Source organism: Microtus pennsylvanicus, chromosome 20 (assembly GCF_037038515.1).
Source record: "Microtus pennsylvanicus isolate mMicPen1 chromosome 20, mMicPen1.hap1, whole genome shotgun sequence".
Taxonomy (NCBI): Eukaryota; Metazoa; Chordata; class Mammalia; order Rodentia; family Cricetidae; genus Microtus; species Microtus pennsylvanicus.
In genome coordinates, this window is record NC_134598.1 from 23668829 (window position 1) to 23740917 (window position 72089).

The window sequence follows — 72089 nt, forward strand, 5'->3', positions numbered from 1 at the left end:
CCATTTCTTCCCAACTAGGTTTCTGCAATGTCATCTGTTTGTTACACTCCTCCCAAACCAAGCCTAACGCCCCCTCAAATTAAACTGGAGAAACTTTTCTCACATTTTCTTCTTCCAAATTAAGCTTCTTAGACCTTTGGCTCATGCATTCTTTTCCCCATTACTTTTTTCACACTCATTTCCCCCCCACTAAGTATAACTTTCCAAGTTCCTCCAGATTCACAATAAACCTTTGATATGAGGTGTTTTGTTTAATCATTAGAAATATCAAGGGATTCAGCTTCTTCTCTTGTCTTAGATTTTTTGTTTGTTTTCATTTGCCAAGTGGATGATGCTGTCTTTTTTATCTCAGACTTGTAAACTTAATTTGAAATGAAGTTGCTAAGTCCTGAGCCAAATAATATTAGAATACTTTCTTAACTTTCTCTCCTTTCCATATGCACTTACCCTCATTTCTGTCATGTTACATTTTGTAAGTATGGGTACATATTTTGTTGCTTAAATAAGCTCTGAGACAACGCACTCTTGTCTTGAATAATATCTCCTTTGCATCCATCACGGTAACTGGTATTTGTTGTAGGAACCATAATGTATTTATGAACATATCTTTTGGAGTCAATAATCTTCCTGTGCATCCTCATAGTACATCAATGCACGCATCTTGCCTTGGAGGCCATAGTCCTTGTGCAGGAAGAGCCAATGTACTCTAAATAAACTAATTGCCATGCTTTGCTTTATTCTTCTTTAGAAATTTGTGTGTGAGAGAGAGTTTATGTATCTGTATACGTGTATGTGTTTATGGGTGAGCCAGTATAGTACATAGAGTACATTGAATCCAGAGGAGGATGCAGGGTGTCCTGTTCTATACCTCTTTGCCTTGTTCTCCTAAGATGCAGTTTGTTGGTGATTCTGAAGCTAAGCTGGCAGCCAGCAAGGTCCTGAAGTTGTTTTGTCTGTCTACCACATTGATGATTTTAAATAAGAGCCCAGATCACTCGCGCTTCCCATGGGTTTGGGGATTTTAACTCAGGTACTCATACCTGTGCCACAGGTGCTGTTATCCCTTAAGCCAACTCCCTTACCCCGTTCTTATGTATTAACATGAAAGAGAAATGGACCTCTACAGTCTTCAGTTCCCCCGAAGCTATTTTGTGGAAAGTATTCATTAAGCATGGTTCCAGATTATGCATCATGTCGCTGGTGGCATAACACTGAAAAGCACAAATAATATTGTTGGTGGAAGGCAGAGGCTGCTCATTTGTTTCCTGGCCACCCAGACCTGAATAAGGACATATAAACTATATTAATTACAAGACCGTTTGTCCAATAGCTTCTACGTATTTCTAGCTAACTCTTACATTTTGAATTAACCCATTTCTATTAATCTGTGTTATTATCATGACGCTGTGGCCTACTGGTAAGGTTCTGGCTGGTGGCTGGTGTCCTTCTCCTTCTTCATCTACATGGCTTCTTCTTGACTCCACCTACTTTCCCTCACTATCTCTGTTCAGATTTCCCTCTTGGCTTTTCTCTACTAAGCCACTGGCCAAAACAGCTTCTTTAATAACCAATGGTAATAAAACGTATTCATAGTATACAGAGGGGAATCCCATTAGTTGATGAAATCAAAAACCTCATAATGTGTCTCAAGCATCTTACAACAAAGTTTGAGTGTCATTTTGATTATAGATTTCTCTGAGATTTGAATGCTTTTTTTTATCAATACAAAATGACAGGGGAGATGTTCAGGTGAAGAAACAGGTTCAGCGAAGATATAAGAGAAATTGCTCCTATAGTCTACAGTCTGTTGGAAGCTGGAGCTGGACAGGTTAGTGTTATCTATTTTATCCTGTGAAGTAGAGTTGGTTATGTGCATACCCAGGAGGATGTAATCATGTGGGACTAAAAGCAGTGCGTGACACAGGCAGTGGTGGTCCAGAACCAACATGTCATTAACATCCAAAATTTCTGAGTCACAGCTTTCTCCTCTTGCATCATTTAATATGCCTGCTACTTAAGAACTCGCACTGCCTTGCCTTGCTCAGCTGGCAGTGAGTTACTTGATATTCAGGCTTATCCAAGTTCACTTTCCTCACCCATCCATAGAGTTGTGCACATTAACATCCAGACTCTTAATTATTTATGATAATGGACTGCTAGAAAAGCTTAAAAAAAAGAACAAATTTGTTCAGAGATTTGTTACCTGGCATAAACGTTCATGCTATCCTTTGGAGGTGGTGTGAGGAATAGAATGAGGAAAACTGACAGGACGACGCTATACAGTGGCTCATACTCCAGAGACAGCTCCGCTGAGGGGCTCAGCAATGCCCTGTATCACTACCCCCTAAAGCATGATGGAACTGGCAAATCTGAGAGCCTCTGGCTATAAATCGATGTTGAGCCAGTGAATGAGAGGTAATATACTTGATGTGTTTCTAGAAGTGAAATATGTTATGGTATTCTCTTCATGATGCCTAGAATCAATAAAGCAATAAAGAGTTATAATGTTTGCAAAGAGTTCATAAAGAAGTCACACACTTAAAAGAGACGTTTCTATCAAGTGATTATATACTTTGAAAAGACGACAGTGAATCATGTTAGCTCAATGTTATACAGGAAACAATGCTTCTGCAAGCTTGCTCATACGTGTCATGTTCAGAAACCATTCCTTTTATAACTATTCAGATATAACTAATGGTGTTCCTGTAGTGAGTCATACAGATAGCGAGAAGATACATGCATCTTAATGGGGCAGCTGGTTGTCAAGTGAGAAAACTAATTTGAGTCTGCTCAATATTTATTAAATACTTTGCAGTTACTTGCCTCTTTCTAACTGAACATGTAAAGGCAAAGTTAAGCAAGATACTATACTTGTGCATTTATTATTTCTGTTGATAATGGTATCGATTATAGAAGATTTGATCAAATCAAGTTCTGTCCAGTCTCTATGACTTCATATGTTTCCTAGTCTATCAGTACTCCAGGAAAGACTGAGGCCACCACAAATCTGTGGTGAATAAATCTATGAGAATAAGCAGAAGTATTTATAAGGCAGTTTGATACAATGTCCATTTAATAAGACAGCAGTAGTAGATTTCTCCTAGAACCTATAATCACCTTAATACCTGATCAGATTGATGATACTGTGCTTGATTTCTCTTCAGTGGAACAGGCTTCAAATCCAGTCAGAAAGTGATTGGTTAAATCCAGAATCATCATGTCACTATTGCCCTAGATGGATATCTTCCCAAGCAGGCACTGATGTAACTCATGGGATCCACAGGTAGAAAGAACCAGTGATGAGGTTTCTCCCAACAACTTACATAGAGCACTTTAAGACAGAGTAAAGCCTAGATATATTAACACAAAATACTGTAAGGAATCTACTTTCCTAGAAATGACATGTAGAAAAAGAAAACTGAGTTCTTTATTTGTAGACATAAGTCTAAATTTTAATAATAATTCAAGCATCTATTTCTGAAACTCAAACTATGTGGGAATCTTTATTCTTATATCACTTGAGAAAGTTTGGGTGCATGGATTCTTTTTAATATTTACTTTTAAATTTCATTTTACATTTCATGCACAGTTCTTTCCCTACCCCCGACCCCTTCTCCCGGCCCACTGTCGGCCCTCTGCCTGTCCCCAGCCCACCCTCCATCCACTCTTCTCAATGGGTAAGGTTGAACATGGCATCCCTCCATAGGGAATGGGCTCTGATAAGCCAGCTCAGTACATGGATTCTTAAATTTGCCCAAGTGGTAAGAAAAAAATGATGAAAGATGGGGCTATTTTGAAAAATTTATGTTGTCAAAGTTTAATAGTTCATATCAACAAGAAATAAAAAGTTTTATGGATTGAGAATGTCTAGAGGAATCTGAGGAGCCAACTTTAAATGACTCACATCTGGCAAAAGTTATAGGAAAGTTGACTTTTAATTCAACCAAAACAATGACAAAAGGAAAGCAAAATGTAATGTTCACATCTGGCAACTACATAGTGATTGGCTGGGTAACTGTAACTTTTTTTTCCTTCCTAGACATGTATATTCATGTGTGAACCATCAGGAAAAATCACCTGGTATTATGTTGAAAAACTCCTTACTCAGCATGGCGAAAGCCTGTCTTCTTCAAGCCTCATTTTATTTGTATCTGCAAGGAATGATGACTTCTAAGCTGGGCCTCTAATTATGAACTTAGGAGAGCAGGATGAAGCATAACACAGTGACCACCCATGAGCCTCGCTAATGGTTGTGCTAAGTGCAGTCAGGTGGAGACCGACTTACATCGTCAGTTTTGCAAGATCTTAGTGCAGATTCTGCTAATTAATATCAAATAATCAGGAAAACTACAGTTTTCAGAACTTTATAGCGATCGAGGCAATGTTCACAAAAACAATTTATATAGAAAAATGGAGATTTTGAATGGTAGATTATTTTGCATATATTTCATGTTTCAAATGAATAATTTTTAGAAAGCAATATATGGACAGATTTTTAACTCAAGAGTCTAAATTTTAAATATATTCAATACTAAAGCTTTATACTCTCATTAACATTTTAATAAAAAAAAGAAACCAGTTAATTTATGTTAATGTTTTTGCTTATTCGTTTGTTTAGGGCAGAAATAGCATTCTGAATAGTGGAGCTAAATTCAAACTAAATCTTCATAGATTTTGTGTTTCTTGGAAACAATTATAAGCCTGCATATAATAAAAGAATATCAACAGTACTTTATATGACCATAGAACATCCTATACATTAGGCCACATGTGGTTTCTGCTGCAGAACGGTAGATTGGCCATTTGTCACACCATTGTCCTTAGCTTCTCCCTTAACTTTTCTTTGCTTTGTTGTAAACAGCGCCTTCTTCATTCAGAGAATATGATTAGTGCAACGCATCTGCATTCAGGGGATAAAGATGAGATTTCAGGGGATAAAAACATAATATGCAAAACTCAGAAAAGGAAACATTCAATTCAAAAGTGAGAAGACCTGAGAAGCTTGATAATTCCTTTCTTCATGAAGCTAAGACTCCATATTGCAAGATTAGTTTTTCATTTTGATGGCTTTTTCTTCTCCCTTTCTCTCTCTGCTAGAGTTCTGATTCCCTATTCCACTGTGGATTGCGAAGTGCTGGTTTCTATGAAGAAAAATTGCTGTATAGAGTTTCTATGGTTTAATAAGCAATAAAATGCCAATAAACAAAGTGCACAATACTGATCTACTGTCTTAGGGTTAGTCTTCCTGTGATAAAACACCACGACAAAAGAAACTTGGGGGGAAAAGGGTAGATTTGGCTTACACTTCCACAACACTGTTCATCACTGAAAGAAACCAGGTCAGGATCTTAAACAGGGCAGGATCCTGCAGACAGGAGCTGATGCAGCGGTCATGGAGGGAGCCATTAACTAGCTTCCTCCCCTGACTGGATTAGCCTGCTTTCTTTTTGAATCCAGGACTACCAGCTCATGGACAGAACCACCTACCATGTGTTGGGCCCTCCCTCATGAATCACTGAGAAAATGCCTTACAGCTGGATCTTATGGAGGCATTTTCTCAGTTAAGCTTCCATCCCTGCAGATAAATCTAGCTTGTATCAAGTTGGCTTAAGACTAGCCAACACGAACTATGTTCATAGCAGCATTATTAATAATAAGAAGAACCTAGATGGCCCACAACTGAAGAATAGAAAAAGAAAATATGGTCCATCCACACAATGGAGTAGTACTCAGCTATTAAAAATAATGAAATCATTAAATTTGCAGGCAAATGGATGAAACTTAAAAAAAAATCATCTTGACCGTGGTAAACCAGACCCAGAAAGACATGCATGGCATGTACTCATTCATAAGTGGATATTAGCGGTAAAGGATAACCAGACTACAATCCATAACCCCAGAGAGGCTAAGTAACAAGGAGGGATACATGGATTTCCTTTGGAAGGAGAAATAGAAGAGATCTTCTGGGTAAACTGGAAGCATGTAGGGAGGGGGTGGTGGTATGGTAACATGAGGGATTGGGAGGGATGTGTAGGGAGTGGGATAAATGAGTAGAATAACAAAAGAGTTATCTTGATGGGGGACATTTTGAGGTTAGGGAAAAACCTGGTGCCGGGGAACCTTCCAGGACTCCACAAGGATGATCTCAGCTAAAACTTCCAGCAATTGTGGATAGGGTGCCTGAATTGGCCTTGTCCTGTCATCAAATTGGTGGCTCTCTGACCAGGTGTGCACTCTCTCGGCACGATTCCCGCCGGACACAGAGGAAGTTTGGACTCCCCCCCCATTCTTGTGGCATGAGTTTCCATTATAACCATTAAAAATATAATACATTAAGTTCAACTTCAAAAATCTATGTAATCCCTCCCAGTCATAACACTTAACACTATTTGAAAGTTCAAAGTCTCCACCAAGACTCTAAGCAACCTCAATTTTAACCCCTCTAAAAGGATAAAATAAACTGCATACTTCCAGCACACAACGACACAGAATACATATCACTATTCCTAAAGGTAGTAATAGTTTCATAGAGAGAAAATACTAGAACAAAGCAAGGCTGAAAATCATCAGGGCAAACATAAAATCCTGTAGCTCCATGTGCAGTGTCAAAAGGTATAAAACGCTACACACTCCAACCTTAGCTGTCTGCAATATATGTCTCTCACCCACAATGGCTCACCTCCCTATGTGCAGCTCACTGGGCAGGCATCCCGCAGTTCTCTCCACTCAAGCATCTTGGGTCCTCGTGATAATTCTGAGTTCACTTTCAAAGCTTCATGGAATAGCCTCTAACCCTTCTGCACCCCACTCCCAGGAATACTTCCACACATTTGGCTTCTGAAGCTCTCTAAAGCCATAAATGTAGATTCCACAACTCTATTCCTTGGGTATCCTACATGAAACCAAGGGCAACAGTATGTAAACAACAGTCCTGAGTTTGTGTGTTAGCATGAAGTGTTCTCTGGCTCCCGGGAATCACATTTCCAGTGGTTTTTCTTTTCCAGGAAGCTTTTCCTTTCAAAAACAGAAAAACTTAGCTGGGTGAACACTTACCAAGAGGGTATCTTTCCCTGTATTTTAGTACACACAAGCTACCCCTTAATCTCTTTGGTCTGTTATTTTATTTTCTCTTCAGACTACGAATTTTATGTTTTCATCTCACTGACTGTTTCCCATTATAGGTCTGCAAAAAAAGTAATTACTGTTCATTATGGGGAAGAGTCAATATTGGGCTGTATTGAAATCTACTCTGCCCAAAATATTAGTCCATTACTATTAAATTTAGTTATAGGCAAGTACTTAGGACAAGGTCAGAAAAAGCCACATTCTTTGCTAAAATATCACAAGAAGCATCTCTATAACCCACCATCAGTATTGTTCCACTCTGAACCCTCTTAGTTCTAAGCTCTACTACCTTCCAAGCTTCTTCTAGATGACACATCAAGCTGCTCTTGCTGCATTGAATCACCTTTCTCATCCAATTTCCAAAATCTTCCATATTCTTCCAAAACTCAGGATGATGTGTCATGTCACAGACGTAAAAGACTTGAACAAATTCTGTCTTAGTTGCTATTATTTGGACAAAAACTACACGACGAGGCAAATTATAGAAGAAATATGGGCCTAGAGGGAATAGAAATATAGTTCTAGAGGGAATAGAATCTGTGACCACCATAATGACAAAACATGGCAAAAGGGAGATATGACAACTGAAGAACTGGATATATAGCAAATGGATATATGGCAAGTTAGGAATTCCTATCTTGAAATCCCAATAGAAAGTAGAAAGAGATTGAACTGGGAATAGAATGTGGCTTTTAAACCTCATAACTTTGCCACAATGACATTCTTCCTTTAGGAAGGTCATGCTTATTGAGTGGCCCCAACTGTACCAACAATTGGGGTCTAAACATAAAAACTCCAAAGACCAACAGAATAACAAATATTAGAGAACGTACATGATATGACTCTGTGTACCATCTTGAACAAGACCTATTTTAATCATTAGGTAAAATAAATGTCTTTTAGTTGGAGACAAGGAAAACATCACTTTTGGAAAGGTTAAAAATTTCCAATGGCATATTTGATGGAAAAGGTAAAGCATATAAAATACATGACCAGCACTTATATGATGGCAGGAATTCCTCCAATGTCCTCGTATTTTCTGTTATTTCTACCTTGGACTAAGTACTGTTTAAAATGTGACATTAAAGCATTTGACCTTGGGTAGTTGCAGTCTCTGGAGGAGACCTACCAAGTTTCTGTTTCCATTTCACCTTTGTCTTAGGAATTTAGAGATATTTTTCCTTGTTAATGAGTTTTTCCTAGTAATGAGTTCTCAGTTACCCTGGTGATTCTGGCTTCCCACATTCTTTCATTGCTGCTTGGTGAAGGCTTTAGTTACCAGGTCTGCCGAAAGTATTAAGCCACACTTTTAATACTTTGGCTTTACAATCATTTGGGCAGAAATTCAACCTTGGAAGGTTACCACTGTGATCCAGACCGCTCCATTTAAATTCTCCAAGGAGAAATCAAGAAATCTGGGGGTATTTTTTTGTTTTGTTTTTTAAACAGAAACGCTTTGTCAATCTGTTGTGGAAACAGGTTTGGGAATTATCTCAGAAAGATTCATGACCTGGAAACTTAATCAAAGGGCATTGTCCTCCATAGTCTGCCCTGTTTTTGAGTTATAAATTACAGTTATAATGAATGATAGCTTCATCTAAAGTCACATTGAATTTCCTTATGAAATTTAGTATTTATGTATTTTATAGCCCTTTGAAAGATAAATTATTATAGGTAGATTCTAGAGAGGAGTTGTATAGCTGCTAGTCAACTGTGAGTTTCTTTGACTAATGAAAATTTAATTTTTTGTCAAAGATCTGTACTCACAGCACAGTAAAAATTATCAGCAATCAGCAAATCATGTACTACATCCTAAAAGAGAATGACTCATGGCAATCTCACATATGAAAAGGGTGACATTAACAATTGTTTCAAAATACCTTTCAGTTCTGGAAATATAAAATTCCCCTTACTTTCTTATATGAAATATACCAAATGCTACTCAGAACGAAAAAAATTAAACTTTAAAATTATTCTTACAATGAACAACTTTCACTTGAATGTATATACATAAATATCATTGCTTACATGCTGTAATCAGAAATTAAAGATGTTCATTTTGTACATCATGGTAAATTATATTTTATCCATGGGTAGAAAAAACAACTATTATTTCACTGTAAAGAGTTTTTAGAATGTGTTCTATGTTATAGAAATTTTGCTAGACCTCTAGTTTTGTGTCACTTTTAATAATATATTGGCCAATATCAAGTACTAATACTTATTGACATTCTAAAGATTAAAACGCGGGAATTATGCCTCCAGCTATATTTTCAGATCTGCTCTATGTTCTGGAAAAATGGATTATGACTAGTTTTCTTTGCCATATCTTGTTTAGATATCACGGTGATGTGGGATGTCCTTCTGTATTTGTGTTGCTTTATAGGTTGATGAGTAAAGCTGTTTCAGCCAATGAATACAGCAACATGGGAAATCTAAACAGAGGGAAATTTGAATGGTGAGAGAGGGTGGAGTCAGGAAGACGCCATCTAGCTGCCGAATGAGAAAGATGCGAGAGGTTGCTGGTACCTTTACAGTAGGCCACAGACTTGTGGCGATACATAGATTAATAGAAATAGGTTAATTTAATATGTAAAAGTTAGTTAATAAGAAGCCAGAGATAATAGACCAAACAGTGTTATAATTAATATACTTTCTGTATGATAATTCAGGTCTTGGCACCTGGGAAACAAACAAGCAGTCTGCATTTACATAATGATGCCCAATTTTTGGTAACATACTTCCACCTGAAGCCTAAGAAATCCTGAATAAATAAGAGACAGAAGTGGAAATGTTAGGAAAGACAGACTTTTTAAATATTAATCCCATGTCTACCAGTTAGAAGTCTACTTCACATTGTTGTCTCTACAAAAATAAAATATTGGAGCCAGAGATTTCAAAAATATGAAAGTAATTAATATTTTTATACCTTACCCAATCCAGGGGACTCCATAACATATATAACCAAAATCAGCAGTTTGATATTTTCTTTTTAGTTTTACATTAATTTATGGATCAGAATTTGACTTTTAGAAGTCAAGTTTATTTCTAAAGTACTCAATTTCTAATTACTAGCAGCTGACATTTACCTCTAGCTGTTTGTTTGCTAATTTTGGCAGTCTTAAAAAATACAGGAAAAGGTCAGGAATATGTTTCACATAGTAAACAATCTTAATTATCTTTATTATAATGAATTTTAGTTTAGAAGTTCATACATGGAAAAAGCAGAATATTAATTCTCAAGTCATCAAGATAAGATGAAAATATCAGCAGTAGCCATACATTTCCATTTTCAAATAGATTTTATACTTAGCATGGATTATTTTAGCTTTGCAACTTATTTGAAGCGTACTGAAATTAACTTATAGTCCTTCCTTGTTTGAAAGAAGGCAATGGAAACTTTTAGTGAATGGAGCAAATAAATGGGGCTGGGAAAGAGCATTTTTGTTTGTCTCAATTTGTGGGGAAAGGGATATATTAAACATCAGTGGCTTGGGGTTTTAAGATGTTCTAAGACTATTATAGCAAAAACTCCCCTAGAGGAGAGTCAATAGTACCATTACAAAGTAGAGTAGGCCAAACATTGATCATGGTTGCTTATACAAGTATTCATATTAACAGCCATTAATGCTTTAAGTTGATCAATTAGGAAATGATGTGTCAACCATTTAATATAGCTTATCATGTGAAGAATGCATATGTTGATATATATATACTCAAGGACCTTATTCTATACGAATGAATAAAAATACCAGGTTTCTTTGCATTCTTTGTTTTATTTTTTATTTTGTTGGTTTTGTTCAGGAATTTCTTTTCAAAGAGTTGAGATTGTACAGCATTTCTTATTTTTTTTCAGATTACTTTCCTGATATGAAATAACATGAGTAAAAAAGAGAGTGGAAGACTAGGCAAGTTTACGATAGCATCAATGGATAAAACATAGTTGAATGTAAATTTAACACAGGACATCAGTAAAGAATTTCTACACAAAGTAGGCAAAGACAACTTGAAGTTGAATTATCTAGTGGGAAGATACTATCTAATATGTAACAGAGAAGGAGAAGCATTAAATAAAATGTTTAATGCCTCATGTGATAGTACTGAATAAAACTTTTCAATACTACTAAAGAACCCATAGAGGTCTCAGATAATAAGTTCTATTGTCAAAAAATTCAACACCCCTGTGTTTATTTATAAATTTTGCATAAGTAAATTTAAAATGCCAATGTAAAGCTCTTGTGGCTTGAAACACGGTTGAGCCCATTGTGAAAATAAAAAAGGATCAAAGAAATGTTTTGTATAATATAGTGGGTATATATGTCATTTTAATATACCAAATATTAAAAGCATCCTAAAGGTGTGAAGAGATAATATAGTGTCATAATATAAACACACAGTTCAGTCATAGCAAGAAAATGATATAGAAAAGCCAGCAATACAGCTAACATATAAACCATAATTTGGTTCACACACAACCAATAATAGACACCACTCTAAGACTGGGATAAAGTTCGTGCCAAATGTTATGGAATAATTTTTAATCATCTAAATAAAAATCAGTTGTCTCGGTATTTTCAAGAACTAAAAATCCTGCAATGCTAGATTGCTCCAAAGTTTAAAACTGAAATATAAATGTGTATATAAAAATTTTAGAAATAATAATTTATAAAATTATTTATTATATAATATGGCATTAGAATCTTTAGAGGTTTGTTGAGAATGTGTCCCAAGGGGGCCAGATGTTGGTGGTGCCAGCTGAATAGGTTTAAGAGGCATGGCTGGAGGAAGTGCATCACTGCGAGTAGACTTTGGGGTTTACAAAAGCCCAGTGCCATTTCAATTTCAGTTTGCTATCTCTTCTTCCTGTTTGTGTTATGCAAATGGAGCTCGCAACTCTTTCTGTTGCCATGTCTCCCTCATGTTGCCACCATTCCCTGCCATAATTGACTCATATCCCTCTGGATCTATAATGCTCCAATAAACTCTTACTTCTATAAGGAGTGTTAATACAATAATAGAAAAGTATCTCACTCGCACCCCTTTAAAGAATGACCAGAAAGCACATCATTAAATATTAACCCATAAGATCAATTACATGGCTTAGTCTGTTTATTATTTTGCCATTTTAAACATACAAATAGAAAACTAATATCGCCTATGCTGAACACATTTTCAATTCAGTTCATAACATATTAATTTCCACATATGTGAATTATAGATATTCTCAAAGTTAAAAACACATTTGCCACCATTTGAGCCAATATTTCTACATCTTGCCTCACAGAAATTTTTGGAAGGCTATTATAATAACAGAGTAAATAATTGGAGGCCATCCAAATGCTCATCAGGAAGCCATGTGATTGATCACGGAATTGATGTGCTATCAGAATACTCTAATATAGTGAGGCAGAAGGAAAGATCTCCATATGAACAATATGGGATCCTTTCCAGGATAGTAACATCTCTGAGTGAGAAGAGTGTATGTATGAAGGCAAAGTAACAGATCACTTAACTGTTCTGGATGTGTTATGCTTCATATGTCAGGATATGTAACTAAATACACACTTATTTATTCATATTTTATTTCTAGAGAAATTCATAAATTATAGTTTACATCTTCAATGTCAAAATGAATTCATGTGGGCAGCAGGCCCACAGTAATAGAAATAAGATTTCATAGTGTTCATTTTTTCAAAAAAAAATTGAACTTTATACAATGTATCCACTTTACCAAAAAGTAAATATCCAATTATATTACACAAGTGTATGAAGTGTAGCATGTACTTATCCTCATATAATAGCTTCTTCTATGTCTGACTCAGAAAAACAACATGTAAATTGCTTATTTGAAATGCAAAGATAGTCAGTGATTTTCAGACATATATTGATAATAGCACTAAAATTTCCAGTTCTTCATTTCAACAGTTATTAAAAGCACAAATTCAGCTTTATTGAGAAAATATTACCCCTCTCCTGTAACCATTGTGACATATAGAAAAGAAGGTAGTGCAAACTTATTCCTATATGCTTTGCTGGATGTTATATGAAATCTTTTAATGAAGTTTTTGGTCATGGTTATAAAGTGAGGTAGTAGACCTTATTACTTTAGTGATCAGTTATTTAAAATAGACCATCTAGAAAGCTTATTTTGAAGAGGACAATGACAAAATAAATTCTAGTAGAAAGAACCAACAAGGTCTTGAACAATCTCACATGAGATAACTCCACTTTAAAAAGAATGAAGCCATGCATAAAATCAGCACACAAGTTGGGGCATACTTCCATAACAAACTGGAACAAGAACGTACAAACCTATTAAAAAGTTGACTTTGATATTATATTCTACACATTTGTTTTGCCAAGAAATACTAACCAACCCCCCCAAAATGAATGTGCTCATTTATCTTAGCAATTATATAATTCTGCATGGCATGCAATTTGTTTGAAACCTAGCTATTGAAATAAAGAAAATACTACAGACAGGATACAATAATCTTTTATTTTTCTGAATCAGTTATAACTTGAAGAAATGAAATTTTATATTTATCACATGAAGTTCACCAAACCAGTAAGGCAATATGAAAAGAAGCAGTCCAATGTTATTTCAAAAGCTATATCAGGTTGAAACTGTATTCCTTTGTCACTAGAAAAATATGTTTTAAATATAACAATAACTCTACTCTAAAAATTTATAAAATGCAGCCACAGAAATATATTTTGTCATATACAGTGGAGGTTTAAATAAATACAAAAATAAAAATTTAATGGGTTAGAAAGGTTTTTATATAATAATACAGCATCATAATTTGCAATTAAGAACAAAAACGATGCAGAGATTTAATTTAGTATTTAAGAGTTCTGGAGTATCTACCATTTCAAACTCAATGCTATGAAAATTTCTTTTTATATATGCACAACAATTAGATGTGCATGGATTAATATAACTTGTACGAGCTAGTTAGCAATGAGCCTGAGCTATTGTTTGAGCATTTGCAAGTAATACAAGCTTTAGTGTATTTATTTGAGAGTTGGTGGTGGGACATAAAATTTCACCTACATAGATGTTATAACATTGCCATTAAATTAAAAGGCATATGAGTTGTTTTAAGTCAGAAACTCTTAATAAAATAATTGAATGTTTTTCTGACTTAAACTTTATGCAATGCATATATGTACTGAAATACCACATATTGCCCCCAATAATGTATACTTTTTATGTTAATCAAAAATTATGCCATGTAAATATTTAATATTTATTCCCTAAATTTATAGGTAGAATGCCAGTTAATATTGTTAAACCTGCTTACATGCATGTGTATATACAAATTGCACAAGTAAATATAATGTAAAAAAATCATAAAACATGTTAAAACCCTTTAGAAGTAGCAATTCACTTCACTAATGGAACAAGAACCTAAGAAGTTGGAAATAACTAATTAAGTTAGAAAGGCAAATAATAAAAGAACAAGATAAAAACTCTGCTGGGTGAGTGGAGTTAAATGGTTACGTAAATATACACAACCTAATATATGAGAGAAGCCAAAAAGAAATACATCTAACATAATAGACTAGAACTGCCAAAATGGAACACAATTGTTCAAAAGAAAAGAAGACTTAAAGTTCATTGAATGTAGGTATTTGCTGGGTGTGGTGGCGCACAGCACTTGGGAGGTTGAGTTCTACAGTGGGAGTCCCAGAACAGCCAGGGCTACACAGAGAAACCCTGTCTTGAAAATCAAAAGAAAACAAACAAACAAAAGAAAGAAAAAGGAAAAAGAAAAAACCGAGAAAGAGAAAAAGGAAAGAAAAGAAAGTCAGCAGCATTTCGGAGTAGAGTGGAAGAGGCCATCAGAGAAAGGCATGCAGAGGGTGCGCTCTGAGAACCTAGACCTGGGAAAAATAAGTATCGTCAGCTGTGGCTTGCCTCTTCTAGCCGCATATGGCTAATTTGTGATTAATCTGCTAGGCTACTTAAGGGTTTGTAATTCACTAAGTTTCTCAAGATAATTAAAGCATTAAACTTTCAAGTCCTGTATTTATAAGCTTAACCATCAATTGAACAATAAATAGCATAGGATCCATGAGATCATTCATGATTTCTATCTGCATAAATAGGGTTATATTGAACTCTATTAGAATTTCACAGTGGAAACTAATTACTGTGTGACTTAGTGTAACAATCAAATATAGAAATATATTTTAATAATGAAAGAAAAGTGTAAACGCTACAAGGAGTCTAAGAAATCGGCATTCTACAATGTGTTTTAGACATTCTTAAAAGTAAAATGCAAAGAGAAAGGTGGATCTCTGTGAGCTCATTTGATGTCAGCCTGATCTACAGAGCGACTACCAGGATAGGCTCCAAAATGACAGAGAAAACCTGTCTTGAAACCCCCCTGCAGTGAAATCCTGTGACAATTCTTAGCATGACTGTTTTTGAATTTAGGTACTGCTATCCAGCTGCATACTATGATGTACAACATTTATATTCTTCCTGAATACAAACTCCAAAAAGAAAGCTTTCATTTCAGGGAGACATGGAGCCAAATGACTTATCATTTATGAAAGTCTTCTGAATTTGATCTCTATTGGTAACAATAAATATGTTCTATACTTTAGTGTATGTTTTATTGACCTAATGGACTGTCAACCAGGTGAACTTCCCTTTCACAAATGGCTGCTCCATTCTTTCTTTAAAAATATCATTTATGTGAATGTGATTATTTATTACTTATTCCAGTATTTCCATGGAATAGAAATTCTTATTGTATGACCTGAAATTATATATTTTTTTTAAAGAAATGGTAACATAGGTGCTTCCCAGATGTAAAACTTTATGGAAATTCAGGCATCTTCCCAAAGATACAGGAAGCAAGTAAAGCATAGGGTGGGGTGTGGGGAGGCACGACATTTGGAAAGAGCCAACTAAAGACTTTGAGCCCACAATAAAACTGATAAAATCTTTAAAACTTTCAAACTTTAAAAGAGAAAACAGTTAAAGGTTGCATCAATTTGTATAAAAGAGAAATGTTCTAGGAATAATACCTAATGCACACATACTATAAATACATCAACTAACATGTCTACTTTATGTAGTCTGACCTGCGTGAAATTGGCCAACTCAAGAAAACTAAGGTACATCGGTATTCAGTTCACGACAAAATAATGAATTAATTATTTTGGCTCTGATGACATTCTGCCTTGGCTTTGAAGAAGGGAGAAGGAAAAGAGAGGTATGAAGAAAAAATAAGCTAGGAGGGGGGCAAATGTCTGTTTTAAAATCAAGCAAAACATTCTAATTGAGAGTGAAGACAGAATCCAGATAATCCATTCAATCTCTTGAATTTCCCTTAGTGTGCTTAGGACAGCTTAAAAGTTCTGAGCTCTTTTAACCACCCTGGAAATCCTGACAGCTGGCTTACAGGATACTAGAATAAACATTCAATTCTACTCTGTTCACAGAGGAAAAAAAAAACTGCTATATACACAAAGGACAGTAAATTCCACTTCAATGTACGCAGTTGGGAGGGTATAAATACAATTATGACTGAGTTCTTCAGTAACCTACACTCTAACTTCCAAAATAATGAACCTACAGCATTGTTTGATAGACGATCTAATGGGTAGATAGGAAGAACTTATGTATAGTTGGTGATCATGTTGGATATGCTTACGGGGAAGAAAGCTGAGTGTCTGTAGCACTTGACTTTGCCACTTCTGTGCCCAAACTGGTTCACTGTCAGGAATTATGCATGTCCCAACAGCTTCCTGTCCCTTAGACTTAAACAGACAGCAGCCAGAAAGCGACACACATACACACACACACACACACACACACACACACACACACACCAAATACATTTTACAACCTGACAATTGAAAAAGCAAGATTTGAATTAATCCATCTAGGACACATGCAACATAGGAGCTGACCTGTACTTTATAGACTTTAAACATTCTAATGATTCAATGTTGTCAGCTTGCAGCATGGATTGTTTGATGAACAAAGTTGAGAACTGTTTTCAAGTTCATGTCCTTCCTGTCTCATGTGGGGTAATGGTCAATCAATTCCCATTGCATTGTCTCTGTGTTATGTAACCACAGACTAGATCTCGTGCATCCCTAATACACAGTTCATTGCTTGAACCTGTAATTAAGTCAAATTGGAAGCACTATATGTAAATGAACAACGATGTTCACTAGCTTTTTATTTATTAACTACTAGATATTTTAGCACGGTTTACACTTTCACAGAGTCATATATGGAACAGAGTTTCTCATTCAATCACACAAAACATGAGTAGTTGTCAGAAAGAAGGCATCTGAGTTATGTGGACAACAGCAGAACATCGCCCAGAGTCGTTTCAGAGTCCTGGCTGTGGTTGGAGCTGATGCCAGTATCCGAATCTGTGTCATTTGTGTATGTGTTCAAAACCCCTGGAGTTAATGGAGGGATCTCCTCGCCGCTGCTGGGAGCGCCGGATTCCTTTCCTCTATTTTCTTTTAGCTGGCATCCATCTTTGTTGCTAAGGTGAAGCGAACTGAACTCCTTGGCTAGGAGTTCGTATTCCCTTGCTTTCATCTGAAGCAGTGAGTCACTGTATTTAATCTCTTTCTGGATGCCACTCAAGTGAGAGTGGATTTTCAGACCAGCCTTCATGCTCTTCTCCAAATCGCACTTCACGTTCTCCAAATCAGAGTTTTCGAGTTCCCAGGCCGCTGCCCCCTCTGGATCTTCACTTCCGTCGATGGCCGAGCTCTTCACCTCTCTCTCAATTTCCGCGGAGAGCTTTTCGATGAGCACCCTGTAGTATTGCAATCGTTCCTCCAGCTGTGCCATCCCCTCGCTGTCGTTCAGGTCCATCGGAGCCTGGCTGTCCTCAGGTGGAAAATCTAGCTTTGGCTCATTTTCGCTGAACCTGGGCATTAAATACGCCTCCTGAACGTAATTGTCCCCATCATGCCCTACCCGGTCCAGGTGGATCTTAGCTTCACATTTTTCAATTTCCATATCTAACTCTTTCATTCTTTGTACTTGCTGGTGAATGGTGTGATCCTGAGAAATGATTAGATGAACTAAAGTCTCCATGTGGTCTCGATCGTGAGAAACCGTGTCCTGCTTGATTTTCGCCAGTTTCCGAAAGGTTTTCCTGACAATGCGTTTTTGTTTATCCGGTGGTAAAGTTTTCATGTAATTGGCCGGGCTGAGCTCCCATGGCTTCTCACTGTTTTGCACAAGTTTAGTTTCAGCCGTCCTCCACAGTGGAACAGGGAGGAAAGCGTCAGCTTTAACCAAAACAAACTGCATATTGGCTTGCTCATTTCCCCAAGCCTTCCACAACTTGAGGATCCTCGTCAGGGGAGGAAGGGCCCGCTCTGAGCCCCTCCACTTCTCCACGATGCAGTAGTCGCTGGGCTTGCCCAGAAGAAATCGCTTCTCTCCAAAGGTAGCTTCATGCTCCTCCAGCAAAGCCTGGATGACGTCGGTGGAGGTGGTGCGTTTAGTTAATCCACAGACAATCTTTTCCTCCTGGCAAACCCAAACCACAATTTCCTTCTCTTCGGAATCCATGTCCTTAGTTGGAGATCTAAAAGGAAAACAAAGAGCATTATATTTCTGTCATCACCTGTGTAAACTCAGAATGATGGTTTAACATTAATGCCTTTTCTTGCCTCTGCTTTTAACGAGGGACATAATTTGACATCGTTACTGCAGAATAGGAAGATGTGCTCAAAGATAGGAATGTGAAGCTTTTGGATTTTTATCCAATTGCATTTCTAGCTGGTTATGGGAAGGATAAATTGTCACTGAAAACATGTGGAATGTTTTCTTTTTCATTTAGTCTTTTAAAATTACTCTTGGCTTGTTCACAGAACAGATACAGTGATAATAATGGTTGGGACCATGTCAAAGGAAGACATAAGATGAGGCATTTCCCTTTATGCAGGAGTCTTAAGGTTAGAGTATATAAGCAGGAACGATCAGATTAGGTACTTTGTAGATCCAAAAATAGTTAGCTCTGTGATTTTATATTATATTCAATGCAGCCATTCTTTCATCGAGCAAGTGCTTATGTCAACTCTATACAAGTATGGTTGACATCACTGCAGAAATGGTAACAGGGAGTAATAGCGATAAACAAAGTAAACAAAGGCGATGTTTATGCAGGAATCTGTTACAAAAGTGGTATCATGTATCAAGTTTTGCATTGCTGTGTCAACGTATCTGGCATAGACCATTCAAGGAAGGAAGGAGTCACTCAGTTTCAGCTGCTGCGTTGTAAGGCTTGTTTTCATATACTTGGGAAGAACACCATGGTTGTGTATGGGACATATGGAGTGAGGAACCTGGTAGACAGGGAATAGAAAAACAGCTTATAATGTGATACAAACACAAAACAGATTTCTAACAGGAAGGAATCGTGGTCCTGAAGACGTGCCCTAAATGATCAACGTCCTTCACCCAGGACCACCTCCCACCACCCTATACAAGAGTGTTGGGGAAAGGATGAAAAGATAATGGTTTAAAGAACTATTTTTTTTAGATGCAGAAATATTAGGAAGTGATTGGAGTTGGAATATGCATGCTCATAGATTTGGTAGCATATTCTCTTTTTGCTATTGAGGGAACTGGTGCATTAGTTTGGTTTTGATTACTAGCTAACAAAATAATTGAAACAGACTACTTTCTAAAGGGGAACAAAGGTTTATTGTGGCTTACAGTTCTAAATGCGTACAGCCTAGGGATGTCATCTCATAAGGACTTCTTGCTGATAAAAATCCCAAAGTATCATTGAGCATCCTGTGGCAAGACATGGAGAGGGCACATGGCCATATGTAGCCACCCCCTATCCTTGCACATGCAAGGATATGCAACCTTAATCACGTCCTTAAGATTATATTTCTGAACACCATAGTTACATAAATTATCCATTCCCTTGTTACTGTAAATATAGGGCAGAAATAAACCATTGCATGCCTTCAAATGTAAATTAAAATATTTAGAAGTGTTTAATCAAGAGGTAGATAAAAACAGTTTTCTTGAGTTAAAAAGTAAGGGGACTGTATAACTGCTAATAGTCACTTTGGAGAACTGTTGAAACCACATTTCCATTGTGAGTGCCAGCCACATGGACTGTGTCTTTCGCAATTCCTTTCAAAAGAACGCTAGCAAATCGGTGATACAATTTATACTCCGGTGTGATTTATGATGCTGTGAGTGATTTGTTGTGCGAGTTAAGGCGAATTATTCATCGCATTATGTAATGATGCTGAAGCACATCCTCGATGAAGAAGTTACCAAAGACATTGTCAGCCTTCCATGCAGCACTTCAAATGTACAATGTTTATGTTTTAGAAGCAAAACTCACTAATGCTCATCTATGGATTTTCTTTCATGTGGAATACACATCTCACTGTAGCTATTTACTTCTGAGATGGAGAGGAAGAAAAATTTGACACTAGAGCCAAATAAAGACCAAACTCATTCCCTAGTAGAGGACTTAGGAAAATGAAATGTTCAACTTTAGAAAGTAGAATTTATATCATCACCTGAAATCTATATCGGATTTTGACAAATCTCTTGCAAAATCTTTTCACTCAGTAATTCGTGTTGAATAATATATTTAAAAAGAAGTGTGGTATTCTGACTATGGTTATAGTTCATTGACTTATTATGTGCCATGCAAACTGCAATAAAATTCAGAATGACAAAAAAATTACATTCTTACTCATAGAGGAAAAAGTCCACAGCAATATGCAAAATGAAAACAAGTGTGTTCTCAAAGGAAGTAATTGACCAATTACTATCTGTGTTATGGCAATACAGTATAAAGTAGCTGTAAATAATCTTTTATTTATGCATCTTAGCCATGCACATACAATACTAAAAATTACCGCAAATGTTTTAATGCTTTGCAGTTAAGTGTTGTTTACATCAGCTTTGATAATTTTAAAGGCAGTCGCTCATTCTACATTTCTGTTAATTACAAGTTATTTATGTGATTTTTCATAAAGATATATAAAATATAAACATTAGTTTTAGTCTTATTATCAACATTAATTGATTGTACAAGTAACTACAATATTTAAACAAATAAAAAATTTAAGTTATTTTTTTAAAATAACTTTGCAAAAGTAGGTAACAAATCTGTCATGACTTGGCTGTGTTTTGTCATGTATAAAGGGTATTTTGTTGCTGGCTTGGGATTTTGAAAACGAGTTATTCTCTGACTGAGTTTCGATTCACCCACTTGACAAATATTTCCTAATCACCTTTTCTATGGAGCCGTACAAGATACAAAGACAAGAATGACTTACAAGACTCTCTGGCACACTATGGGAAACAGGAGTTGGGTTGGAATGTGCACACTCTCAGTGACAGATCTACTACTAAGTTCCTTCATATAGCAAGTATATTCAAATGCTTCACTGCTGAGGAATAATGATGGTCCTTAGTGTTTCCCAAAATTAAAAAAAAAAGGATCAAAATTAAAACAGAGTCAAAATAAACATCCACAAACATTAAGCCACACTAGAATTCTTAATATTTCTTTAATACATAATTGAATTGTGTTCCTTGAATAGTACAAAATTTAGTCGCCTGATATGGATAAAAAAAATTTAATTCTGACACATTAGAAAGAAGGGCTTGTTTCTTAATTTAGTTTACACTGGAGTTCAGGTCTAGCATACCAGTTTTTGGAAATGTGCTCTCTGGTGAAAGCCCTGTTATCTACAAATATATGCATAACAAATGGTTGAAAATACAAACTTAATGTGATAACCTGGTTTGTGATGTAACATAACAAACAATGCAGTTGTAGCACTTGAGACTCAAGATGATTTTGCAAGGCATTGCTATATGAAAATACAAATGTGTAAATACATGACACTTCTGAGATGTACTTTGTGTTGGTTTTGCTCTCTGGTTTGGAGAGCATTAATCAGACTCTATTGCTGCGACAGAATGCCTGAGAAAAGAACACAAGAGGTGAAGGATTTATGTTGCCTCATGGATTAAGAAACTACAAACCATGATCGGGTGGCTCCATTATGTCTTAGAATTGGTGAGGTAACTCATCATGGTGGAGAGGACTCAGTAGAATAGAGATGCCCATCTCATGAAGCCAGGAAGTAGAGAGCAAAAGGGAAGACGTAGGTACCAGGAGTAAACATCAAGTGTGTACCCCAAATGTTCTATCACCTCAATTTGTCCTTAGCATCATATCTATGAACTCACAAAATAGTGTAATATAGATGAAATTAGAACCCTCACAGTTCAGTGAAGTTTTAATGATTTGAGCCACAAGTATATTTGTAAGTCACATCATATACAGACTTACAGGTCCTAAGGACATTACAACCAATTTTATTGTTTTTAATTTAGAATAGCTCAGAGTCTAATTCGTGTGTGAGGTCCATCTACCTATGTGTTGCTTTTATTGGCTAATGAATAAAGAACTGCTTTGAGACCATGGCAGGGAAGAACAGATCTAGGGAAAGCTGGACTGTATGCTGGGAGCAAGGAGGCAGAGGCAGAGAGAAGCCATGTAGCCCCACCAGAGCCAACTGAAACATTAGCCAGTAAGCCACAGCCACGTGGTGATATACAGATTAATAAAAATGGGTTAAATTAATATGTAAGAGTAAGCCACTAAGAAGCTAGAGCTAATGGGCCAAGCAGTGTTTTAATTAATATTGTTTCTATGTGATTATTTCAGTTCTGGGTGGCCAGGACAAACAAGTGGCCTCCTTACTACATCTAATGATTCACTTCAAGTTGGTGTTTGTATCTTAGCACTATTTGTAAAGAGAATCCCTCTCTTTATACTTATATGATTCTCTGGATTTGGATGTACAATATTGAGTGTTAGGTATTTTATGTGATGTCTGTCATAAACTAGGAACACAAAATATTCCCTCATTAATAATTAAATTTAGAGCCACAAATTTCACTCAGTTAGGATGGGTTGGCTTAGAAATTCAAAATTTATACTGTCAAACATTCCACTGAAAAAGTCCTGCTAATAAAGCACAAGAAGATAAATTAAAAACTTAAGTCTTGAAGTCACAAACTAAAATGAAGTGAAATACTTATATATACTTATATATGGCATTACAACGCCAAATAGATTGCCCTAAACTTTGTCTTTATACAAGGTGCTGCATGTAAATCAGAAGGAACTGAAGGTGAATGGATAAACTGACCTTAGTTTTTAGTTATCCAAATGGATCAAACATTGAAATTGGTATGTAGAAGTAAAGAACATATTTTCTTAAAGGAATATAGCAGACAACAATACAGTTAAATGTGAATATATACAGCTTACCAGTATAACTTTTTACTTCACAGAGAACCAAATTTCAAAACAATAAGAATCAATAGAAATGACTAAGAATAATTACTTTATACAGTATGTTTGTCACTCAAGTATTGCATAGAAACACTATGATATAATCTACACGTAATTGCAACATTTGGAACTCTCGAAAAAAAAAATTTCTGTGGATTCTATACAAAAATTCTTCATTTTTCTAGGTCTGCCTGGAAAGTATGATATGGATACAATGTACAGGACTGGTTTGAAATGAAACGTTTTTGTCACTTTAACCTCTGTAGAACACGTCTTTATGCTTGAAATTCAGACACTTTATGACGTCTTTTATATTCCTGACATTTGTGCTAAAAATTGTGATAATCTTATTGAAAGATAGTGAGCTGAGGAGCATTGGGGGTGAATCAGTACTGACTGGTTCCCAAAGGCCAATCTCTACTTCTGTCTTATTACTGTAATAGATTTTAAGCTAAACATTCATCGGACGTCTGATGATCTGTCACACCAGATGACATCTCAAAACATACTGTCCATGTTGACATGTCCTACTAGTTTACACATCAGTTGCCACACACTATTGACATCTACTGTGTAGAGACCAGTAACACAACGTCCTACAATTCACGAAAGGGTCCCTTGCAGCAAGAACTGTCCCATCTAAAATGCCAATGACACTGTTTAAAGCATAGGCTTTTCGATTGTGAATCAAAACTCATAGTCTTGAAGAAACTGGATGCAAGAGGTCAAAAAAATTGGCAGTAATAAGAGTTTTTGTAATGTGCAATAACGTCAAATTAGTTAGACTCAAGCATAAAATGGATCTAAGGTGCTTCACTGTAGTCTTGGTTCTGAACACACAAGCTTACTTGGCACCCTGTATGAGGTCACTCTACACAAGGGTAACTGTTGCTAAGAGAGGCACATGACTTATATTAAACATGAACAATTGATAGATATAAATTTTGATTTTTTTAAGAAATACAATAATTTGATTATGAAAACATACTTTTGCTCCTACCAAAATTCCTGAGTATGTATCTCTGCAGTGTACTTTATTAAAATGTTCGGTTTCAAATCTTCCTCTTCTAGTTGCTGACTTCAATTTCATATAAAGTTACATGAATTTTGACTTGGGGTGAAGAAGGACTTTCTAACAATTTCTGAAATATTTCATAAACATACTTCTTCCATTCCACACGATGTGTTTATGAGAAGCTGCCCTGTCAGCATTGATGCTTATCACTGAATGCCCATCAAACCTGAAAGGTATACTTCACATCCTATACAAATAGTCAAAAAAATTCTAATTTCAATTAATTTTTCTTTGGTTTTTCAAGACAGGATTTCTCGTGTAACTGCCCTGGCTTTCCTGCAACTCCCTTTGTAGACCAGGCTGACCTCAAACTCAGATCCTCTTTCTGCCTCCTGAGTTCTGGGATTAAAGACATGTGCCTACACTGCCTAGCTTAACTTTAATTTTTAAGGCAAAATAAACAGATCCATATTATTAGTGTGAAAATTTCCATATATGTTAATAAATAGTTAAATATAGACAAGTATAGAAAATAATATTTTAAACAAACTGTCTTTATGCTTTATAGCCAGTAACATTTGACTTTAACAAATACATAGAATATTGACAGATTTTGGCCATATAATATTTGTGGGGGGAAAAGTAGTTGGGGTGGAAAGTGTTTAGGAAATCCTAGTTTAGAGGGCTCATTGCTTTCACGATTTATCTAAGCTACACCTCTATCCATTTTTATTTTCTTTCCTATGGACTCTAGCAGAAAAAAAATGCATAAAAGCAAAAAAAAAAAGAGGTGACATTATTAGTCTCACACAGTAAAAACAAATGTTGATGAATGTTAGTGCTCTATTAACATAAGGTAACTTTGTCCCCTTTTCCATTCCATGCTAACCTTTTCCATGTAGACATTCTGTTAACCCTTAGCTGACTGGAAGAAATATGTCTTTTGCATTTTGATGCTGTCAAAACACACTCAAAATAAAACTATGCTAGTTGATGGAAAACCCTGGTTTTACACCGTCTCAAAGCTTCCTTCTTCGTTAGGAAAGAACATCGGGCTAGTAAATATGGAGCGTGGGTTGTAAGGTGAAAGGAGATGTGTGGGTACGGAGTTATGGGAATAAACAAGGACACCTGGGTGATGGCTGTCTGTGGTAGGAGTCATTGGAATGTGTGAGCATTGTGCTGCTCTCTCACACTTTCCCCAAACCCTAGCCTGCCCGAGACAGAGTGAACAAGCAAGATTATGGTGAAGGGGATTTCCAAGCTCACAAAATTTATGCGAAGAGGAAGACAAGATAAAATTCCTGTGGCATTTATAGGATGAAATGGAAATATCCAGCTACAACTGCAGGAATTATGATTATTTTTTCTCACCTGTTACTATTTGAGTTGTAAGAATGTTAAACAGGACCAGATAAATCAATGAGCCACAGCCTTCATGGAACATCTCAGCAATAAAGCTATAATGAATGTAGCATTGTTTCTTTTCTGTTAATCAAAAGATATCACGTAAAAGTATTCTTCCTTATTTATTCATTTAATTGTGTGTGTGTGTGTGTGTGTGTTTCTATATGTCTGTGTGTTTACAACATCTTACATATTTGTAGGACAGGGGACAATGTGCCAGAGTTAGTTCACTTCTTCCAACATGTAGGTCCCAGAAATCAAACTCAAATATCAAGCACGGAGCAGATGCCTTTACCCTTTGAGTCATCTCCCTAGGCCCTGGATCCTAACACTGTTTTAACATAATTGTTCACATGAGTTGCACTATCAACAGTGACTACTCATTTTTGTCTTTATCTGTTGGGTGTGAAGTGAGGGTTTTTGGTTTCTATATTGTCAGCCTTTTGGTTTGGGGTAAAAAAAAATCACAGTGTAGCATGTAAAGGAGAATGCAAATATAAATGGATTTTACTCAAAATTCCATTTCATAAGGAAGTGAAAATTGCCTTCATAGATTTAAAAACAACAACAAAGCAGAATTATTACAACACAAAGTCACTTCTCAGGATCCACAGTTCTTGTTTTGTAGACCTCATAGCTCAGAGATGACAAATCCCAAAAATGTTTTAGCTGCTCTGTAAAGTGGTACAAGATTGGCAGATCTCCCTTGCACTTTCTACCATAGTCTTTGAATGATTCCAAAATACCTATGTCTTAAAGATATCATGCAAGCATTTTGATAAACTGTCTTGTGTGGAGAATAATGACAATGGGAATGAAGAAGTCTGTGTATGTTCATACTAATGCAATTGTTTTTGTAATGCTTTAGACATAGATATGTAGATGGTTTAATTCATGGACGCAAAAGCCTCTAATATGCTAAGTTGAATATGTTATTTACTGTTACATATCCAGTATTCTGAAGAACACAAAATAAATGTTTTAGAAAAAATAACTTTAAGGAATCATAGAGCAGGAAACATGTTTGACATGTCTTTGGTGGGTATGTGTACATATTTTCCATGTTGCATGTGTATGAACATGCATTTGTGGGGACGTATGTGCACCCTTTTGCAAGTGTGTGCATGTGGAAGCCAAAAGTTGACATCACTTGGTGCCTTTCCCAATTATTCTCCACAGTATTTATTGAAGCAGGGTTCCAAGGATCTGGACAACCTACCTAGCCTACTGTGGGACTCTCAGTCTCTGACTCATGACTGCTGAGATGACAAATGGCTGCCACATTTGCTATGTGGGTACTGGGGCTCCAGAATCAGGTCCCTATACTTGTACAATAAGTACTTTATCCACCAAGTCATCTTTCCAGTCCAAATTGCAGATTTTAGTGACTCATAATTTTTTAGTTACTTTGAGCATAAAAAAGCCAAATGGCCATGACAGTTACAAAATCTTTTCAAAGAGGCCTTTCTCACCTTATTACGCCCAAATCCACTATTAACTCCCACGAGAAACGAGGTCTAGGTTTTGAATTTTTTAAATATTTTAACATGTCAATAAACAAGAGAATGAGCCTATATGACAAGATTCAGAAACAATATTATGAAAGCAACTAAAGAATAACAAAGTACTAAGCACAGACTCAAACATGGTGAGAAGTTATAGAGAAACATATGGCTCTAACCAAAACTTTTAATTCTTTAAGGAATCCAGAAATAAACCCTGGTACAGTTATAGGCAGTTGTCAGCGCCTGATTTGGGTGCTAGGGATGAAGCTCAAGTTCCTCTGCAAGAGCAGCATACCATCTTAACTGCTGATCCATCCCATTGGCACCAAGAACACTGAAGTCCTTTGAATAAAGAAGAAGCTCCCTAAATTAAGATATATGCCCATATAAACTGGTTTTGAGGTGGTAAATCCAGATCTATTTCACTTAAAAAGCTTAAAATATTGAGAGTGACAAAATCAGTTTGGATGCTTAACAGCAATTAAAATGTCACAGTTACTTTCAAACCAGAAGTTTATAATTTCTACCTCAATAGCACTTTTTCCAAGCATTGTGGGTTGTCAACCCGCAACTGTGATTAGTTTATCTGGCTCATTTCACCAGCTTTATCATTATTTCATGAGAGAAACGTGTACTTGATCACAATAAGACCAGTTAGATTTGTTATATATCTAGAAACTTATAGGTAAAACTTCATGAGGACAAATATTAAATGTGCAAAAAAATTAAAAAGTTAAACCTTTGTAAATCTATTCGACCGTTCCGTTTTGATAATTACCTCGAAATAGCCTATGCATTTGAAACACAGCGTATAAGTTATAATTTGCACCTGCGTTCATTTGTTAGGTAAACTGTAAGGGATGTGCTGGAATGCTGAGACGACCGTGCACACAGGAAGCGGAGGCAGGAACATCAGAAGCTTGAGACTGGTCCAATAACAAACAAAGGTGACGGGTTTACTTTTCTATTCAGGAAATTGTCATAGAGCAGGGAAGTAAAAGCTTTGTGGAAAGATATCCATTTCCTCATCGCCTTTCTGCGCTTACGTGATGGCTTTGCTCAAACAACAGTATAATAATAACACTGAACAGATGCTTATTGTGAGCTCTGTCTGCACCTTTCCAAATCATTTTCACATTTTTATTTATTTAATCCTCCTCGCAAAGTAATGTTGTCCTACCGCTGTGCCCGTTTTACAAAGGAGTAAGAACAGTCATTTCATATCAAACTATTTTATTCAAAGTTATATTTCTCATCATATTGACTTTTTATACAAACTCTTCTCTACAACACAGTCTTCTGTTGCATATGAATCAGTACTTTGTCTTAAACAACTACTGCTTACCCTAGACTTGGGATCTAAAAGTGAAAGACATCATTCTAGGAGCTAAGAGTGCTTCTTAAACTTGTAAATATTTTAAGTTCCTAAAAGGAGAAAAATTCTCTCATAACCCATGGATATTGTCTGACTGAATATGAGTGTCCATAAAGGCTTATTGAAACCCAGTCATGATTGCTCATTTACATCCTCTCTCCGGTTTCCTCCCCTCTACAAGGGCCAAGCTAATTAGCAGAGAGAGAGAGCTGATGGCTCACAAACTCTAAGACATTTATTACCCAGCCCTTCCCACAGAACTTTTGCCGACTCATGAACAAACACAAGGAAATTCTTGACTTTAGAAATCCGAGAGCAAGTAACCTGGTACAGTTTCACTGTAAACCCAGGAAAAGAAAAACAGAAATTATAATGCTTTCTAAACTAGTTGGTATTCTAGGCACAACTCAGAAAATTCATGATCTGCACAAAACACTTTCAGCACACAAATTCAGCTACCTTCTTTACTCCAAATATTGAACCGTATCATTTGCCTTCTTACTGAATATTTAATAAGAAATTAAGATAAACCTTGATATATTGTATGAAAATAACATGATTTTAGTCTGATGTTATAGAATATGCTGATGGGTTGCTAATTTTAAAACATTAACCTGTTGGCCAGGCGGTGGTGGCACATGCCTTTAATCCCAGCACTCGGGAGGCAGAGGCAGGCGGATCTCTGTGAGTTCGAGACCAGCCTGGTCTACAGGACTGGCTCCAGGACAGGCTCCAAAGCCACAGAGAAACCCTGTCTCAAAAAACCAAAAACGAAAAAAAAAAAAAAAACCATTAACCTGTTGACTAACACTCCTGAAGTGAATTGCGGGCCTTTGTATGTTTTAGAAAGTGTTGAATTTAATTTTAATATGGTGTAGAAACAGATATATTCCCTATGCTTCCCAGTATTTAAGAGTTATATTGGACTGTTAATTTTATTTCTTTCCCCCCTCTCTTCTTTTCTTCTTGCTTACTTGCTTTTATTTTATTTTTTCTTTTGAGACAGAGGTTCACTGTGTAGTACCAGCTGGTCAGCTCACTGTGTAGACAAGGTTAGCTCAAAACTCACAGAGATTATTCTATGATACCTATGTTTAGAGTGTTGGGATTAGAGCATGCACTTCCAAGGCCAGTTGTTTTGAGATTTTCTGTGCTATCTCAAAAAAAATGTTTTAAATTAAGTAAATATGCTATACCTGCATTAGAAATATTTATGATAAATGATGATTATTATTGACTGTTTAAAAGTATACTTACCCATCTACAAACTCACAAAATGGAATCTGATAAAAGTTAAAATTAATCAAGCACAAACAAGCAAGTCAACTCTAACCCACAGTCTCTTTTGGGCTAATTAGACTCAGTGTGAAGCAAAAGCTAGCTACAGCAACTCAGAGCAAAGCCCTGCCAATTGTAAGAGACAAACACTGACCCTTCCCTGCTAAGAATCCATGTCCTTCCTGAGGTCATAGAGAAATATGAATCAGTGGTGTTTTGAAATGAAGCATAAACCCTACAAAACCTCCTCCACACATAGACCATTAGTATTTTTATTAAAATGCTTTGAGAATTAAATGTTCTGTAGAAAACTTAAGTTTTCCATGACAAGACAGGAGAACAAAATATTAATGGAGATAAATGCAAAGAAGATGGCTCTGAACCGTCCATTTGGCACATGCCTGTGTGAACACTTACTAGTTTTATGCTCCAGTAATGTCCACTTAAGTTTTGAGGGAAACTATAAGCAAGCCATGCAGAAGAGAGCCCTTGACATTCCGCGGTGGCAGTGTAGGATTGGAACATGATCCCCAAACACAGGGAAAGGGAAGGGAGTGTATGAAGAATGTGCATCGAAGACTACTGGAGGGTAAGTAAACTGAGCTCAGTGTTTGGATTCCAGAAATTGATTTTAATCAAAATGTAAATATTTAACATTAGTATTTACCAGGCAAAGCCCTGAGAACATGTTAAATCTTTTTGTCCATTCCAGTGTGTACTTCCCAGGGTTAACTCTGTCTCTATCTGGAAAGTAAAGTTTCCTGATTGATTTGTATTGTAGGGAAAATTATTTCATACCAACAGAACATGTTGTCTGTAGGAAAAGCTATCCAACCTGAATGTTGTCTTTACTGAGGGCTGTAGGTATTTGAACATTCTTCATTAGTTTTCTTTTTGAGAATCCCAACCAATAACTGATTATGCTTTCAAAGTAGCGGGTTCTTCCTAAGGATGATAGCGTGAAGCAGTCTATGCCTGTGTGGTTCTCTCTGCCCAACACGGTACATCAAGGCAGGTTTGTCATCAAAGAAAAATCTCAGGAAACATTCCAAAGGAAGAGAGTGGAGGTTGAAAGCCTCCATGTACCTCCATAGAATATCTTTTTATCACATTGGTCCTTTCTTTCTTTGTTCTTTTTTTCTTTAATTGTTTCTTTCTTTCTTTCCTTCTCTCTCTCTCTCTCTCTCTCTCTCTCTCTCTCTCTCTCTCTCTCTCTCCCTCTCTTTCTTTCTTTTTGAGCCACAGCAAGACCTACTGAAGGAGGGAATGAAGGAATATAAACATTTTCTTTTTGAAATGAACTATAAGGATTTGGTGGCTATGTGGATTTCATGTTCCAAGTGTAGAATACACAAGGCCTATGGAAAGTTGACATTAGAATCAAAGAAAATAAATAGAAGAAAGACTACATAACAATGGTGTCCTAGAAGCCAAGAATGAGAGGGCTTCAGGACAGCTTGAAGAAGTCACAACCCATTATGAAAGGTGGAGTCATGTGAATGTGAGTTCTGGGAACGGCTACTGACTTTGGCAATTAGAAGTTACCTGATAAGGAGAAGAAAGTTGTCTTTTCTGGAATGAGTTGGGGGGCAGGCACTTTGGGTTGAGTTAAAGAGATCATGGAATGTGATGAAGTAGAGAAAGTAATTATAGTTTGTAGTTTGGATTTGTGTAAGAAAGATAATTGAGGTGAAGATGCCATTAAATGGTAGAAGTGGTAATGTGTCAGTTAATAAAAATTGAAGAAAAAGAGACAGAAGACAGGAAGAATTTAAGCAGAGATAATCATCAAGCCAAGCTGTAGGGAATGTGGAAGCAAAAAAATATGAGTATATCTAGAGCTTAAACTCTCCACATTAATAAATGGACACGCAAATCATAGGAGCAGATAACTGATGTTTCAACCTTTTTAACTAGTTTTTCCTGATCTGTCTCCGCATCATAGCCAAATAATTCCTTACAAGTACCTTAATTCCTAATTACTTGCTGACCTCTGACTGTTCTATTATACTGTTATATAATGACTTCTCAGACAGAATGAACTGACCCTGATACGTACATGTACACATACACACACACACGTGCACGTGTGTGTGTTTGTGTGTGTGTGTGTATGTGTAGACTGGTACTCTTGTCCCAAAACGCTCCCCTTTTTTTCTTCCCCAGCCGAATAACATTCTGCCCCCATTGTTGTTTCCTCTGGGAAATTCTCTGAAATTGTCCTCTAGAAGATTTTTGTTTTAATAAAAACCCCACTCACACAATCGCAAATACAAATAGACACCCATTCCTCATGGTTCTGCAGAATCTAGTGGATACTCAGTAACAGCATATTCAGCTGTGGTTTGCTTCCCATATGGTCTTGTACTCAATCTTTCATCTTTGACATCTAGAAACCATGTAGGGTAGGAATTAAATCTCTGTCTCTGTCTGCCTCTCTCTCTCTCTCTCTCTCTCTCTCTCTCTCTCTCTCTCTCTCTCTGTTTCCTTTTCTTTCTTTCACTTAAAGATGATTGACCCATGTGCTCTGAGTGGGATTATCATTGGATTAGTCAGCCTGGAATTCCTGGCTGGAAACCAGTGCATGTGTCCTATAAAGCCCTACTCCAGAAGCACGATGACCCATATAAATCATGCCCACATGAAGGCAGAACTGTGGTGATATGGGCAAAATGAATGGAGGCTATCACGATCCCTCCCCAGGTGCTTATGTCCAAACACCAGGTGTCCGTAGGTAGAATGTTTGGAAACATTTAAATGGCACCTTGTGTTTTCACTCTTCCCCTTGATCTTCCCTCCCTTAATTTGTCCTGGTTACTTTCTTCCTGCTCTTCATCATGACACGCCTAGGTCCTCAGTGACTCAGGACCAAAACTGCTGTCCTCATGGATTCTCTCTTCCATCCTGACACTGCCCTGGTCACTGAACTTGAATTCTTATAAATTCTATCTCCAATGGTGACTCTTACCGAACTCTTCAATCTCCTGTGAAGAGGTCTCTTTAATTACCTCTCCTCCCATTGGCCTATACATCTTATTTCTGAAGTGCCTTCAACCTCATGTCTCCAGGTTAATCACAGATTGTTATGGATTTCTACCATGAAATGAAGTAAACCATTACTATTCTGAAAACAAAATGAAGCAATACCAAGCACCTCACTTTTCTCTCTTTGTCTTTTTTTCTAAAGCCTGTGATGCTCTTTGCTCTTTTTTTTCCATTTTGTTAAGTCAAGTCTTACATCTCATTTATAGTTTAATGTTGCCTTTGCTCTCTAACACCGAGATAAACCTCTCTTTATCAAGTGAAGAAACTCTTCTAACTACATTTCCTGTCCTGAGCATTAGATATCATTCTCACCTTAAGCACCACCCTTTGAATACTGTGCTTGCATTTGAAACTTAACACGGCACTCAAGAATCATTAATCTGTCACATGTCCTCAACATCTGTTTTTCCATACATGTATTCTATCAGCACAACCACTTATGGTTAAATAATTTAAAATATCTTAATTATCCATTTTCCAATATCCCTTCACACATTAAACACTTTCGAACGTCTTCAGTCTTTCCAATGCTCTTGCTCTTCTACCGTCACTACACTGGTAATGACTTTCGATTAGACTATTACAGCTGGCTTTCTCCTGTTCTACTCGCATCCTCTCTTCATGTACCACAATTATCACTTCATATAACACACACATTGGTCTTTCACAAACACGAGGGAGACTATATATTTCCCTTACTCTTACTTTTCTAATACAGTCGCTTGTGATCTCTAACACAAAGCCCCTTTTCACAATGAAAGACAAGACATATGCTGTTATATATGCCTGAAATGGTCTTCCCCTGGCTCCTTACATACCTTAATCTTTTTTTCAGTTTAACCCTTGATTTAAAAGCCTCTTTACAAACCATTATACATTCTTCAATATAACATGTTGTTTTCACTCCTTATAGCAATAACAACTATCTAAACTTTCTTATTACTGTTTTATAGTGTTGTTTTAGTATCATACTCATACATTAGGCAACAAAGAAACTTTGACCACTTTATTCTTAGCAACTAAATAACATATGGTGTAATACATACTTCAAGTAAGATACACATTTATTGTTGGATGAATGATTTTTTTAAATGTCAATTGTAATTGCCCACACTTTCAGCATTTAGATAGGTCTTATATGTCTATTAATTATTCAGTTCCTTAAAAACCATCATCTGTATAGGACTTATCACTAATCCTTTATAAGTCACCCAAATTTGGGCTTACATAATATTTCAAGATCTTTTAAATCATTAATATGCATCATGAATCATAACAAGAATATTATATATATAACATTTGAATAGTGTATAATATATTAAAATAGCAGACATATATAGTAAATAAAATATGTGTGTGGGGAGAGAGAGAGAGAGAAAGTGGTAACTCATGAATGTTTTCTTTTCAGTTGGCAAAATACATTAAAACCTTACATAAGAGTTCAATTGGGAGAGACTGTGTAAAACATTTTATTATATGTCTTCACTCATGTAATTATCTAAAATATGATTTTATCCATTTAAAAATACAACCAGTAGCACTAAGATGATCATGGTGCTACATCGTGTGTGTATTTTTAACAGTTCCAAGAAAGGACTTCCTTTGACTTTTCTCTGTCAGCAGTGGCTAGGAAGTAAAGAAATAACTGCCGAGACTTTGTAGCCTCCTAAGAGGGTGGAAGCGAAGTTCCTGCACAGTGAGTGACAATGAAATATCAAAAATCTGGAGCTTCCAAAGAGCTATTTCTTAACTGAGCTTCTTTTCTTCGTGTAGGAATGGATTTATTATATGTTTACCCCATGGAAATGACCATAGCTTTTTGAAGGCATCTGCTCTAGCTTCCAGGTCTTATTGGCAGAGCTAAAAAAAAAAATTGCTACCCCACAGGCCGTTCTGTGGGAGATTATGATCTCTCAAAGACATTGCTGTCTTCCTTCAGCTAACCACAATGACAGGAAATTCCAGTGGGGCTGAAAGAGATCAGAACAGATACACACACCAGAATAATTTAAAGGCATTTAAGACTCTATAAAATGCCTGCCTTACTGGTTGAGAATAGCAAACATACATCATAAGTCCATAAGTAGAGTTCACATGCAACATGTACTAATTGTATAGCACGGACGAGGGCAGGAAAGCTTTCAAAAGCTGGGCAGCTAGTCACAAGAACATTGACTAAAATTTAAGAGCTAAAACAACCCAACCATATAATGCAATAAACTGATGGATCTAACAAAATTATTAGAATTACTTGAGGTCAACTAGAGTAGATTAAGAGGGGAAAGGTCATGGGAACATTCACAGTTACTTCTTAAACATATCCATTGTAAACTCAGTTGTAAAAAGTTTTCAACCACCACAACTACCAGAGTTATGGATTCTTGGTAAACGATCCTGCTGTGCAATTCTTAGGTTCTTCTGTTTTGATGGTACTGACTCAGTCTTATGCCTGTGTGATTCAGCCCCATCCCACATCTTTCTGCACATCTTACTGTGCTCCCTACTCTTGCACGGGCCTGTCACAGTGGGAGGTTAATAAATGATACTTAATTACGATGCTGTTTCTTTATTTTCTTCACTTCCATCCACTCCTCTCCCATATGCTTATAGTGGGAGTCAATCACCAATGATTCCTGAGTTTGCTTCCCAGCACCCATTATTTTCTACTGATCAAAAGCAACTGTAATCCCTAACTTCAGTGGACCCCACCACACCCTGTTCTGGCTTCATGGGTACCAATATTTAAATGTAGATACCCATACACAGTTACAGATACATACACATAATTAAATAATAAATAAAAACCATGCTGTGTTATATATTTAATATATATGGCAAATTAATTTGGGATTAAAATACAGTTAGAATTCAAGTACTTTCATTATCACCAAAAGACAGTATTTGTAGACACTTCTATTTATGTTCAATAATCCACACTCTAATAGTTTTTATATTAGTGATAAGGAGACCAGTTCTGTTGCATAAATTCTACCAAGTGAGTGTTAGAATTTCAAAGTGCCAAATATCGCACTATATTTATGTATTTTAAATTTTTATAAAATTAGCATTTTCTACCTAACAGTCCTGAAAAGGGAATGACTATTGACCTTTTATTATATTCTAGGGCTGTGGCAAGTCTTTCCTAAATGTCTAATCCACAAATCTTTTGGCTTAGAATTAATTCTGTTTTTTTTTAAGTTGAGAAAATTACATCCCAAGGATTCTAGACCTTACACAACAGTCATGTAGGGCAATAATAATGATAATAATGATAATGATAATAATAATAATTTGAAACCATTTTGGCACTTATTGAATGCTGCAAGGTTCAGTGTTTTAGATGCCTCATCTGTAGAGTCTGGATAATTACTGCTTTCAACAGTATTAAATATGAAGTGATATGTGAGTTTATTTATTCACTGTCTCAGAAAGATCCTCAACAGAAAATGAGTTGTTATAAGAAATGCTAGCGAGGGTGAAGCAACTTGCTGCTAATAGAGCAAAAGAATCACTTTTCTAGTCATAGAATGAATTTAGTAATTTATTACTTGATACCTCCACATCATTTTAAATAAGAAGACCTTCACATACACATGCGTGCAGGTATTGCAAATTTTAGATTTGTTCTTGCATGTTATCATTGTTGTTGTCTTTGTGTAAGAATTTTTGATTGTTTACCCCTTGGCACTCATGGCTAGTATGGACATAGTTGGGCTGTATCCTAAAGTCTGTGTGAATACAGAATCACTCATAGCCAAAATACTTTTCCTGTGTATTTTGAACACTTGTTCTTTGTCTCATACACTACAACAGTCTAACATAACATATGCCTTTTATTTGGGAGAACACATAGTTTCCAGCCATATTTCTCTTTTGTCTCAAACGAAGGAGGAATGATCTAGTAAAGCATTAATATCTACAGGGCCTGTTCACTGCGAGCCTGTTCACCGCGAGCCACCGAACCTTAGTTATGTACACATATAGTTACATTCAAAACACACAAGTGAAGGCATGAACATCACCGGAGTGTGACTAGTGACAGTGCCCCTATTGGTTTGGTTTTGGTACCAGGCCAGGTAATGGAAACCTAGCCAACTACCTAGGGCTAATGAAATTATGAATCTTGGAGAAGAACCTAAACCCGCCACTTCAGTACAACAACATAATCCCTAACTACACTCTAAACATTTGCCTTTAAACCCACAGATAAGTGTAGTCCCCATCAAATAAACTTCTCTTTGCAAAAGATGGAGACTTTTGCAGAAAGCCACAATAGAACCGAATGCAGAGTTATGGAGCCCAGTCCCAGAGGATATAGCTACAGTACAACTCCTGCACTGAAGGCTCAGGGATCAATGCAGAATAAAGGTGATAAGATTGTAAGAGCCAGAAAATCCGGGAGTTTGCTGCGAGACGTGTGTCCTAGGAACATCAGAAACTGCACCCAGAATGTCTCACTAGTATGAGTACTGAGGTGTGAGTTGAATAAAGATGGCAATAGGTATGATCCAGTGTACAGTTCACAGACCTCAACATTACAGTTACTGGCAGCTAAGGACTGCTTGCAAGTCAGAAAGTTTTTTGAAGAGAACACACTGGTTGGTTTTCAAATACCAAATAGTCAGCTGTGAAACATACATACAAGTAGCATTAGATACATTGAATAGGTTATATTTATTTATTTAGGGATATATATGCATATACGTATATGTATGCAAAAACAATTAATTGTTAAAAGGCCATGGAATTGAAAGAGAGCAATGAGGGATATATGGGAAGGTTTGGGGGGAGGAAAGGAAAGGGGGAAATGCCATAATTATAATCTCAGAGCGTGAGAGAATTAATTATACATACAGGAGGATTTTCTCAAAGCAAAACAAAATGAGACAAAGCTAACATGAAAGACCAAAACAAGCAAACCAAAACCACCTTAAGTAGAAAATGCCCAAGGAACGGTGGAAGACGGAAATGGGCTAGACTTTTTCCTTTGTCATGTTTGAAGTACAGTTATCATTAGGGCTCACTTTCCAAGATGAATATGCTAAAGACAGATGCCTTGTCAAGGCCATAAGCTGTTGTTAGCTCCTCTATGACTGTACATCAAATACACTTAAAATGTTCTGTTTAACCAGTCAAACTGATCAAGACATTTTCTAAATGAAACTGTTATCCAGTTATAAATTGTTTAACTTGTTTCAAAACAGTTTTTGTTCAAGAGCTGCTCTCACTGGCGTGTGCCACTTGTTGGTATAATGCCTACTGCAACATATTACACAGTAAATGCTAAGCTGGCTAAGTTGACTCTTACCCCCCTCCCCCAATCAATTCAAGTTTTAACCTGGAGCTCAGTTTCACCCCTGCCAATGCTTTGGAGATATTCTTGCCAGGGATAAAGCATTCCAGCCATTGTTCCTAATGGGTTGTCTGCTGCCAACTGACAACCACTTAAGGTCCCAGGTATCTTCAAGAGAAGTCTTTTCAGAAACTCGGAGGATGGCAAAGATTTACAAACTCAAAAAATCTGGCATTCCTCAAACCAAGTTTGTGTCCAGTTTGAATCTCCATTTGAAGTTACAGAAAATAGTACCTGATATTTTCCACTTCTAATTACAGAAAGGAGACAGTCTTCTTGCCAAAATCTTTGACTCTAACCATAATACCAAATTCTTCTTTTTGTTGAAATAATTAACAGGGTTTATTTATGATACGTGTGCTTGTTAAAAAATAAAATATAATACAGCCAGGTAAATTGTAACCACTCAACACTAACATGAATGTCAATGCTTTAAAAATTATTTAAATGTGAGGAGCTTTACTGTTTCAAATATATTCAGTACAGGTACATTTTCTGAGACCCTTTAATTTAGTATCCACAAAAAAAGAAAAAGAAAAAGAAAGCTGTCTGTTTAGCCCAAGACAGACTGACACCCTCAAATGGTGGTAAAAATAGGTGAAAGTTACAACCAATACCATTTCCCTGAATGTTACTAATTAAGACATAAAGAAATCATGTCTTGTACCAGTTTGGATGGCATATGCTTATTACTTCAACTCTCAGGAAGCAGAGGCAGGAAGGTCATAAGTTGAAGGCCATTGTGGCCTTTCAGCACACTGAGGCTGTTTTAAGCAAAGCAAAAGAGTTATGCTTCCTAATTAAACATCCCAATTTAACCTTGAGGTGTCAGGAGTTCTTCAAACTTTTATGAATGTTCTAAATTAATAGTTAATTATATTAATTTATGAAAAAATACTGAGTTGAGGGTGTAAACCAATACAAAGGCTATCACAGTCACAAATGTAGTCTCTATAGATAGCTAAATACATTTTTAAAAATCTAAGTTTAATAGCTGAATGTTCATAAGAATATCAAATGGATCAGTGTTTTGTGATTTACTCCTTACCTTTTATGTAAGAAAAAAAAATGGTTGCCTAGTAACCATCAGCATACACCTTAAAAACCTGAATGGTTTGTTGGGTAAAAAAAAAAAAGAAGAAAAAGGAAGAAAAAAAGAAAGAAAGAAAGAAAGGAAGAAAGAAAGAAAGAAGCAATCTCGATTTTCTATCATTTTTAGTTACATTGAACAAAAGTCTTATTAGCAAAATGTGCAACAATACCCAGGATCCTGTCATTTCCTGTCACAGTTTATCTTATTATTTTGGAACCACAATAAACAATCCATTCCCTGAGAACACGAGATCCTTTGAAAATTGTACTCTTCTAATTAAATATACAATTAGAACATTGGGGCAGATTAATGCTAATTATAATCATTAAAACTTTTAGATTGGCTCTCTTCCATTTACATGAAAGGTTAGAGTTAAAAGCCTGAAGTGTCCATTGCCTTGTAGTATTTTTGAATTTTCTAAAGAAAACTTGCCAAACATTTTAATGAAAGGTTTCATTCCACATGTGATGAGTTATCTGGTAGAAGAGGAATAGCTTTGGGTCTGAATCTATAAAATAATTTGGCTATCTTGTCGTGGTTTTGATCAAATTCAATGTCATTTGGTTTCTCTTGAGTTTTGAGTTTTGTGCAACTCTGGCTTGCATCATATGACGAACAAGGAATAAAGTAATGACAGTCTTTCTGGGTTGAGGAGAAATTATAACTTAGTACACACAACTAAACAAACAACTGTATTACAGGTCTACAACATGCCAGGCACTCTCCCAGGCCTGAACACATAATGGTGTCTAGACAGCTATGACTCCACCCTCCTCACTCCACAGCTCGTTAGCTAAATGTTATTATGCCTCGTCCTTTGCAGCTCCGTTTACATTATGTTTATGTCTGAAACTCTCAGATATGTATTTATTCTGAGCTGCTCCCGGCCTAGCTCATACCGGCCAGTCTTGGTTGACTTAACACCAACCCGACAGTGAAGAAAAGCAACAAGATATGCAAAAATTAAAATTAATATGTGAATTTGGTCAAAATTCTGTAATCTCAAACTCCAACAATGGTTAGAGACCATATGACACACGAATGTGCTGCTCAAATTCATCCTTCTGCTTGACAAATTGTATATATACATATTCATGTACCCACAAATATAATAGAATATATTTCAACGAATCAGTTAGTTCTTAGAAGACAAATATTACTAATCACATTCTCTACTAAGCAGCTGACTGAATTATCATTTAGTGAAAAGACTTCTTGTTTTGCTGATGAATTGGGGTTATCTAAACCACATAGATCCTGATCAATGAAACAGATGAACTGAACCCTGAAACTCTTTTTCATCTGTTGTTTGATCTTGAGGTGCTGAACAAACCCCATTAACAAGACCTCATATAAATTGCCATACTATATTATTCTATTTCAATGCCCAATATGACTTATTGAGTTCTCAATTGTGAACACTCATATGTACTCATGCTTTTATGTTATTGTCCTCAGCTGTGTTCTCTCTCTCTCTTTCTTTCTCTCTCTCTGCAAAAAAAATCTGCAAAAAGAAGCAACCTAGTCCTACCAGAGTAGCTTACACACATCCTCCCCATTATCACCTCTGTTCATACCCTCAAATGGAGGTCATAATAAATCATGACCCTTAGCAACACCTGCTCTCTCTCAGAGAAACTTGAAAGGCTGGTAAACTTCCCATATTTCTGTTGTTCTTACCTCTTGATCACAATTTTGCATTTGAAATATTGTGCTAAAGTTGTTCCTGTAGGTCCCTTGAATGGCCGCTAGTTTTATGGGTAGAGCAGAAGATGCAGTCACCAAAGCCACAAGGTCCAAAAGGACTATGCAGGTTGATAAGGGATCGCAGAGGAGCACTCAAGGGCTCAGGGCATGCCAGTGGCATTCTTGAATTGGTTCAAGGAAAGCTTCACCACAAACAACAATTCTGAAGAGAAGATTTGATTGCCAGAGGCACAACTTGTTTGATAAAATGCTTTGCAGAATACTTTTAACACAATCTCATAGTGATCTAAGAAACGCAAAAATGCTTTAATAGTGGCACTATAAAAATTTGCTTTGAGACACCAGAATTGGGGGTGGACCGCTGGGGTGGGCTTTCTGGAGTATTTTTATATGCCTTGCCACTATTAATACACAAATCTAGTTTAACATGCATCGCTAGCTTTTAAAATATACTGTTATCATCTTACCTTAACATTTTATAAAACATATTTAATTCACAAATACCACATTTAGCATAAAGGATTGAGTTATTAGCAAATAAAAGTGCTTTAGAAAGCTTCAGAGTACCAAATAATTTCTCAAAGAAATTCAGTCAACTAAGCAATTGATATATTTAGAAAGGGTTAAAAACAGTATATGCGAAGTAGATATTTGCGTTCGAAATAAAGTATGAAGAATTACTTTAAAGTTGTATAGCTATGATTTCGTGCAGACACTTTAAAATAATTATATCATTTCCTACCTTGTAATTGTAACCATTTAAATTTACGCTAAGCAAATTACGACAAGCGCAAACAGGCATAATGGAGAGGAGTGTGTTTGGAAAGCCCCTACGCCAAAAGAAATAAATTAAGATATATAAAGCCTTCAAAAATTATCCTTGTGCTGTTTGCATAAGAAATGTAATATTTGAGACATAAATAAAATAGTTTATAGTACTAAAATATAAATATGGATATTATCCCATTATCTCAAATTCAATCCCTCGCTCTCCCTATCCCCTCTCATCTACGGTTTAAATATATGTATTTAAACCACAGTTAATGCTGACTTGATCACGAAGATCTGAGGCACTCAGCTTCCTGACTCCTCTTTGAATGCCTAAGTCACCTAAAGTTCATAAAAATCTCCTTATGGGAATGTTTTCATTTGGGAACTTTCCAGACCTTAGTTAAGAACTACTCTCAGGAAAACCAAAGCATTGTTTCCAGACTATATCAGCATTGTATTTTTTACCCCTAACAAGTGGCTAGACATTCTACTTACATCTTATCAAAGTCCGAAGCTTTTTCAAAAAGTGAAAATTCTAAACCCGTGTTCAAACAAATTATATTTTGTTATTCTTCTCTCCCGCAAAGTTCAGGACAAATTAAAGAGAAAATGTTGGTGTCTGTAGTGAACTCAGACTGCGATAAAGGGAAAAGAGAGTTAAAAAATCGGTCATGATTTCCCATGATCCTTGTATCATTGGCATCATCAATACAGAACATAGATTCTGAAGAGCTGGCTCTTCATTCTAGAGCTTTCTCCTCCGGGCTTTGTGCTTTCAAATCAGTTTTCATCTGAATCGAAGTGCAAAGAAACGTATTTTCACACTTAGGAAACTTAGTCCCAACACACACACACACACACACACACACACACACACACACACACACAACTTTTTTTTACCTGTTCTTGTGTCGCGTCTTCAATATGTTTCTTCCAAAGGGAGCCATAGTCTGTCCGGTAAGGCCAGCAAAGAAAACACAGTCCTTATGGAAGAGTGATCTGGGCCTGGGGAGGGGTGCCTGGGTCCCTCCGGTGAAAGGCGGAGGGCTGGACTCTTCCTTTTCACCTCCTCAGATGTTCCTGGCTTTCAGCTCATTAGCAGCCGGCTGAGAGAGTTGCTGGAAGTTGTGTAATTGCTTCTTAACTTTGAACTGCGGGATTGTTGTGGCTGCTGCTCCTAGGGAGACCAGCCCAACTTCAGCCTGGAAGAAGGTGTTTGTTTGGAAGCAGAAAAACCAGAGAGAGAAGAATGAGAGAGGTGGAGAGAGAGGGAAGAGGGAGAGTAGGAGAAGGAGGCAGGGAGGGGAGGGGGGGAACTCTATTGTGTTTTGGAGTTATTTTTTTGCCAACTACCTAACCTCTAAAACCTGCCAACCCTACAGGCGTGGTAATAGCCATAGGATGGGAATTTCACTCGACTTGGAAACCCCCCTTTTCCTGCTTTCCACACTCAACCACACAAGGTGTACACACATAAAAGATTTTAAACTAACCCCCACCCCTCCCCCCCCCCCCCCACCCTCCTCACCCGGGGCCGCCTCCTGCCAGCCAGCTCCAGTCTGTAAAAAGTAATCTGATCCTGGCAAACAGGAATGAGGGCCAAGAATGCTTTCCCTACGGACTCCCTACACGCAAAATAAAAACCCTCCCCTGCCCTGAATTCGTGTAGGCTTAAAAGCCAGTTGAGGAATGCAGCTACCAGGAAATCAAGTTCCCTGGTTCTCCATTTTAAGAACGTCTCTCAACTCGACTCCCCCTGTGCACTCTTAAAGTTTTCTTCTACAAGGACTGCAAAACTAGCAATACCTGCCTTGCCTAAGACTCTTCCTGGGTCTCTGGCTGACCCCTAGGAATGCTGACATCCATCAGCCCGTGAGATCACTTAACTGTGCCCGCGGGACCTTGGGAGTGTCATAGGAAAAGTGAGCTGTTTGCCACCGCCTTTAACTATACAACAGCTGAGGGGGGTTCTGGAACTAAAAAGCTAGAAAGAAATTCGGGAGATTATGACCAAAATGATGTGTGTGCGTGGAAAAACTCCAACCCTTGTTCTGCCTGGGGGCTAAGAGAGAGTGGGCAGCTGCTCAGGAGCTGCAGGAGAAAAAGTGTGTGTGTGTGTGTGTGTGTGTGTGTGTGTGTGTGTGTGTGTGTGTGTGTGTTTGGGGGAACTGGTGGGGAGCTGAAGGATTTACCTGGGGGCTTTCTGGGTTTTCAGTTTCAACTCTCTGCCAATAATCACTCCCCCAAGCCCAGCCCAGCACCTAATCACAGGTTTAGGTGGTGGTTGGGGTGGAGATGGGGGAGAGGGGATGATAGAGAGGGAACAGAAAGCAAGGAACTTCCCTTTTCAGGCTGTGGATGCCTTGAGTCCCAGCAAAACACACAGCCCAGGTTTCTCTGAAGTCTGGCCTGGTTGCCAGAAACAACAGGAGAGACATGATTTTCAAGGGGTCATTTTTTCTAATAAACAGTGTTAGGGATGTCGCAGTGCTCAGAAGAACCATTTTTTATTACTTTATAACTTTATCTATATACTATGTAAAGGTTTTATATTGATTAAAATTCTATTTTTCTTCGTAAACTTATATAAAGTATGCATATGCCCCCAAACCATTATAAATTTAAAAATTATACTAAACAGTATTATAATTTAATCACATTGTACATCCCCGGAAGAACTGTTTTAGAATATATAATCATCTTTAAATGCTAGAAAAAAAACTTTTAAAATAATAAAGGTGCCAATTGTATATTTTATTTCTCTCTGCATACAAATTCATGTGCACTCTTCACCATATTATATGTGTATGAATATATATATGTGTGTATATATATATATATATGCACTTTCTATTTAATAAAAGCCACATAATCTGGGATATACTTCTGTTTCCTTTGTTTGTTAACACATAAAGTGATTTAAATCATTAGGAAAGTTTATATAGTTTCTCTAAGTCATTCAAAATTGAGTTTCTATAGCTTAGCTTTAATATATTAATGTAATTGTTTGGGTGGAAGTTCCATCCCAAGCCCCCTCCCCTGGGAGTTGACTCAGTTCAGACTCAGCCACGACAAAAGCCCACCCAATGATGACCCCTTTCCAGAGATGCTCAAAACCACATCACAAGGCATTTAAACTTCACCCCAGAGAACAAACATGTGCTTTTCTGCTCTTCCTTTCCTGTCTCCTCTCTGGGGAGCTGAAAAGTCATATGGGAGCCTTTGTATCCATTAAACCTGGGCTTTGTCTAATTCGGGCTGATTTGGTCTGATTTGGACTATTGCCTCAGAGGAGAGGCTTATTGGGGTGCAGAAACTTTTCAGTAATAATTTTGTCAATCTGTAGTGAATTTGGCGTTTTCATTGTCTCTGTAGATTCTGTCATTGTGGTCATCTACTTGTGCTAACAATATTTGTAGACTAATGTATGTACACTGTAGTTTTAATAATGACTTTTCATGGTGGAAGAGGAAGCAACATTATATCTTTACTAGCATAACCCTTATGCTACTTTCAAGTAGTCACAAATGAGTTGCCTTTAACATGTTATTATTTATCACATAAAATAGTCTATGAATACTCTCCATGACAAGCTCTTTCATGTGAAAGAGTTAAACACAGAGAGGTTTGCATACATTAAACAAATGTGTTTTTCTTTGTCAATTATATGTCAATGAAGTTGGGGGATAGGACAAAATGGTACCATCCCTTAGTTATTAAAAGCTAAAAGAAATACAAAACGTGGGGCCATAGTACTTAAGTAAAAAAATTAGGAAGCAACAACTCTACCCCTAATGCTAAAAAACAATAGCAAAACTATGCTTTATAATATTCGATTCATGGATGAGATATTTTATAGATAATAGTTAGGGTGACTTTTACTTTGATTTTATAAATTTGTTTGATATTTAAAATTCCAATCATAATCTATATGAGTTGGATAAATGGGTATGTAATTTTATGAAAGAACTTGGCTTTGTACCACAATAACCTTCAAAATATTGAACATTGAAGCCAATTTATTATCAGAAGTTTTTCCAAGAAATATGTTTCTGAAAAGAGCTAATGCTCGATGATATTTATGTTACTACGTACATGATATAATATACATAAACTTTGACAGCTAGTATTAGCCTAAGTACCTTTTCCCCCAGAGTTATCCCATAATTGAAAATAAGGCAAACTCCTTGTCCTTCTCATGGTATAATAGAATGGTTGTCTATCAGTAATTATTCTTATTCCTATTATTTGAATTTATACAGATTATCTGAGTGTCTGAACAATCATTTTTATACTATTTAATTAGTAGAATGAAACTGATGCTAAATTACGAGACAAAATATATAAGCTGTAAATGATTTTTGCTCAGGAGCAATCCAAATGATTGTGATGGTAGATGTGGCTAGTATGTTCATTCTTTCTATGAGTACAAAATTGACCCAATAGAAAGTACATGCTTTCTGTGATTGGAACTGGCTCTATAATCTTTTCATGGGATCTCCTGGTAAAAGTAAGTCGGTAGAGGTAGCCTTTAAAGGTTATATCCACCCTAGATTTCATCTGTATTCCGCTTCTAGGTCCCTGGCCATGGTGTGCCCAGCACCACCTGTGTTCTGAATGCTTTGCCTTCTACTTGGTGATGATGGACTAAGCTTTCTCTGAAGTGTGAGCCCAAATCTATCTTCACTCTAGGGAGCTGTAATGTTAGGTACTTATTGCCAATCACAGAGAAGTAACTAATACCTTATCTTTCATGTTTAGATTATAATTTGAATATCAACATAGATGACATTGAAATTAATAATGAAAAATGAATATTTACCCTAATAGATGAATATTATTTTATCAAAAGACAAAAACTGATAAAACACTTTGACAAAAAAAAAACAACTTACTTTGTAAGCTACAAACAAGAAATATATGAACAATTGTTGGTATAGTTCATTTTTAAAGTTCAATTGATATTGTGAAGTCTCGTTCCCTGGATGACAAGTAAATTCCAAGACAGTTTGAACTGATCTTGGCATGCAAACAATGTAGTGTAGATCCTTGGCACATACTCTGAACCATTTATATCAACACCTCAGTTACCGTCCTCCTCCAGTGCATTAGAAAGCTAATCTTTTGAAAATACTATTCTCTGACCCAGTGTCAGGGACAGAGAGGGGTTGGGTAAAGGCAAGACTAAGGATCCAAAGCAGCAAATATTTAAGGTGAGCAAACCCAAAGAGCTAATGCACCACACGGAGACCACGTGAACCAAACACTGAATTCCAGGCTTTTGCTTAATAATTGCTCTTTCCATAAGAAAATACATTTGTTTCCAAAAATCTTAATTTTAATACAAATGATGTCATGATTTTCTTATCATACTAAAATGCTGTATTTGCTAATTCATTTCATTATAGCAAATACTCTTAAGTACATGTTCCTCATCTGTTATATATCTTAAAGATACACACAATTAAAATAAAAAAGAATAAATACCATGATCACTATCAATTTAAATTGTTCTAAACTCTTATAGAATCAGCTGTCTAGCCTGGCATTGTGGGTTGTTATTACTGAGTATTTTTAACTGTAGCATGCATGACTTCACTGAGCCATGTAGACATTAAAGTTTCCATGCTCTGTATTCTAACTACACTGAACGCTGTGTCACAACTCTTTCAGTTTCCTTTAAGAGACTGCAGGTAATTGTTAAGTAGTGAGAGCTTCAGTTTTCTGCTCTGGAAAATGAAAAAAAAAGGAATAATAATAATGTATTCCAATTCCCTTATGACATGCAAATTTAAGGGGAAGTTTTTCTTTAAAAAGTAGTTTATGTAGATGTTTTATAAATTTTGTACTAGTCACTTCCTCTTCACATTTTAACAATTAAATTGGCGCACTGGTATTTTTTATCAGAAGCATCTGTGTTGGTACGAGCCAGTTTTCCCTGGGGCCTGTGTTAAAAAGAACAGCCGAGTTGAAGTTCTAAGTCTGGGGATTACACACAAGTGACTGTGGGCCAATTTGACACCGCTTACATGGTAATCTACGAAGAAAGAGCACGCTAGATGGCTTGTGAAAACCAATCAGCCCATCTGGCTTTCTGAAAACACTATTCTCAAACTAAGAGGGAAATAATAAAATATGTAACCTGTTGTTTGGCCAAGAGAGAAAAGAGCAGAAATGATTAGAGTCTGCCAGACGGATGACATGAAAACCATGTGAGGGTCTTCAGACAATCAGGATATGGCAGATGAAATGACATGGGACAGAACAGCACAGCCTACAGAAGAATGGACAAAAATTCACCCAGATTTGTGAGTAATACAGAGCATAGATGAAGTCTAGAGTCCATACACGATCGCTGAGGCTGTTTCCCAGTGAATGTCTATCATCTGCAGTTCTTCCCTGCCTGTGGCCTGACCATGGTTACAGAGAGTGTGTCTAAAACCTGGAACGGATGTAGCTTTGCCCACAAAACGGTTTAAATCCTATGCAAGTGTCAAGGCCTGTGAAATGCCTTGAGAGGTTTCCACCAGGAAGGAATAACAATCTGGAATGCTGTAGGCCGAGAGCAGAAACTGAGAGTTCGTTTCAGCTAAAAGAACTTATGGTGGCCATGCTCTTCTGCTTCCCCATAAAAGCCTATGAAGACACTCCTAAGCTTTGTAGGGCTTATATAGTCAGGGTATATAATTAGTCATCCTGCTTCAATGGGTGTTTCCATTAAAAATAGCTTTTAATTAATTAAACTCGGTGCTTGAATAGCTGACTGGCTGGGTGTTGGCCAGATACTTGTGACCTAAATAAAAGGCCAAATGTTTTCACTAAGTAGTCACGGCTGTTATTAACTTTAATGAGATAAAGTGACAAGTCTATATAAGGCTGGCTACTGGTAGACATTGCTCAACCTCAGGGAAAGTTCTGAAAGTTAGGAAAACTGGCACTTTAACAAAAACTTTAAAAGGCATATGTATATGTAAATGTCCCCCAAATGCATTTATCCACAGTAAGTAATGTTGTAATATTCTGTGCAGTACAGGTATCAATGTATTTGACATCTTATTTTGCCCAAGGTTGTTCCCCAAGAAGGACCATCCTATCATATATTATCATAAAATTTCAATTAAAAGCGAGCCATTGATTAACTGGATAATGATTCAAAACCATGATAAAGTAGAGGTGATTTTAGAATTCTTCTAAGAAAATAGATATTCTATGTACAGTTTTTCACTGTACAAATAAAGACTATGGGACTCTGCAATAAGAGCACTTGTTCAACAGTTTGACCGGCACAAAACAGACTATATAGGTGATATTCTATTTTGAAGTCAACTGGCATGCAAAAATAAATAAATAAATAAATAAATAAATAAATAAATAAATAAATAAGTGGATTTGTGATAAAGAGAAGGGAAAGAATCAAACCTTTTCAGGATGGAGGGAAGTCATGTATCTGAGGGGTGCTATTATATACATGTTATCAACTGTATAATAAGTCACCTATATCATGGCTGAATTTTTTTCATTAGTTGATACTTCACTTCTGTAGAGCAGGTTGGGAAGTTTTATAAAATACACGTTATGTTTTGTGAATGTGGTCTGAATTCAATACTGTAAAAATTTTATTCCTTTTGCTCTTGAAACATACTAGTCTTGTGTATATCAAAGGTCTAAAAATAATTAGTATGGGCTGGATTGTGCCTCAGTCTGAAATCATATAGAGAAAATTTAACCACCAATGTTGTTTGTGGAGACAGGGTCATAAATGAAATAGTTAAGTTTAAAGGAAACACAAAAACGGGCTTCCAAACAGATAAGGTTCCAATTTTTCTCACTACGTAAGACTCAGATGAAAGTTTGTATGATATGAGTACAAAAAAGTAATATGCCTATAATCTAAAAAGAGTGTCTTAATGAGAAGCTGGAATTTTCGGTACTGTGGTTATGAATTAATAGCCTCCAAAAGGGTATGAATGTAAATTTTAGGTTGTTTAGCCACCCTGTGTGTGTCTTATGATGAAGCACAGTAATATGCCCATCAAACACCAACTACATTCTCTACTAAAGCACTAAATTTCCTTACTCACTAAGAAAAAGATGGTGAGTTATCTTCTATTCCTTTGTGTTCTGAAATTAAATAGGTGACTTGACATCTAAAACTAGAATCCTAAGAGTGAGGATCCCAAGTCCTTCCCTTCCCCCTTAAGCCTCAATAGCATCATTTTTTTCTGTAAGTAAAACCACCCTAACAGATCAAGATGATACCAGAAATTTTAATGATATTTAAGCCAAATGATAAGTCAAACCAAACTTTGTACTGTTATTACAGAAAAACAAACAACAGCAACAAAAAACCCTTACAGGCCTATAGAGAAGGATACAGTGGATACAATCTAGAAACCATGATTTATAGAAAATTCACCTTTGTGAGTGCAGATTAATTATATAGTGTGTGATCATATGACATGAGCATTAAGTTTTGCATTGTTGTAAGGTTCTCAGATTGGGATAGCAGTGATCACAGATAGAAATCGAAATGCTTATTTTTTGAGACAAAGCCTATAAAGCAATAAAACTAGGACAGGTTAAAAAATCGACAATCTGGTATGGTGATGTAGAGTGTAGGTAATGAAGACAGTAAAGACATACTAGGCTTCCTGATAATATAGTTATTTAATAATGCAATTGATAGATTTCTATTTAAAACAATGGGATTATATTTCACAAAGGACTTAGTGGGTTAAATTTCAATGAAAAAAATAGTTTTATTGCATAGAAGAGTTGCAAAAATTAGAATAAAAAATAATGGTAGCAGATGCAAGAACAAAGTCACTATAAGATAAAAAGGTACTTAATATTTTGTCATTAATAAAAAAATATGGATTCTTTCATGTTGTTACATACAATAGGTGAAGCTGATTGCCCTGTTTTTGAGCACAGTGTATTTCCCTGTAATGGATCAAAGTTAGGCTTGGAGCCTTGTTCATGAGTAGAGACCAAAGTAGGTAGATGATGATAGATAGGTAGATAGGATAGATGATAGATAGATAGATAGATAGATAGATAGATAGATAGATAGATAGATAGATAGATAGATAGATAGATGGAATTTTCACCTGTTGGCCATTGACTGCAGGGTATTTAAGCCTCCAAGTTGCTATTAAAGAAGCGCTTTTTGGTACCAGTGTTGGAAGGTCTGTGTGTCGGTCTGTCTCTGCGTGTGTTTCCTCAACCTCCAGCCCCTTTCCCGAAGCTCACAAACTGGATTCTAGTGCATAGAGCGCAGACGGGGGCCATGGTGCGCAGCAGATAGATAGATGATAGATAGATAGATAGATAGATAGATAGATAGATAGATAGATAGATAGGATAAATGGATGGATGGGTGGACGTATGAACGGACAAACAGACAGATAGATGATGGATAGATCATACATAGATATATGGAAAGATAGATAGATGATAGATAGATAGATAGATAGATAGATAGATAGATAGATAAAAATAGTGTATCACTTTCAACGTTAGTTAAGAGAAGCTGCAGTTTCTATCTTGCCCTAGAAGTCTTACTGCAGAAGTCCTCAAGGTGTGGGTTGTGACCCCCATGAGTGTTTGAATGACTTTTACATAGGAGTTGCATATCAGAGATCCTGCCTACCATGTATTTACATTATAATTCAGAACAGTAGCAAAATTAGAGTTACAAAGTAGCAACAAAATAATTTTACCCTTTGGGGTCACCAAAGCATGAGAAACGATAGTAAAAGGTCACAGCATTAGGAAGCTTGAGGACTTGTAAGTGACTCCCTGGAGAACTGCTGTCAAATTGTCACAAAGTCTACCTGAGTTCTTCATAGCAACTATCTTAGCTTCTACCAATGTGACAAAATACCTAAGTAGGTCATCTTCATAAGGGAAAGTCTTTATTTCGGTTTATGGTTTAAGAAGTTTAACCCACGGTTGCTTGTCTCTCTTGCTTTGGACACAGTATATCATGAGAGGTGCTGTCGTGTGTGTGAATGTGTGTGTGTGTGCTCGTGCATGCATCGTGCATGTGTGTGTGTGTTTGTGTGTGTGTGTGTGTGTGTAAGAGGAAGCTGCTTTCCTCATTGTTTCCAAGGAGAGCAGTGAGAACATAAGGAGCGGTAAGTGTCCTTTATAATGGAATTACATATATGACCCAACCCTTTTCTCTCAAGTCCCGCTTGTTCCCACCCAAATACTAACCAACTTTGAGCTGCTTACGTTCTGAGATTAGATGCAGTGAAACCTGGTCAGGTTCTTATGGCCATAAACCAGGTTCATTTTGTAAATATTCTACTACCTTCCAATAGTGTTGCAGAATTGTGAGCAAGTCATCCACCTATGGGCCTTGGGGAACATTCTGTATTCAAACATCTAAGTTCCCAGCCTCCAAAGCATCATGTCCACTTTATGTCAGTGAATATAGCATGTATTCAGTCTGTCTATTCAGGGAGTCCTAAAGCTGGACTTCAAGGATTCACAAAAAGCTTGAGTTTACAATCTTCTCAGAGACTCAGAACAAACTTTTAATATAAGCTGGTCTGTAAATGGTAAAAGAAAATGGGTTGCATAATTTGAGTATGAAGGGGCTCAAAGTACAAGAGGATTATGTCAATAGAAGTTGAAAATGCCAGAGGGCAAACATTAAGTACTCTATTCTCACATCCTATTTCTAGGATACAGGGCAGGTTGAAGCGAGCTGGAAAGGATCTGAACAATATCACTCTACGGACTTACTTATTAGCTATAGCCTATGTGACCATTCTCATCGGTCAGCTAATCGTACTGCTCCAGCTCTCTTTGCAGTGATACCATGTTTTTCAAACTCATCACATGCTGGAATCTTCACTGCAGTTAGGGTTTATTCTTTCAGCTTCTCTAGTGTTCTTGTAGAGGCTCTTTATAAGAAGTACAATCTTGTTGATACTGTCTTGTCTCCCAGTCTTTCCTTTGAACTCTTGGTGGATGCTTTCAAAAATCAGTAGCTTGAATTTTTCATGTCTTTTTCAATTTTTACTGATTCTCTGCGGGTTTCACATCAGGCATCCCAATCCCACTTATCTCCACATCCTCTCACTTCTGTTTGCTCACTGTCCTTGAAACCTCTCCTCCAAAGCACACCAAAATGTCAAAAAAAAATCAACTTTGGAATTTTTCATGCCTACAATATTGTCATTTGTCATGTGTTCAGTGACAAACTCTGCTACCAGAATAATCCATTTCTGGCTCCAAATATAGTTTCAAAACAAAGTCATGAATCAAAAACTCTAGCATTGAATATAAGGCATCTCTGTAGGAGACATTGGTCATAGAAATCTCAGAGGTTACCCCCAACCCCAGAACCAAAGGCTCTTACCATTCCTCTTACTGATTTACCAAGATTAGTTAATACGTCCATACTCTTGCATACATCACATATCTTGGATTCAAGAAGTAATGAAATTAAGATGAAAATGGAGGAAAGTATCTTTCCGTGTTGGTGGGTATCATGGTGCTAAACATTTCTATACAAACTGTTCGATTAATGACATTGGAGATCTACCACAGCTGTGAAATCTTCAACTGTAGTATGAGCCTACCAGGCAAGACATCTATCTACCTACCTATCTACGTATCTATCTATCTATCTATCTATCTATCTATCTATCTATCTATCTATCTATCTATTTATTTTTGGTGTGATAGTGGTTTGGCTGTTAGGCGTGGGTAAATAACCCTAACTAAAATTGCTCTACATGGGAGAATCTATAACATGTAGGCATTTCAGTATTAAATCTATTTTATAATGGATTGTTTTGTTTGGTTTGGTTTGACCTATCCCTTTAATACTCTCAGTATCTGTAAGTGTCCTTATGGAGACTTGTTATCAGAGTAATGATTGTCTCATAAACTGAGTTTAAGGCAGAAATTGGGGAAAAAAGAAATATTTTGAAACATTTTTAGAATTCTTCAGTAGAGCCACCAAGCTCTGGGATTTTCTTTAATGGGAACCTTTTATGATTATTAGTGTTGATTCATTCTTCCTACTCACTATTGGTCTAAGTACCTGTTCTACACTTCATGATCTATTTGCTAAAGTAGTATATATGTAGTGAATTGCTTATCTTCTAGGTTATCCAATTTGTTGATACATAATCCTACAAATTATTTCCTTATTATTGTTGGAATTGTTTTCTTTTATCCTCGTTCTTTTTATAATCTCTCATCATTCTGTTCTGCTTCATCTTCACTATGTTAGTATTATGTTACTTCATTCTGTTTTATTTTATAACTTTTTTTGGTGTATGGTTTGGGTTGTGATTTTATATCCTTTGAAACAGTGTGCTGTTCTTTGTTCTTAGATATGCCTAAGTCTCTGTGTGTTATTTAAAAAATTTTAAACTCCGTGTTTCTAGTTTTTCTTTTCATTTCTTCTTTCATCCATTGATGTCAATGGCATATTGCTTATTTTGCCCATATTTGTGAATTTTATAGAATCGTTTCTAGTAAAGATTTCTAATTTTATATTATAGTAATTGAAAAATATATTTGATGAAAAATATCAAATATAAATCAAGTATAGGGCTGGGCGGTGGTGGTGCATGCCTTTAATCCCAGCACTCAGGAGGCAGAGGCAGGCAGATCTCTGTGAGTTAGAGGCCAGCCTGGTCTACAAGAGCTAGTTCCAGGACAGGAACCAAAAAGCTACGGAGAAACCCTGTCTTGAAAAATCCATATAAATAAATAAATAAATACATAAATACATAAATAAATAAAGTATAAATGAGTGATTAAGACAATGAACAAAATGTTTAAAACTGTTATAAACATGCTTTTGAGATACTCATAGATATAATGCTTATTTTAGAAAAGAGAAAACTATCAGAATTAAAGTTCTGTGGCTACTCCCAGAAAATAGAGAGGAAATAGCAGTTTAAAGTAAAATAACATGAAATAAAGCAAGAAAAGTGTTAAGAACTGCAGTTAATGCAACAGAGAGCAAGTAGTGGGGAAAATAAATGCTGAACAGATATCTGTTTTGTGAACGGATAAATAAGGTTGATAAATATTAGCAAAATTAAGTGAGAATAAAAAGGGAAATGTAGTAATAGCCATTGAAAAGAATATTGACACAGATCCCACAGAAAATAACTTATAAAATCCTATATACCTCAATTGTTGAAGAGAATCATAGTTAATTAATAATCTGTATTATAAGAGAACATTCTCGAAAAACTCAAATCACAGATGAAAATGCAGCCATCGTGTGTAATGTATCTAAAACTAAGGAAATCCCTATGGAAACAGTATCTCAACTGCTATTACCAGAATATTAGGGAGCTTTCTCACATAATAACAGCCCTAAAAGATGATCATGAAGGTCATCTTAATGCGGGTTAACATTAATATTCACTCATGTATGTTTTCCTGTCGGGGAAAAAAAGAATCTAAGCAAATGTGAATACTTCTCTTAAGTCCTAAATGGGATATCTTACTTAACTGCGTCTCTTAAGCACTTCAGTATGTATCACTTATGTCCATTTCCACTTGAGATCAGAGCAAGACAAGACAAAGAATAAAAGGATTAAATATTTTAAGAGTAGAAAGTCTGCGATACAGAAACTAACAGATCTGGGTATACAGAAATACAGCAACAGAATAAAATACAGCAAAAGCAAGAGCCTAATTACAACAAGGGCATAACACAGTTGTCCAAAAGGTAAATGCTTTTACAAAATACATGGCCAATACCTTTTGCATGAGCTCCAACTTATGGGATGCAGGACTAACAAGAGAGAATCCCTGAGAGTAACTCATTTTCTCCAGATAGTTAGACTGACGTTCCATGATAACCTACCCTTAGGGTATGGTGTGAGATTGGATAAGCGCCATAGGAACAAACATTGTTAAAGTATCGAAAGACATTGAACAATATCTAGCCTGCAGTTCTCTCTGTGAAAGGTAAAAATTCAAGACTAGGTCCACCTAACTTTTTCCAGGTCTAGTATCCACTGAGCCAATGACTCATGGTGATGTTCAAATGTTGTCTGGTGTTAGCAAGAGATCCCAGCTGTCACTGCCACCCATAAACTGGTGTCTCCACCTAGAGGACAGAGTGGGAAACGTTCTCTTTCTTTAGCTTTCAGGTTAGACTCTCTCCATCTCCTCAATTTGTACTTGCTAACTTTCCACCCAGTTAAAGCGAAGCATACCCTATAGAGTCCATTTAAGTTTGCACAGTAAGAATTCTGACGTAAAGGGTTTATGCATTTAAAACCAGAATATGGACAAAGGGAGAAGGGTGTGGTTAATATAATGGCAAGGGAACTAAAACCTAAACATCTTATTGTTTTATCAAATACATTTTTAAGTTAAAAATATTAGCTTATCCTTAATTGGAGCAATATATTCTGTAAGATATTCATATAAGAATTTTTGGCTTGAAGATTGTATTATTCATGTAACAAAGATTAACTGGTTTTGGCAATGAAATAATTTTCATTTTTATCAACACTCTAACCAGAATACTTAGCCACACTTAAGCCATGTATCACTTTAAAAAAAATCTTTATGTGGTGTACGGTATCATCCTATTAATTTTATTTAAAACTTTTCTGGGTTATGTGAAATCTAATAAACCTGGCAGCATATCTCTCATAGACATTTTTAATGAATGCATTTTAGATTCAGATTTAGGCTCTTCTTGGTCCTCTGAGGTTGGTTGTAACGGCTGTTTCTAAGCTAGACTGCTCACTCTTGTCTTTGCCTCTGACAACCCATTGCTGCGTAGTTGATCTGTACAAAATGACTCATCAAATTGGGGAGATTTTCAGGTGCTGTTAGGATATCTTCTTCCCACTCAGTTCTCAATGGCAGGTTACAAAATGTCCCCAGCAACTTAAAAAAAATACTCAAGACTCATTGAAAGGAAGTTCTTTTGTGCTTTTTCCTGTAGCTAAGCATCTTCTCAAAGGATTGCTTTTGTAAGAGTCACCGTTATAGATTAGAGAATAAAATGTCCTTTTTGAGAAGTAAGGAAAAGATGGCAGTTATGTAATTGGTAGACCCACTTTGAATATCACTAATTCATTTTATTATCAATATTTACCAATGGAGAGGGATTCACATAGATGCCATATTAGTCAGCTATTGCTACAAAAATGCTGCGTAACAAATGACTCCAAAACCTTATTATTTAAAAACTAATCAATGAAACCAGTTCCTGCCACCATACAGTAATCCAGGCAATTCTAGCTTGAGCACAGAAGCCTCGGATTTGTATCGCAATGTCTATGTGAGGTGGGATGACATTCGTCATCTGTTTCTTTAGGTGTTGAGTTTACTGAATCTAAGTTATTCGTTAGGCAATGGCAGGAAGATAAGAAATCAGGCCTGATGCTTCAAAGACATTTCAAGTCAGTTTTCTTTCTTTTTGCTAACATCCTGTTGGTCAAAGTAAGTCCTATTACTGAAGCCAATGTCAAACAGTGACTGATATAATTGCTTTACTCCGTGAGTCATCTGGGAGAATTTGTTAAATACTATTCTAGTTTTATAACATTCATTTCAATCTTTTATGAAACAAGTTAGGCATCTGTGCAAAAGAGCAAGAAAACTAATAGGTTTGATGTTTAGACACAGAAGAGAAGAAGGGTATGATAAGCTGACCGAAAAGAAATAAAAGTCCACTCTTACATTACAGACTGAAGTCAAGACTTTGCTCTAAGTACAAACAAAAAAACTTTGCATTATTCTAAGTAGAGAATATTCTGCTGGAATCTCCTCCAGTTTGGCTCTATTCCAAACCCACCCTCTCATAAAAACCTACAGATGCCAGGTTCTACAGCAGTGGTGGGACCTCCTCCTCCAAAGCGGCTAGCTGCCCAGACCCTACCTATATAGGGTATTTAGACTGACTCTAGACTGGACACGTGATTTCTCTCCTGCTGCCTTCCCCTGCCTCATCTCTGGGGACCAGAAGAGTCACCAGAGAGTGCTTAGCCAGTAAAAACCTGGTCTTCTAATTTTTAATTCAACTTGTTCTGGCTTTCTGTGTTGGCTGAGAAACCTATTATTGGAGTAAGAAACCTTTCAGAGAACGAAAAGAATAGAGTTACATTTTACATAACAACCTTATATCCTGTGCAATATCTGCATTGGAAGAGATCATAGATGACTCGGGGATAAATGCTCAGAGGTCATGGTCGCAAATCAGGAGTTAGGATTGACTTGAAACTGGGTGGCGATAATAAAAGAAAATAAAGCATTTGGCTATGGGACATAATTTAATGGCAGAGCTGGGCTCCCATGGGCTTTTGCTAGCTCTGAAGTATTTGGAAATGGAAGACAAAATAAAACAAAAATCAGATGATAGCATCCCTAGATTTTAATTGTATGTGCCTCAACAAATCATAATTCTAAGAAGAACGATGACTTATTTGAAATCATAATTTCTAATAAAATGATAGTGGAGGAGCCTATGGCTAGTAAGGACTTTGGAGTCTAAAGGTTTACTGTGGACAGGATGCTGACAGAGACAATGTGGGTATGACTGTACATACAGATGTATATTTGATTACATCAGAGAAGCAAATTTTTAGGCCACAGGGAGCAAGGGAGTCTTTAAATGCAGGGCTCACATCAGGATCTCATGGGAAAGTAGTAAACGAATGGCAAAAAAAAAAAAGAATCAAGTTGGTATAAACTCATCATGAATCAAAAACACTAGCAGTGTCTTGAAGAAAAAGAAGGAAAACTGGGTGTTTTATTGAGGCCTGGAGTTGTAGTTTATTACCGAGTTGCTTGTTTGTCTTTTACAGGCATGGGTCCCTGTCTTTGATCCCAGGAACAGGAAAACAAAGGAAAAAAGGGGGGGAGTTACACTTTTATAAAATTTAAATAAACTATTCATAAACAGTAACTAAAGTGAGTCTCAGTGTGGCCTGTTTACGGATGCTGTGGAAATATCCACAAACTGCATAACATAAAAAGGGAGAGGATTTTATTCCAAGTAAAACATATCTCTTATTCTTGACAGCTGCACTAATTTTTTAAAGTAAGACGAAGAGCATAAAAATGTTTTCTGCAGGACTTTTTTAACTTCTTATTTAAAGGGGTTTTACAGAAAGAAGCCATATAAGGACCCTTAACCTAAGCATTACATATCAGAAATAATGGCACTGCATGTGTCTTAAATATGAGAAAGAAGATAATAAATAAAACCTATGTTATCCCAATGTGTAACAGCCTTCGTTCAATATGTTAATGTACAACATGCAACTCATAATCAAATGATAATTAGAGTTTCAGTTGTAAAATTTGCTTTGACTATAGAAATCCATTATCAACTATTCCCTGTTTGTTATCTCTAAAGATAAAGCAACAGAAAATGGAAGCACCTTCAAAAAATGAACTGAAAATTTGTAGAGATTATGGGCAAAGCATATTATGCTTACAGGGGGAAATTGGCCATTTGGCTGCCATTTACCTACATCTCTAAAGTCTGTGCAATACACACTGAGTGTATAAGATAGTGTATGTAAGTGTGGGTGTGTGCACACACGTATCTTTCTATGTCCTGAAAATGGTCTTTAATTGTACAGAAAAAGATCAATTGGGCTTACAGGAATCTGACATATTGTTTGTTCAGATGAATCACAGACACGGCTCCAGACCTGAGATCCATTTAGAGAAATAAAACTAAAGCCACCATTTATCTGAACATTTGGTTGATAAAGACACATGGCTCCAGGAAGAGCTCCCTCAGTGACTTTTGACAAAGTTGATATCCCTAGTCATGGAGGGAAAGGATACCTGGGAAAGGCTGAAAAGCAAAGTAAGTCTAAAGATGCATATAAAAAAGAAAGATGCAAAAGAATTGGGGAGATTTGAGAGATTAGAATCTCAAAAGAATGGCAAATTTGACCTGGAGAAATTAGGAGAAGTATCTATAACTTAGTATTTTAGCCAGTCTTTGGTATGTAAACCCCTCTGAGGAAATACAGAAGAATTATGATCCTTTTCATCTAAAGTATAAAACTTTTCATACATAGCACAAGTTTCAGGAGAACCTAAGAAAAGCAAGAGGACCACAGATTTCTAACTTGGAAAGGTTTGATGAAGTCAGATTTTTGCCGCGCACCTCGCCCCCGTGTCTGCAGTCTGTATGATGGCACCCAGTTCGCGAGCTTCGGGCAAGGGGGCTGGAAGTTAAAATACACAGACACACACAGACAGAGAGACAGCGACACGGGTCATCCTTGAATTCCCCAAGAATGCCCCCTTTATTTTGTTCAGGAGCAGATTACATAGAGATAGCCACGCCCCAGCCAAACCCACCAGAAACCACTCTCCTGCCATCAGGAACTCCTGAAGGTCTCCTGCTCAGAGCAGTTGTAGGCACTCAGATCAGGGGATTACAAGAAATACAGGATCTGGGGGCTCACTGCTCCCAACAAGATTTCAAAAGAAAGTCTTCTTAAAATGAGTGTTAATATCAAAAGGGGGCACAGAACAATTGAAGGAAGTCAGCATTATGCCGCTTGTAGAAAAAGACTATCAGATTCAGGTATGCATGTCAGTACCAAAGCATTAGGAAGTCTAGGGTGGCTTCTGTGAGGTGAGGGAGTCTTCTGAGGTGTAGAATGAGCGGGGGTGAACCTGCAGAGCAACTCTCCATCAACTGGTTTCAGGCTCTCTCTTGTCCAAATTAGACAGGAGAACACTTCAATGCTTTATAATTATTAATTACTAATCTGTCCTTGTAGATTATTTTGAGAAACTGACAAATTAATCTGCAGCAAATAGCTGTCCAAAAGTAGAAGTTATGTCCTGTAGAGACTTTCACTGGGGACCCTATGGGCATGGTGACCTCAAACTGGAAAGTCAACACAGGGAAGAGTGTTACAAAGAGTGTCCTACAGGAGCACAAGCTGCTGCTTATTGCATGAAGCAGTTTTCCAGGTAAAACTGTTTTAAAGTAAAAATTACTCAACTATATCCATAGAAAGACACCTGAACTCTATGTGAAAGGTATCATTTGCGTCAGTTTGTGTGTGTGTTTATATATGCCTGGTGTATGAATGTGTGTCTGTATGTTGTGTGTGAATGTGTGTATGTATATGCATATATGTGTGTATATGTATGTGCATGTATGCATGTGTATGTATGTACATGAATGTGTCTATATATGTATGTGTGCATGAATATGTATGTATGTATTTGTGATGTATGTGTGTGTGACACTGTATGCACACATATTCATGCAACTGCACACACATGTACCTATACACATGTATAGGTACATATATAGGCCAGAGATTGACAGTGAGTATCTTTCTTCAATTCTTCTTTTGAGGAAGACTCTACCAGTGAACCTGAATCTCATGAATTTGCAAAAGCTAGCTGGTCAAAGACCTTCAGGCTTTCTCCTGCTCCCTCTCTTCCCTTGCTGCAAGTTTGGGGCTAAGAAAAACACATTGCCACTCCCAACAGTTGACATGGTTTCTACATCTCCAAACTCAGGTGTTCATCAGGTGTTCATGCCTCCAGTACAAGCCTTTTCCCACATACAACATCTCTCCTGTTGATGCATTTTAATTTTAACTATGCATTTTTATGTTTTAAAAGTTGTTTTTGAGATTATAGCTATATGATCTTCCCCTTCCTTTTATTCCATCCAAATACTACCACGTATCCACCTCCCATTTCTGTCTTTCAAATATATGGACTCTCTTTAAGTTTGTGTGTGTGTGTGTGTGTGTGTGTGTGTGTGTTCGTAAATGTAACATGCTTGCATGATTGGTTTGTATAATGCTACTTGTATGCATATGTTTTAAAAACTGACCATTTGGCATCATTTTCCTGGAGAAGACTGCTTCAAAGTCCACTCTCAGCATTTCTTAGTTGGTGGTAGAGTTGTGTAGACGAAGCTTCCTCCAGCCCTCTCCCCTGTCCAGGTTAGCATGTCTATTGATGCTTGCTGTTTCTGGTCGTGTTTAGGAAGTCATGCTGGTGAGACATTAGGATGTACCTTCTGACATTTCTCGGAGACAAACTCTCACAGCAAACTCCCAGATCTTTCTGCTCTTACAATCTTCCTGTCCTGTCTTCTGCAATGATCCCTGAGCTTTAGGGGGAGGCATTGTGGATTTTTTCATTCTTTAATATTTTCAAACCACCTATTTTGTGAGTTCTTCTGCTACATTTGCAGTTTATCTGTATTTTGACTCACAGTATATCTCAAAAACACTTTTTGAGGTATTTTTTTCTCTGTTAGGTCTCAGTTATTTTGTTTGGGAGTAACTGAATCTCTCTGAAGCCTTTCTATTTGGGATGGTTCCCAGGCACCGAGTCTATACCACTGGGCAACCATACCTTCCTGCTGAAACACTCTTTAACATTTTTTTCTGAAGTCTCAATAATCTAGGCTAAAAGGGAAAGGGAAGAGTATTTTATCAAAGCAATTAAAAGCATGTACCAAAATTATAACCCTGACAGAAAAAGGCGTATATGCATTTTTAATAAAAAGGAGAATTACCTAATAACATATTTGACTTTTGAATCATTTGACATTGGTTGATACGTGCTCTTGTGTTCTTTCTCTGGGATTATCATATACCTAAAATAATTCTCACTTTATTAATGATATTCATGCGATATGTTTAAAATGAATTAAAGTGTTATTTTTTCCTTAATTAATCAGGAATACATTTGTAAACACTTCCCTAAGTTCCACTTGTTAGGAAACCACTTGGGGGAATAAGCATCAAATTTTCCTTTCCCTATGAGACTGCTAGCACACATTTTAACACCTTTTCGGAGATTATTCATTGTGTTTTACAATTTTAAAGCAAAGAAAGTAATTAATTTAAATATGATGCAAAGAATACATAATTTATTGACTTCTTCGTTGAGTCTGAAATGATTCTGGGCTAATATGAGAACACTGAGCAAGCCTTCTCAGAGAAAAGGAAAAGCGTTCTAAACTGCCACTGCTCCCCCTAGCGGTAGGAAAAATCTATGCATGCTTCAGGCTTGCTAGTCAGTCACGCTTAAGAGCAAACTTTCAAGGAGAGGTGAATTGGGTATATTTGTTTCACAGAAACTACAAATCCAAATCAAAGTAATAAAAAGGACGACTCCTGTTTAGCTTTTGAACCTTGAGTTATATGAATGTATCTTTATTGTTTAAATAGTTGTTAAATATCTATAATTAATAACTTCCTTTAGGTTTGGTGCAAAGACTGAGAAGTTAATTTTATACCAAATACCAGATGATATAAACCAATTGTCTGTTTTACCGGTCTGGATTTCTTCCTTAGATGTTATCACATGTTTAGTGTCTTTATTTTCTAAAAATGTTTTTAAACATTCAATTAAAGGCCAACACAAGCAATTTAGTCTTTCCTCAGTTACATACAATAAACATTCAGCTCAATGGACAATAATACTATTCATTGGATCTAATATTCTTCCTTATTTGAACTGATTTCCTCCTTTTTTGAGTTTTTTATCTCATTATTATATCCATTTATTATCTATTTCCATTCCTGTTTTAGCATGTGCTCTGCAAATTCTCTGCAAGTTTTCAAACAACAAAATGTTTCCTCTGAAGTTTGTGTTACCAGAAAATATAACCAAGTCTTTAAGTCTCCCATGCATAGGGAATCAGTGATTTTGCCCTAAGCTTTTGCTTAAATTTTAGAATTTTTTTTTAAATCATCTTTCCAGATACCAAAAATGACAAATTTCTGGAGCGGGGGCATGAGAGAAAACGAGAAAAAAAATGCCACCAGGGGAGCCTTCTCTGCTGTATATGGCTGTGCCTTTGAGCAACTCTTTCCGTGAGTCAGAAATCCTGAGCAACAGCTGCAATTAGAGAAGATCGTCACTTTCAATCAAGGTTCCTGGGTGGGGGATGAGATGAGGGACAAAGGGAAAGGAGGAGGGAGTGGGGAGAGAGGGAGGGGGGATGGAGATGAAGGCAGGGCACATCCTGTACAGCCATGACATCATTCTCCTGCTCTGGTATATATATAGGGGGAGGCCAGAGCATCTTGCATAGTTCTCTTACTTTCAAAGCCAGCTGAAGGCAGGAGAAAGCACGGAGAGTGAGAGAGAGAGAGCTCCTTCAGTGTCTCTCTGTCTGGACCTGCTTCTCAGAGGCTGAAAGATGATGGCAGGACTGAACCTTCAGCTGGTGTGCCTGATGCTTCTGGCTTTCAGCTCCTGGAGTATGTGCTCAGGTAAGCCCAACTACATCTCCCAACTCCCTGAAGTGATTTCTCTCGCAGTCGGCTGGGGCTCCTGTTAATGAATCCAGGAGTTCCTCTCTCCTCTCTCTAACTGCCTTTCGGTGACAGAAATTGTGTGTTATGTTTCTCTCCTGTTCTGACTGTAAGAACTGAAATGTTTATTTCCCTTCTAAGAGTCTCTAAAGCAGTTAATGTGGTACCAAGGAAATGCAACATATTCATTCTCCTTTGGAATATAACCACGAGAGAGAAAATAGCTCAGAGTAATAAAACAAAGCTGAAAATTTGCACTGGGGCTGGTCGTTATTGAGAAGAATAGAAGTCGTGTTTGTCAGTGTGCAGATATTAAAACACCCCATTCATAATCCATATTCTCATTTTTCTCATTCTATTAGGTGGTGAATTCTCTCATTCACTTCCCTTTGTGTTTTTCTTCAGATTATTTGTAACTTTATATCTGTGTTAGGAGATGGGAAATAAATGTCAGTAAATAAACGAATGAGCAAGATTTACAGAATATTATTTCTAGTACAATACGGAATGTTCCAAGTCTTTTCTGAAAGTACATTTCATAGTCTTTCATTGTTACAGAGTTGTGATATTAATATAGCTATTGCCTTACTAAGGTAATTTAGCTAGGCACAAACTGTAGCCATCAAATCAGTACACTTATGTTTCTGATACAATTTAGCTTTAGAGTGCTTTGTATATATAACAGTAAAGGAGAATCATTGTGTTATTATCAGATATGTAGCAACTCCCTTAGAAATAAGATACATTTAAAAGAACAATGTGAAATAGTTTGATGACTGCAGTGTATTTAAATTAATGATTAGAAATAGTTGAACAGACACATCACAGTGGAAAATCTTATGGGGTAATGAAATAAAATCACTTAAGTTATACTTGTAGATATTATAGTTAACAACTAGGGCAGATCAAACTCCTGGTAAGGTTTACAAGAACAAAGATAATTCTATCAGCATAGAATGAAGTTTATTTAGAATGATTTAATTATTTTATTAACATAAAACTCTGTAAATATTTTATGAATTTTCTGTAAATATGATTTTATCAAATGGTGCATAAATTAGTTATAATTAGAGATTAAAATACCTCAGTAATTAAAAAATCTCTATTAACTGAAAACATTTTCTGTGACAAGTGCACATTTTATCAGTGATTAATATAATTAATTTTATTATTCATTTTGGAAAACAAACAACCATATATTTGTAATAAGCCAAGCAGAAGTGTCTACGGGATAACTCAATTTTTGCATGCACTTTATGAATTGGTTGCATCAGGTGGGATTCTGTGTTCTAATGACTGCCGAGTGATTTATGGGACAATTTTAAGCCCTGCTTTTTTTTTTTTTAGTATGACACTTGTGGATATGGAAATGCTTACAACTGTGTAGCATTTATAAATTTTGCTTTTCTATACTATGCTCATAAATTGAATCCTGAGAAATTGTTCCAAAATGAATCAGGGATCTGTTTCCAATACTGCTTAACCTGTGTTGACGGAGAGCTCTCTGTCTTTGCTTCAACCAAGTCCTCACCTGCATAGGATAAAATTGGAAGCACACAATTCAAAGCTCTTATTTAAAACAGAAACGGATTCCTTCAAAAGACAATTTTATAAAATGACATTTTCAGTGAAGTGAATCTCGGTATCATTCTTATTCCAAAATTACCAGGGAGTAATTACCAGGAAATAAAAAAAAACAACACTTATATTCATATTGTATTTTGTGGGAACTACTGCTGGTAAGAATGAGACTGGATGCAGTGCGTTCGCTGAGGTCTCTATCACACAGTATAATTAAGTGTTTTACTGCGATTCAGAGATGAAACAACTCCAAATCATGAATACTTTGCTTAGCAAATTATCTTGTGCTCATTTTCTTGGAAGCGATTCTGCTACCGTAGCTGTCAGCAGAAAATGAAGCTGTGATCCATTTCTTTCCGAGTACTGCTCTGAAGGAATTACATGTAGAAGACAATAAATTTCAAAGACTAATTCTTCAAATTAATTTCAAGTATGTTGATTTCAATGTAATAATATGATATGCAATTGCACAGTAAACATGTGGTTTTGACTTTTTTTCAGACTCCGAAGAGGACATGAGAGCCTTAGAGGCAGACTTATTGACAAACATGCATGCGTCAAAGGTAAATTTTTCTTTTCTTTCATCCAGGCTTGAAGGACATGTGAATTTCCACTGATAATATTTTCTTATATTAATCAATATAGATATAGTTACCTACCTCAAAACTGTAAAGATCTTTGGGAGACATTTCCTATTTGAGAGACTTTATTTTATTTTTTTCTTCTAAGGCACTGGTTCTCAACCTTCCTAATGTTGCGACCCTTTAGTAAGGCCCTTTTGTTGTGGTGATGCCAACCAAATTATTTTCATTGGTACTTGATAACTCCAGTTTTGCTTGCTATGAATCATAGTGTAAATATTTTTGGAGGTATACGTTTGCCAAAGGGTTTGTGACCCACCGATTGAGAACCACTATTCTGGAGAAGAAAGATGTTGATGTGAAAAGGAAATCTCTATAGGGCTGTCAATTGGTATGTCTTAATTTTAATTAAGCAACCACAGATAACGTCATGAAGACAGGGAAACATACGTAAACTGTTTTCATGATTTTTAGATTGGCAGCATAAAAGGCAAGTGGTCCTTGAGTTAAATAAGTGAAGCCTAATTGAAATTTTAACATGTTTTTGTTAATTGTGGAAAAATGTTATTTCCTAACATGACATCACGGCAACATGGGGAGGAAATACGGCATAGAGGAAAGCTACGAACATGCAAACATTAACTTTGAGATATAGTACTGAAGCCAATACTTGTGGTCTATTTAATATTAGGCAACTGATTAGACAACAAGATTGACATTGACTTTCTTTATCATTTTAAGTACAAGGATAGGAGTGTAGAACCTAGAAATTTCTGGCTTTCTCATAGGCTGTTATAAACTCTATTATCTATGACAGAGTTTACATCCTACATACATCCTCACTCTTTCAAAAATATTAGCTACAGATATTTAATTTTCTTTTGAATCAGTTTAGTGAAGTTCTCTATTCTGAGCAACATTTTGCAAGCTCGAGAGCACCTTTTCTAACCTTCGCCTAGGAACAAACCTGTTATATCACGTTAACATGTTACCCTATGAAATTGATTCGGAGTCAAAAAAAATCACTGAGTATCAAAATTGATGGTTAGAATACAGGTTTCTAGTGAAAAGATGGTGAATATTTTTAGTTCAATTCATCTTATAATAACTCCAGAATTAAAAACTATAGTAGCAAGGTTGGGATTTAAGACTTGTGATGGAAAGGGATCCAGACACTGAGCAAAGTTCTGAAGCAGTATTTGAATTAATTCTTCCGTGCAGAAGTCTTCCTTAATTGAATGAGCTTATCCTAGGTACAGAAGTCTCTAGTATGCAAAGGCAATTTTATTGTCTTTGACACTGAGCAGAAAAGAAAGGTATTCATTTTGCAAGTATGTGATTGACAGCACATAATAATATTACCTTACAAGTAATGAAGATGTGTGTTTTGCTATGGTCCTTAAGAGATAGCCTGTGACAGTAAGCTGAGAGAATAACTCTTCCTTACCCACATATCTTCCTCCATGTTGTTTTTCCCCACACTGTTAGGCTTCTGAGTAATTTGTGGTGTGTCCTCTGTATCTCAAGCTTATTTCTGATGCAGTCAATTCTCCAGAAATAGCCAACAGATGTGGATCCAATTGGGGGTGGGTCCTCTGATGGTAGGTTGATATATCTCACTGGTGAGTTCATAGCTGCAAGGACATGGCTTTTTCTGAGGAGGCCTTGATCCTAGTAAGGAATACCATGCCTTCAAGGTATATCTGGCTTCCTCTAGCCTTCTCCTCTTAAGAGGTGCTCTATCCAGGTCTCCTAAGGTGAGCATCCAAACTGCCTAGGCTCCCCCAAAGCCAGTACGTGCAGTAGGATCAAAAACCCTGTCAAGGGCTTTGGCAAGCTGACTCTATATGTAATGTGAAATCTGACAAGGAAGGCTCTGTCTGTCACACTGCTATCCAGCTGCACCCAAAAGCCTAAGATTCTCTCTCTAGTGTAGTGCTGAAGATGACCCCAAATCATGCACAAGTGTTGCTGAAGATAATTCACTACGGAGACTAATCCAGTTCCTATTGGCTCACATTATTCATTTGATTTTCCTTAAAGAAAATCCAAAAGAAAACTAGAAATTCTGCTTACTGTTGTTTGGTTGGTTGTTTTTGTTTTGTTTTGTTTTGGTTTGGTATATATCTAGAGATATCTGTGCTTTGGTTTACCTGTTTTCTTAATTTTAGTGTAAGGGTTTCTTATTTTTGTTATTTCTTTTATTCTTTTGTTTTAATAGTTTGCTAAGACTACACACTCTTTATAATGGCTACTATTTTAAAACCCCCCATCGAATAAAATGAATATTTTATGAATAAAAAGCAATTTCCAACTTAAAAAAAAGAGATAGCCTGGTAAAATCTAAGATCACGTAGAATTCAATAATGACCAATATTTACTAAAATAGATTGAATAGAAACGAAATATTATTATGTAAATTGAACACCAGAATATCCTCTTTATACACTTTCTTTATAAATGTAGTCAGTATTAAAGAGAAATTTATTTATCCAACAATAACAGATCCTTTGTTTAGTACTCAGTCTGGATATCAATGACTACAGCTTTTCATCTCTAAGGTAGGAAATTATGTGGAGTCAATCAATAATCTTTCAGGTTAGACTCAAAGTCCTTAGTGGTTTAGAATAGATTTTATTTTTGAAATTCTAAGTATACATTACTTATACATACCTATCCTAAAAAATCTCCAAAATTTGACAGTGTTTTGACAAAGGGTCAAATTCTGAGACCCTGTGTGAGTTTGGTTTACTCTCTCTGACCAATCAAATGCAAGAAAAAAATTTCAATATCTGGAATAGTGACCTCTTTTCTGCTAAAGAAAATATGGTGCAATGGTGTAGATTTAATCAGTTTAAAATCATTCAGGATGAAGTATTTATGTTTCATTGCTTCATTTCAACCGAGATAAGTAAGATACAATCTTTGATGAGAAGGTATCCAGACATAAAATCACTCCAATTTTGCTGCTAGGAGAAAAATAAAAAGCACAGCGTATGTTTGCTGTGCAGTCGCATTATAATTGATTTCTGTCACTCAACCATTTTATGTTTGTTTACAGTACTATGTAAATGCAAACTCTAGACATATGACCACCTTAACTAAATGACTGAATTCAAAATTGTAAGGAGATTATTTGATTCTGTTATTGCAGTGCCATTATCAAAAGCTTCAGAGATCATGAGTTTTCCTCTTTCCACTTTTTAAGTCAAGTATGTGAACAATTTCTATTTTAGGACAAAGTTGTTTAGAGACTAAAAAAGCTATTTACTAAAACTATCTAGGTAACAGGAGCTCCAGCGAATTAAAAAATGGCAGTGACAAGAAATAGCAGACCCAGGAGTATTTATTTGTTGTTCTCTCTCTCTCTCTCTCTTTCTCTCTCTCTCTCTCTCTCTCTCTCTCTCTCTCTCTATATATATATATATATATATATATATATATATATATGTGTGTGTGTGTGTGTGTGTGTGTGTGTGTGTGTATGTATATTTATACATATATATGTATATATACATATATTCCATTGCCAGTCTCTCTCTCTCTATATGTGTGTGTATCTCTATATATACATATATATGTGTATAAATATTCATATATGTGATATCTTTTATCATCACTGGCATTGAAGTATAGTTTTATTAAAAATAGTATTGGAAGCTAACTAGATAAATGTAACCAAACTCAAATCCTTATATACAGTAAGAGTTCAATGCATGTTTATGAATATGCAACTGGGATGCAGGATCTGTTACAAACTCTTGAATTCTTTTATTCAGATATAAATTTTAGAGCTAAATGACACCTGATGACTTTACTTCATTTGCACTTTGGTGAGATCCTCAGATTTGCCACCTGCTAAATTTATCTCTGATCAGTCAGTCATGGATACAGACGGTTGACCATAGCTCTTAGAACACACTTAATAATGAAATACACAGTACAAGGACTATAATTAGTCATTTAGACATAAAACTTTCTCCAAATATATGTGTCTCCTGGGTTATCATTTTCTGCAGTTTTATTTCCTGGTAGGAGAGAGGTCACTGTGACATTTTTTACTGTTAGAGAGATAAAGAGGTGATGCTGTGTTCAAATGTTTGTAGGGAGAATATTCTATTTATTCTATTCTGTCCTATTCAAACTTCTACTAACCCACTTATACATTCTCATGTAAGATCTCAGGATATTTAATTTAAAACCCTTTTCATTTCCTTTAATGCTCCACTTTTTTAAAACAGTGGAGGCCTGTACATAGTTTTCACTAAAACACCACCCCCAAAAAAAACAGTTTAAATAGGTTGACTCTATATGAATTTGTGCATACACAAGTATATGAGTATGTTTACAACAATAAACACAGAAAAACCAAATAGGTCATAAACTTAAGAGTAGGGGAAGACATGGGAAGGGTTTGAGGGACACGATGTAGCAAAGAAGGAGGGGAGAAGTAAGTAATTCTATTTCAGTTTAAAGTATATCTTTAAAATAGTTGAACACAAAAACAGGATTCTAATGAATTAATCTCAGGAAACACTGAAATAGAAAATCTCTAAAGAACTTTCTAAGTGTAAAACTGAAATAACGCATTCACTGGTAAGACATGAGGTACTGCTGAAATTAAAAGGAGAATGTTTCTTCTAGAATACCATACTAATTCGGAACATTACATGCAATGGCTGAATAGCCTTGTTCAAGGCAGGTGGTAGAAGGAATTGCAAACTTTTTGAAAACAGAGTGAGTATCCTGATACTCATAAATTTTAATGCCTGTGAGTTGAGTATTAAAAACAGGATTCACACATTCACAGTCTTATTGCAAGTAGAACTTAAAATAGAATGGTTTAACCCAATCAATACATATTCTATACTCCTCTAACAGACTTTAATTGTGATATCTTTTGTTGTTGTTGTTGTTCACTATTTCAGATCAGTAAACCAAGTCCTCCCTCTTGGAAAATGACCTTGCTAAATGTTTGCAGCCTTATCAATAACGTGAACAGCCCAGCTGAAGAAGCAGCAGGAGAAATGCATGAAGATGATCTTGTTGGAAAAAGGAAACTCCCCATTGTTCTTGATGGCTTTAGTTTGGAAGCAATGCTGACCATATTCCAGCTGCAAAAAATCTGCCACAGCAGGGCCTTCCAACACTGGGAGGTAAAACAGAACCGGCCTTTGCACTAGTGGGATCTCATTAGCATTCATTCCTATACCCTGATAAAAATCACAGTACCGGAGACTTACAAATCCTAGAAAGTAATGAGTTAAACCATGCTTTGAAGACAACACCCTTCTTAACTTCAAAGTGTCATTCAAATATTTGGAGTTAATGAACTTTTCTTGCTTTATCCTTAAAAGGTTTATGATATGTCTTAAGAACCCTTAGAACTATGAACGTAAATGGCTGAAACACTGAGGCAGTTCTGCATTAAATTGGCACTAGGGATATATGTCAAGAAATTTAAGTAAATTCACCTGTTTTACCAAAATCAAAAATCGTGTTTAATTATATATAACCAAACAAAATACAAAAGTTTCAAAAGAAATAGAACAAAAATCACAGGATTCCAGTTGCACGCTTCAAATTAGAGTGTGCATAGAAATTGTTTTTCA

At 36.4% G+C, this 72089-nt stretch overlaps 2 protein-coding genes across 2 annotated transcripts in view; one reads left to right on the forward strand and one right to left on the reverse strand.

The window, feature by feature from the left end:
- Window positions 1–13605: 13605 nt before the first annotated feature.
- On the reverse strand, window positions 13606–43509 carry Rassf9 (Ras association domain family member 9). Its single transcript, XM_075954481.1, has 2 exons — window positions 42930–43509; window positions 13606–18713 (listed from the first exon to the last, which is right to left on the reverse strand). The coding sequence occupies exons 1-2, from the start codon at window positions 42974–42976 to the stop codon at window positions 17453–17455; spliced, it is 1308 nt and encodes a 435-aa protein (XP_075810596.1). The 5' UTR covers window positions 42977–43509; the 3' UTR covers window positions 13606–17452.
- Window positions 43510–64013: 20504 nt separating this feature from the next.
- Nts (neurotensin) overlaps window positions 64014–72089 on the forward strand; it is a 9941-nt gene continuing 1865 nt past the window's right edge. The window contains exons 1-3 of the mRNA XM_075954235.1: window positions 64014–64273; window positions 66398–66459; window positions 71406–71633. Of these exons, the coding sequence (XP_075810350.1) occupies window positions 64201–64273; window positions 66398–66459; window positions 71406–71633 (363 nt within the window). The 5' untranslated portion in view covers window positions 64014–64200. The remainder of the gene's footprint in view (window positions 64274–66397; window positions 66460–71405; window positions 71634–72089) is intronic.

Coding starts and splice junctions, on each gene's coding strand:
- Rassf9 (XM_075954481.1), bottom strand. CDS start 42,976: ATGGCTCCCTTTGGAAGAAACATATTGAAGACGCGACACAAGAACAG. Junction 18,714..42,929: donor AAGACGCGACACAAGAACAG/GTAAAAAAAAGT, acceptor TTTTCCTTTTAG/ATCTCCAACTAAGGACATGG.